This window comes from Pseudopipra pipra, chromosome 4 (genome assembly GCF_036250125.1).
Source record: "Pseudopipra pipra isolate bDixPip1 chromosome 4, bDixPip1.hap1, whole genome shotgun sequence".
Taxonomy (NCBI): Eukaryota; Metazoa; Chordata; class Aves; order Passeriformes; family Pipridae; genus Pseudopipra; species Pseudopipra pipra.
Window position 1 is genome coordinate 12,088,298 of NC_087552.1, and position 72,089 is coordinate 12,160,386.

General features: G+C 41.2%; 2 protein-coding genes and 1 long non-coding RNA gene across 4 annotated transcripts in view; 2 read left to right on the plus strand and 1 right to left on the minus strand.

Moving 5' to 3' along the window:
* Positions 1–4,635: 4,635 nt before the first annotated feature.
* On the minus strand, positions 4,636–19,141 carry ZNF330 (zinc finger protein 330). 2 transcript variants are annotated; one of them, XM_064651574.1, is made up of 10 exons: positions 19,043–19,141; positions 14,747–14,875; positions 14,454–14,473; positions 14,268–14,338; positions 12,072–12,151; positions 10,617–10,743; positions 9,781–9,885; positions 7,259–7,305; positions 6,019–6,136; positions 4,636–5,364 (listed from the first exon to the last, which is right to left on the minus strand). In XM_064651574.1, exons 2-10 carry the CDS (start codon positions 14,864–14,866, stop codon positions 5,087–5,089), a joined length of 966 nt encoding a protein of 321 aa, XP_064507644.1. In that variant the 5' UTR covers positions 14,867–14,875; positions 19,043–19,141; the 3' UTR covers positions 4,636–5,086. The 2 variants fall into 2 exon arrangements, with proteins under 2 accessions (XP_064507644.1, XP_064507643.1); XM_064651573.1 differs by lacking the exon at positions 19,043–19,141 and adding an exon at positions 18,193–18,210.
* On the plus strand, positions 19,136–27,993 carry LOC135412747 (uncharacterized). Its single transcript, XR_010429930.1, has 3 exons — positions 19,136–19,223; positions 25,883–25,996; positions 26,451–27,993. It is a non-coding gene; the product is annotated as an uncharacterized LOC135412747 (long non-coding RNA).
* An 18,366-nt stretch (positions 27,994–46,359) lies between these two features.
* RNF150 (ring finger protein 150) overlaps positions 46,360–72,089 on the plus strand; it is a 118,975-nt gene continuing 93,245 nt past the window's right edge. The window contains exon 1 of the mRNA XM_064651575.1: positions 46,360–46,976. Within this exon, the coding sequence (XP_064507645.1) occupies positions 46,511–46,976 (466 nt within the window). The 5' untranslated portion in view covers positions 46,360–46,510. The remainder of the gene's footprint in view (positions 46,977–72,089) is intronic.

Here is a 72,089-nt window from a genome sequence, read left to right on the forward strand (position 1 = left end):
ATCCTTGTCTCTGCCATCAAAGCAAGGTGCTGAATTTAAATCAGACTGGAGGCAGCCCAAGGGTTTATATGCCTGACTAGCAGGGATTCACTTTTAAAATAATCAGCCTCTTTCTCTATGCCAAAAAAAAAAACCCAGTAGGAGCAGCAACTGGCAACTATAGCAATAAAATACTTGTATTATCTGCTAAAGAAATTGTGGGTCTTTGGCATTCTAACACTCTAATAAAAAATTAAGAAAAAACTTAGTGGTTTTGTAAAGTGAAAATCTACAACAGATGTCATGTAACATCAAGATGAAGTGAAAACAGTACTTGGGCCCTGAGGCACTTGGTACTTCTCATTTCAGAAGGAAATAAAAGTGAACTTCCAATCACAGTTAAGTTTGGGGAACACTGTGGAAGAATCCCTGGCTGAAGAAGTGGGGGTTAAAAAGGATGCAGCAAACATTTTAGGATACTCACAGTGTTGGAGAATAGTAGGAGTAGAGATAGCTCCAATAGGCTTTCTCCTGCTTTGAAGTTGTTCCTCTTTCCAACAAACACTGCGCAGTACTTAAAAATGGGATGTTGTAAAATGCTGTAACCTAACAGCAAACCTGCCCTCTTATCTGTAGGGGCTTGATTTGGTGAGAGATTGAAATGCAATTTATTTTTTCCCCTTCCACAGTGAAGTACAGGCTTGTGAATCTGCTCTTTGTTTAGGAAAGGGAAGCCAGTGGCTTTTCCATGGAATATTCTCCATGTCTGTGATGATATCTTGCTGATTTTTGTCTCTCCTGCCTATGGAAGCTAAAAACTAGGCCCTGCTTCAAATTTCCAGTGTGTGGTAGCTAATTACAACACACATACTCTTAAAAATAAGAGGAATAATGATATTCCTCTTAATAAAGGAATATCATTAGTTATAAAATATGTCTAGTCTGGAGGTTCATGGGTAGGGGATGGAGAGTCCAGGGCTGTTGCCAACTGGACAACTGAGGCTGTGATTTTGTCCATTACTGTGTTTTCTATTTATGTATCTATAAAGCAGAGATGATAAAATTTGTCTATGTCCTAACTGCTTTGAGCTCTTAGCAAATATTTATGAACTAGGTGCAGGAACTCATCAGGAGATGAGTAATCAAATTTCTCCATCTTCTAGAATCTTGTCTCTTCCCACTTTACGTAGCTGTGTCTTTCAGTCTTGAGAGCACTTTCCAGTGGAACTGTTGAAATTTAGAACAAATACTTTTATGCTATGGGAGCACATTAACCTCATGTTAAACTTTGCTTCATCTTCCCCACTTCAGCTTATGCTCATGTTGTGTTCTATAACACCTCCTGACATTTAAGATGAACTGTAGATATTAAAGATTATTGCATTTTTCCCACTTGAATAAATGGGAACTTTGCCATTGGTTCCTCTGCAAATAGGATCAGGGTCTGGACAGATGCATGTAATGTCTTGTAAGACACGCTAATATCTTTCTTCCTGAACAAATAGGACTCCATGTACTTCTGAAGCTTGTCCTCCAGCTCCCTGTGACATGCCAGCAACTATTTTTTCAGCTGTCCGGCACATTATAATGAACTTCGCATTAATTTTCTGGAAACAAAATCAGCAATGTGGGATTGACCAAAAGACTCCCACTCACAGGTGCTAAATTATACCTGAGTACAAAGGAAAATGCGTTAAATCCACAGGAGAACCCAATGAATTCATAATGAGCTGGTGCTGTCACCTTAATAAACAAATGCAAGAGAAGGCCTTACAGAGGTGGCCAGAGCTCTTGTTTTTGAGGATCTACAGGCACAATAAATGTTACTGTGATTTTGATTCAAGTTCTACTTAAGTTTTGTTTAAATGGTCATCACAGAGATGGAAAAAAAAATAAAGTGTAAGACTTTATCTAGGTCTTGTTTTTCTGGAGTGCTACACGTAACTCGCAGGTGTTCCTAAATATGTTAGAACTATACTTCCTGCAGCTCAGAATTTCCTTTAATCAGGGACAAGATTTTCGAAGGAAACTTAAAATCTCAGGATTTTATTTCCCTTACTCTTGCCCCACCAGGAAGCATACTCTGCAGTATCGGAGTCTTAAAAACATGAAGTTATGCAGGGGCTTTTGTGAGCCCAGGCACCACACCCCGCACTCCAGTGACTTTCATAGAAGCTTAGCAGTCACCTGGAAGTACTTGGTGGATTGTGGCAGTGTCTGAAATAGCTTGAGATCCTGTGAACTGTAAAATGTACATCACCAGTACCATAGCATATCACCTTTGGATTTAGCAAGGGCTAAACCAGCTGCTGAATTCAGAAGAAGATGTAAGCTGAGCACTAACTTAACATTTTCAGGTGTAGAGATGGCACACTGCCCTGTCAGTGCCCTACTGACATTCCTCCAAGACACTTCAAAGCAGACCAACAGCAATAAAGAAAAATGGAGCCAACAAGACTGAGTTTGTCCCTGACCTGTTTTTCAATGAAGCCAGAATACATGTTCATTTTCTTTTCCATCCTGTTCCTGCAATTTACCTTCAGATAACCAAAATTATGCACTTTCTCTGAAAACAAGCTCTGAGGGCCTATCCCCAACAGACCACATGTGTTTAGCTATACTAAATAAGCACAGAAAGTGCATCATATCCTGCCTGTCCTGCCACAAACTGACTCTGTTCGTAGAAAACACAGGCATGTTTGTCTGTTCTAGCCTGAATCCACTGGATTACTTTAAAGCAGCTTAAACTTGCTTGTTTTGACCCCTGGAAGGCCAGGCACTGCAGGTCTAATACCCGGGCCCCATCTCCAGACAGGTTGACAGCACAGGCATTTTCACTGGTATAACCAGCAGCACAAAGAAAAAGTAAATAAATGTCCACTGAGCAGTGACCTTGCTAAATTACAGCAGGTAGCCTGAGCATCTGCTGCAGGCAGCACTTACAACGGGATCATAGGAACACACATTAGCTCTGGAGTATTGATCCTGCAAGGATCAGTGGAAGGACATTTCAATGAGAAAATGAATAATTCTTTGCTCTGATTATGATGATTAATTCTGTTATGTCAGCAGCCTTTGGCACTGCCAGTGACAGCAGATTTCATAAGGGAAAAACCTAATTGAAGAGCCAAAAACCTTAAAGAGGAATTTTGTTCATTTTAAGAAATAATATTAATAAATTACACACAAGCAGCTATAATTTTACATATATGCAGAAACACATATACTTTCCTCAGTTCTGTATAAGACTTTGTACTGATGTATAATTGTTTTGTATTTGGAACATCAGCCAGGATAAAAAACTGGCATTGTTGCTGGAATTGACCAGCCACAGATGGACTCAACTTGGAAGTCTTTGGACCATATAAAGTTGAGCAGAAATTCTCTTGCAGGTGCCAATTTCACAAATAAGTGATCAGTGTTGAACTGGCAGGCATTCTGCTTCCCTCATTTCAAATTTGGTTATGCAAAAGACTAATCAAGACATCTATCAGGTACATCATTTAAGATGGCTCTTCGCTAAGACACGAAATTGGAGGGCCCTGGAGTTCCAATCCTTGAAGGGGATTTGGCTTTCAGACAGTGCATTAACTGGTTTCCTCTCCAGTTCTGAAGGCATGCACTGACCAGTTGTGTTCCTTTCTCCCACAGACTTTTTTCCCCTCAGGTGCCATATCCAAGTTGTGCTCTTTGTCAGTTTGTTTTTGTCTTGGATGCATTCCAGCTCTTGTCTTTCATGCATTTGGTACAAGATGCATTTAGGAGGGAAATATTGATGCCAGGTTCTCCAACCCTGTTTTGTTAGGAAATGTTCATTTGGCAGTCCTAACATCACTAAAAATTATTATCAAAGGGATATGCTCTGCCAACATATGACCTTTAGCTGTTAAGAAACAGTAGAGAAAGCACCACAAAAGCAGGTAATGCAATAATCAGTTCAGCTATTTGACAGATAACAAGAAATGGCTCTCTTGCATTAAAGCATGGCATTTAGAAAGCTGGAGCAGCACTTTAGGTGGCTGCCCTGCTGTTGTGATCTGTCAGCTGTAAAACATTCCCCTAAAGAAGGAAAATAAACTCCACCACTTAGATCTGTACATTGGTAATTAACACGTTGACTTTCAAACCAGAATCACTGCAAACACTACTGCAGGTGTCACCTCCTTGCTCAGATGTGTTGATCATTTGCCTTGTACCAGCACCCTTGCACAGAATAATATTTGGACCCAGCACTTTGAACCTTGTTGTGTTTTCTCACCTTATCAATTCATATAGGGGGTTGTTTCCTATCTAATTTTACTCTGTGTGTGTTTCATATGCAAGGAAAAGAGCTGAAGACTGGGCACAGAAGAAAACAGTCTCTTTTTGATCTAATGAGAAACTGCCTTATAGATTTTTGTGGCAGAGAGGATACATGAACATTTTTATTGCCATAAAAGTTTTGATTATCTGGGGTAAACTTGTAATGGCTGCATATAGCCCCACCGATTAATATCTAACACTAAAAATGCTGAAAGGCTGATGGGCAAGTACACAGAAAAATACATTAATCTGCCATACCTACATAAACAAGGAAGTTATTTTAGTGTCAATTCACACTTTGTACACAACCTGCTTTCCAACTATTCAAGGGAGATCAATATTTATGACAGTTCATTAGAGAATGCAGTTGACTTTTATTGTGCAGACCAAAAAAACAACGCAGTCACCAACCCACCACTGCATTAATGTATGAAATCAGTTAACAAAATGATTGTAAAAAATAACTTAATCTCTGATGAGCAAATGGAAGCAAGTTCTACAGCTCTCCCACATTCCCATGTTGATACGAGAAAATGGCATTGAACCATTATACTCAGTAACTCAGGGACACAACCTTCTGCTGCTTAGGGGAATAAAAATATTCTGATTTTTTCCCCCAGTCCCAGAACCATTGGTTCATATAAAAGAAAAGTCCCCCTTGGAGTTACAGCAGAAGTCCCACACTGTTAATTCTCTAACTTTGATATGTAAGTACCTGATAGAGCTATCCTACTGGCGTGTACACAACTCAGTGAAGCATTGCTTGGCTCCTTCCAAGTGTTTTTAGCTTGCCAGCATACTAGGCTTAATCTTCTGATTCCTCATAATGTGCATACCCACTAGCATAGGTCCTTCCTAAATTCAAATTGCTGAAGACATCCGTGGCCTCAGAATCTGAATCCTTCCCTCCCTCATCATTGTCATCTTCATCATCGTCTTCTGCTTCGTATTCATCATATTCATCCTCACGGTCACCTGCGTCTCCAGTCTTGCTGGAGGAGAGGTTTTTCCAGTAGGCATCATAACCAGAAGCTCCATCTGCATCTTCTCCTCCAGTCTGTCGGCCAAACTTCAAGGAGCGGGCTGCAGGCAGAGAAAAACCATCATGTTCCCACCCCTCAACAGCAATCCCACGTTCCCTTTCTATCCCTTTTTTCACTACTTGAAGAGCGCAGGATGTTAGGCAGTCTTTTTCTAAATCCGACATTTCCAGATTCAATCCCTACTCTAACAGAATCTTTCTACTGCTGCACACGGAAGTGCAGCCAAGTCTGTACAAACAGGAACTGCCCCCCAAGTATGTCTTAGGTTTTTAGGATAATCCTTTGGCACTCTAGCCAAGAAGACCTGCGACTTGATGTGCGCTTTGCAGACACAATACATATGGTGATTTACTCAAGAGTGGTTGGGGTAGATTGTATACATATCAAAATACATTTTGAAATTCATTAATCAGCTTCTTGTACAAGAAGTAAGGATTTAAGTGGTGATTTTTTTTTTTCATTTTTTTCCACAACTAAAATCTTAAACTAAACAAAAGCTTTCACTGTATTGGAATCAATTAATGATTAAGAATGAGACTGCTCAATTCTATAATTCAGAAAGTTCTTCCCAAAACAAATGCAGCAAAGCTGTGCAAAACAATTAAAAGTAACCAGATTTTACTCAGTGTTCCTAGGCAGAAAAGTAGTCACCAATGGCACTTGTATGGCTTGTTAGCTAGAGAAGCTGGCTTACTTGACATGCTCAGATCCTTTGTCTGCTGAGTTTCGTGGCCACATTTAGGGCAAGGAGGCTCTTTTCCTTTTTCCTGCTTGAAGACCTTACTTCGCACATGGTCGTCACAAAAACAAGCCTGTGGGTTGAAGGGAGAAAAAAAAGGCTCAATGTTTTAATCATAGAAGCATATTCTTCAGCAAGAAGCAAGCAGAAAACCTGTTTTAACAGCAGCAGGGTTTTCTGGTTGGGATTAAAATGTAATGAGGTCTATCTGCAGTGGATGTGGGTCTGTGCACAGCACAACCACTCTGTGCTGAATGTAGTTCCACAGCTTCCTGGGGAAGAGGCTGCATAAAAGTGCCAAAAAACAAGCAGAGAAAGTAATGTACTCGAGGGCTGGATTGTAGTGCTGCCCACGAGGATCCTGGCAAACCTGGGTTTACACTGACAAGCCTAAATAAAACACAATGAGATATTTGCCAGAACATTAAGCAGTGGCCTAAAGGCAAGAATTAGAGACGGAAAGTTCACATGTTGAGCACCAGGGTGCAGTGAAGATACCCAGAGAAAGGAACAATTTGGAATATGCCATCGATGCCATGGGAGAGTGCAGGGAAACATATGGAGGGTAAGAAGAGTAAGAGCAGGCAATAAACCAGCATCTGGAGAAATCTGGGCAATGCTGACAATGAAGCAGGTGGAACTTTTTATACAAAATTATTTCTGAGTGTGTAAAACCATGAGCCTGATGTCAACAAGTTAGTCTGTTCACATGTAAAACTGGATTAGCTGTGGAGATTATTTCTGTTGGATCCAGGCTGCAGCAATTTCTGCTCAGATTGACCGTTAAACGTGACTGTTTAAAAAAAAAAACCAACTTTTTTAATGATTGTAGATCCACACTGTATCAAAACATATTACAAAGCTTTGGATTCTGTTCAAAGCCAAGGATTTGTTTTGTTGTTTTGGTTTTTTTTTTTTAAAGACCCAACATGGTACAGGCCCAATTTAAACTAAGAGGGCTGGACAAAGTGAAGATCACCTCAGCTGGCATAACGATGCACAACACTTGCTAGTGGTAAACAGGCAAGCACAGATAAAAGACCTTTTGCCCCCCAGAGGTCTGCCCCCTAAAATATAATACAAAAATATTACATTTTTTTAATAATGGAGGATGGAAGACATGACAAGACTTGATACCAGCCTTGAAACCAAGAAGAACGAACCTAAAATCACAGCTACCCACAACTGTCTTTACCTTACAACGCAGGCACGAATGCTGCCCAAGCCTGTTACAGGAAACACCTGTTGGAGAAAATCAATATGTCAAATTCAGTACTTGGAAACTGCAGACCTGTGATGTGTTTAAAACCTTGTAAAAGTATGTAATACCATTACTGAGGCATTTGTTTTTAATTCCCTGACATAACTACGATGGCAATGTGAATCAGCCATTTTACCATATAGTACCCTTTTACTAGATTTTTTTTTTCAACCCTAAGGCTCATGGCATTAATGTAATCTGATACCAAAAAAAAAAACCAACCTCAAGAGGGGAAAAAGTTTAATTATTTCTTGAGCTTCCAAACTTTTTAAAACAGAAGTTTCAGAAGAAATTTGGTATTAAGCGACCATCTTGCTTCTCCTTTTCTCACAACATCAAAAGAAGGAGTGCTAGTGACGTGAGAACACTTAAAGCTTGCAAACTTCCAAACCTAGAAATGTTATGTTCCATATTTTCTGTCATATCATCTGGAAATGCACTGGATTGCACACAAGTTCATATGAAAGTCTATCTGTGTTAAAGAACTGGACCTGGCACACAAGCTATAAGGAGCAGAATCAGTGCCCAAAATCTAACTTGTCTTGAGCTTCAAATTGGTTTTTTATTCCACTAGAGGGAGTACAGTAAAGGCAAACACTCAGGAATTGGCAGAAACGTGAAGCTGGGTGAATAGTTACTCCTCAAGAAGCAATAATATGTATTTTATCAGTCTCTGTGTGAGTATTTATTCCCTTTCACCTTCCTTTGCCCCTGTGACAGCGAAGTTTTTGAATAATAAATATCACGAGTTCTCCACATGAGCAGGACAGCCACGGGATTTAGAGCTCTGTCATGTGCTTAAAGATAGAAATGATAATGCATTTATATTTGTCATTTCTTGAGTATCTGCACTTTAAAAAACTTCTCTCAGATAGTGATGGGAAGTAACACTACCCTTTTCACAGCTAGAATGGATTTAGACTACAATTGCATGACCACATTTAAAGTTTCTGTATTCTGTAAAAGTACAGGTTTTATAATCTTGCTACCACACACTGATAAAAATCCTGTATCTTTTCCAAGTCAGTGCTGTGCCACAAAACATTGAACACAGTGAAAAAAACCTCAAAAAAACTTTTGCCCTATTCAGAGTGTGATCACATCTGTGAATTAAAAGCTTCCAACAATCATTGAAAAAACATTCTTGTGGAACAGTTGTTGCTGCTTCAACATTGCTATGCAGGAAGGTATTCAGGCAGAATACATCAAGGGAAGCTAAGGAAGGCTCAGAGAACAGCTGGCTGGGAACAAAAGGATGGGAGATGAAAAAGAGATAAGAGATTTCTACAGACACCAACTAGAACATTGAAATCAACAAACATTCTAAACCAGGAGAGATAAATTAGGACAAGAGATTGGTCAGTTCTAAAGAAAATAGTCTTAAGATAAAGAGCACCTTGAATTTCTACAATAATGATTGAAAAAAACTTTATAGTTAAAATACAGGCAAACAAGTTTCAGAAAGGACAAACAAATGTCTCATGAGATAAATTAAACAGTCATTCATGGTGGATAGAGAAGAAATACTTTTACAAAAATTTAGTTATTTCAAACATGCATGGTCTTGGCTTGTTGGTGTTTTATTTTGTGGGGGTTTTTTTAACTTCCCTTGAAATTTCCCTGTTTGAGCCAGAGATGAGCAGTGAGTGAGAAAAGTCAGGCATTGCCATCATGTCCTCTTATAAACACCAGTTTCAGTTTTGTCCACACAATTAATCAAAGTTCAAAAGGACATAAAGTCTTCAGCTACCTGTTCTTTACCCAGCAAGACTGGACATGTATCAACACTTGATACATTACTGATACACATGTCCACTGGTCAATGAGGAAATGAAAACTGAAATCATGCTCTGGACTATTTTTGTCACTTCTTTTTGTGTTCACCATGTCTCCCTGAATCAGAGGATGGCTCCTGACTGAGTCATGGCCTTCCTCAGGACTTCAACAGCTGCCAACTCTCCATCAACAGACAGGCCTTCCACAGCAACGTGGGAAAGTTTAGCCAGTCTAACAGAGGTGGCATTGTTTGGGGCAGCTGTTTTCCACGAGGAACAGGTATCTAGAAATACCTCATCACATGGTCAGAAGAGTGGAAGACAGCTCCTCCTGCCTGCAGAGCTTTGTGGAGTAAAAAAGCAGCATCAGCAATTCCAGCTGTTTTGCTGCAGTCCTGGCCACTGCCAACACTCCAACTTTGGAGACTGCTGGCTCCTGCAAAGGCAGCTTCCCATGGGAGGCCTGTAAGAGCCTGGCAGGAAAACAACTGCCATGTATACTCTGGCATGGAGGAAGGTCAGAGACAAAAGTTCCAGTCTGGATAACTGAATACCAAGAGCTGGCACATACGAAAAAGGCAAAAGCTGGGAAAGGTGATAACAGAGTATTCTGGAGCACAGAGGAAGCAAGTGGAGACCCTGCTTAGCTGTGGTGAAAGGGACTATGAATAACTAACTTACATTTAAACGTCTCTGCTTCCAGAACTTGGCAGCTGGCTTGATGTTCAAACTGATCATCTTCACAGAGGAAATCATGGCAAAAAGAGCAGGCAAATATTCTGCCTCCTGAAAGATTTATCAAGGCAAAATAATCAGCAATGGGCACAGGCATCAAGTTCTGCTCTGCAAACAGTTTAGGCAGTAATTCTGACGGAAGACCAGGTCTCCCTGGCCTCACTAATGCTTCAACAAAGTCCTAAATTAGGCACTGCCATCCATTTCTACACTGACAAATACCTTGTTTCCTACAATACAAGACAGCATAAATATAAAAAGAGTATTATTTCTAGTACTTTTCTTTAATTCCACTATAGCATTAAGTATTTTTCTTAAATCAGACCATATTCTCATCCAGTTTCCTTCCCTCCCACCCCCTTAGCTCTGATATAAGCTTGGAATAAACATTTTAAAGGATTCCACAAATCAAGACCAGTATGGTTTGCTAAGCAATATGGAATCCAAATATCTGTGCTAGTGCAGAAGAACAGAGTGGGAATGGCAGAAGACTCTGTTGGCAATTTGATGCAGTGCTTAATTATGCAAATAATTAGGCTGATAGAACCATTATACTTTAGATGACACAATCATCCCTGACTTGAGCACTGTATGTTCTTGAGCAGGTTGTTTAGTTTCCCCACTGCATAATGTCTGTTTTTAAAACAGGAAGAATCCTTGCTTTGAACAAACATACTTGCAAGGACTAATCAGTGAGGAATAAAAACGCTGTTAAGAATAAAGGTGTAGTATCCTAAGCAATACAATTTACATTTTCTTATTTTTACATGTGAGCAACTTACCATGGTCCCAGACACTTCTTTCACACTCAATACATTCTGCATCTGCGAGAGGGCAGATACACGCGTGCGTGCTGAGACACTTCCTCCCGTGACACACCCAAGCTTCACAGAAATCACAGATTGCACCCTGCAATTACAGAAAGATTATCACCTCTGGACTTCTGCAATACCTAGAGAGACACTCTGACTCCTCAGTCCTCAATGTGTCCTCGTATCCCTTCTCTCAGTGGGTTCATTTTGCTTGACCGGGAGAGTCAGAACCACATCTGTATTCCTATCAAGCTGCTCCTCAGTTCATCTTGTTTGTTATTCATTTCTGCAGGACTAAATATGATGCTCAATAACTTGGTTTTCTCCTTTTTCTGTCTTTTACATTTATTTTCTTAAATTGTGTGCATGAAAATTTTGTCCTCCAGTTGAAACCCGAGATCCACAAAGGATAACAGTGTTTTGGCAAAAATGGAATTTCAAAAAAGACATGAAAAATGCCAATAGTTTCTTACAGCTGAAGTCACTCATTCAAATTTTAAACCATGCTATATTAGAGCACATCCCTGCAGAGAGCAAAGATCAAATAACTCATTAGAAGTAAGTTAGACTCTTTAACTTTCATTTTGATTAAATTACAAGATCTTCACATCAGCTATCCTTAAATGCAGCATTTAAGAAGCCTCCTCAGCCCATATGTAACTAACTACCATGTGCATTACATGCACACAAAACTAAGAAAGCAATGTGAATGCAAAATAATTTTTGAGGCATTCTCTATTGCATGAGTGAATGCATGGGATGAGTTCAAGAACATCAGAATGTAAAGGCAAGCTGTGTTACTGAGAAAAGCTGACTGTCAACTGGAGGTGGAAACAGGACAGAGGTTTAGTCCACATAGTGCTTAATCTAGAGGCTGTCACATGTCAAACCTTGCTTTCCAGAATGGAGACACCAACTTGTCCTTCTTAGAACAAAAATTCAAAGGCCTGAAGCTATGATTATCTCCTTCAAGAGCCCAAATGGGGGTTTATGTTAAGTAAAATTCCTCCCTAACACTATGGAACAGGTTCCTCTCTGTGATACAGATGATCTCTGCAATACTAAGACAACAGTAACAAAAGTCTGCAGGTCTTTGCAGAATGATCCTGGATTGTAATAAAGACTGAGAATTGGATATGGGGCATGTAAGCTCCAATGCTGTTCATGCATGTGCTTAAGAGCCTTCCACCAAGACAGATCCACTAGCATCCAGGATGTGTTGGAGCTTGCAGGAGCTGAATCTAAAAATGCAAAATTTGGGTTTTCAGTATAAGGGAAAAATCAGTTTCTTATAGTAAAACAAGGGGGGAAAAAAACTTGGCACGGTACATGCTATCATTCCATAAAGCTGTTCTATTTTCTTTCAGAAAGATTTGCACAAAATAACCTCATACTGCTAAAAAGGCTTTAATTTTGTATACATACCACCATTGCTAGTCCAGTACCATACACACCAGCGTGTTTTATGACACAGTCTGAAGACTTCATCATGCATTTGGTTTTTCCTGTTTAAAATAAAAAGGCAAGCAACCATAAGAAAACTATAGAAAAAACAGTAGAATGCACGTTCATATAAGAACAGCACTTCACTAAATACCTGAGCCTAACTGTAAATCTAGGTAAAAATAATGCAAATAAAGATGTCTGAATTATTGCTGCATTCTGCAACCCACTTTCACATCTCCCTTAGGTTAAATTATTGTCTCTTTTCAGCCCAAACCTCTTGCCCCTGTACTGAGATAAAAAGGCAATGTGTTGGTTTTGCTGTATGTTTTGAGGCACTGGCAAAAATTTCAAATGTCAAAACAAACCAAAGAACAAAACTAAGGTCAAAGTCAAGTCATGATATCTTAAAAACCTGTATTTAAAACTGCTGCTGGTTCTGTCCCATCATAAAAGCACCACATGCTGTGTGCAAGGCACAAGAAAAAAAAACATGTTTAATTACTTGCAAGTACTTGGATACTTGTTTTTTTTGATCATTAGTTGTTTTGTTGGTTTTTTTCTTTTTAAAAAAACATAGACTAGTTTCTAGAAAAAATAATTCACTTTAAATACAGAGGACAGGAGAAAAAGCCACAGCCTGCACCTAAAAGTCATTCTGACACAAGCAAGCAGCAAGGGTGACAATTTTCCCCTAGTCCTTGTTTCTGACATAAATAGCTCTACCAGAAAGATCCACACTGTCTGCAGTTATACAAGCAAAAAGATCTTGTAGTCAGCTCAGGCTACTGCAGTGGAGTTTTATCACTGATTCAAGTTGTGCTGCCATGGACCCCTTTGGTGTGTCCTGTTATTGCCTGCTTAGAGAAACCAACAGCAAGGTGCTCCCTGCCCACCCACTCAAGGCCTGAAAAACCAAATTCTACTCTGAAAATATTTAAATCCCAGTATGCAGAGTTTTGTATTACACCAAAAGTCAGTTACCAAAGGGCCCTTGGAGGGTGAGGAAGTACCAGTGGTGGGCTGAGCTGGGCAATGAGTGGGGGGGCATTACTCAGTCTGGAGCACTGTAGTACAGCTACCTTGCTCCCATCCCTCAGAGACTTCTCTAAGAAAGGTGCTGTTGGTTTGTAGTGTCTGTCCCCCTTGATCAAACATGAAACAGCTCTGGTGGTCTTTGTTTGGAAAACCCTTGGACTCAATATAATTTTATGGTTGTTGATAGGAATGCTTTTCCTCTAGAAACATACTCCAGATTAAAATAAACTCAACACACAGGAGTCAACTTCAGATGTGTATCATAAGACAGAGAGCATGTTTTTAGTACTTCATTGTATGATGATAGAAGGAAGACTCATGAAGGATGACACACTGCCAGTGCACACTAACAGCCTGGCTCCCAGAAACGCTCAGAATCTGCAGGTCACAACAAAGGCACTGGAAGCTGCAGATGTCAGCAGCTCTGAGAGTCAAACAACAAAACAGCCAAATTGCTTAATGACAAACTGAAAATCTGCAAGGATGTGTTGGAACAGTGAAACAACAAAATTCACCTCAGTAAGAAATGAATATCGACATCTCCTGCAAGCAAGCAGCTGTTTGAAAACAAAGGGCATCTTAGTCTGGTTCAGAGCAGAGCTCCATCACTAGGAGTCCTTTTCTTCTAATTTCAGAGCATCAGCCCTCTAGCCCATATAAATAAAATAAGCAGTATACCACATTGCAACCCCATGCAAGATGAATAATGTACTGTTGCTTTAATTGATACTGAACTGACTAGAAATTATATAATCCCTAAAAAAGCAGTATTTATTGGTGACTTGCCAGCAGTCAGAGCATTCTTAGTTTTGCTACCATTACCAAACAATACTCCACATGGTAAGTGTAGGGAAAGTCAGTCAGATATTCTCAAACCCAAAAGGCAGTGAGACAAATTCTTCCGAAGATCAAATGCTGAAGACAAGTCCAGACTTGCAAACCTCTGGAGGTCAGAGGCACACACATCAGTGCATGACCAAACAAGGTCACTTCTCAAGGAGGGTATTCACAGCAGATTTAAAAGAACCTGCTCCACAAACCACAAAGGTACTTCTAGACAAAGGTACTCTAACAAAGGTACTGAGAGTTTAACACCACAAACAGGACTGAGGACAGTTTTCATTCATTAATTCTACTCACCACATTGTGCACAAATGGGTAATTTCTGAACAGAGTTACAGAAGTAGCAAAAAGCTCTGTTCTTCTGTCGTCTAGGCACATGGAGAAGGAACCAAAGAAAAAGAAAGCAAGCGTTAAAAAAGACCTGTGAAATGTTTGAAACCAATTAATATTAAACTACTGGTTTTAGAAGGGAAAAATTCTTACCTTTGGCACTTATCACATTCCTAAAAAGAAGAAATAAAACACTGGTAATTATTTTCGTTCTAGGTAAAATATATAAAATTTGCAGACACCCACAGGGACTCTGAATTCTTATGATTAGGAGCCAAACTTTCTATTCAATATTATACATCTAATGCAAATGTAAGCTTAAATATAAAGGAGGAACAGTAGGAAGAATGACATTCTTATGGCATTAAATACATTTATGTATTATCACCGGTTTAACACAATTTAAAATAACGTGTTTTAATATAAAATACTTTGGGTTATTTTACCATTGAAGCATTACAAGGATGTTTGGCCAAATCTATGTTGGCTCTTGAAGCCCTTATCTGCTTTTCACGTTCTCGACGGTTCTCAGCTTTCTTACGAGCACCAGTCTTCTTTTTAGGCATATTCACTATCTGTGGGGGGAAAAATAGGTATGTGATGAATGCACACAGAATTATGTATGTAAGTACATGGATACACATGACACATCCACTAAAACTGCATCTTGGAGTTCACAGGTTAACTGTGCTTCGTTCATTTCCTTTTCTGAAAGTTTCTTTTCAAAGGCAGAAGAAGGGGCCAGTCCATGAGGAAGACCCATGTGATGAACCATAAAGAATCTTGTGATCTGAAAAAGACTCTGCTGTCCTCAACTTTGTGTCGAACTATCTTTGAAGTGTTCTGTCTTGGAAAAAAAAAAGGAAACCACTATGTTTGTGGGCTTGTTTGTGATGGGCCTCTGGTTTTGGTTTGCCTTGTCTGTTTAATAAGGAAAATATTCAGCTCATTTCCTCTTTCACATCTTATTCTCAGTAACTGCTTCATTCAGTTAAAAAGCATTCTTCAGGTAAGCAAAAAGTGGTGTACTGCAAAAATGCAAATTTCACACTTCATGAAGGCTGAGAAAACAAAATGTCATTATACAGATTTAAGAGCTATGACAAATGGATGTTTGTACTGCTTATTTATCATTCTAGCACATTGGCAATAATGAAGAGATGAGCATGCATTGCTTTGAAGACACCATTGTTTTCCAAAAAGGATTTACACTAAGTTAATTCCGTTTGGTTCCATTCTAACATTCTAGGAGGGAACCAGTGCAACACAGTGGTGAGACCATCAGGCAAACAATCAGACCACTGGTCTCTTGCCATGTCCACAATGAACTGTGCAGTACTCACATATGCTTAGTTTACTTTGTGTTTATAATAAATTAGGCAAGGATTATCCTGACTCCATGAAATGGACAACTGAGAGATTCAAGGTGTGGCCTGATGTAAGAATTTCTCTCGTCAACACAGGCACTTCCTTAGGCTCCATCTTTATCATCCCCTTATTTCTGATGATGTAACTGTTCTTGGTGTCCTGTTCTAAAACAGATACAGGTTAAAAACAAAACTAAAAACAAACCAACAAGCACCACCAAGGCCCAGATTAGCACAATCTGATGGTGGAAGACGGTCAAAAGGGGCAGCAGTTTACTTAGCAAGCATGGGAATGAGAAAGCAGCTAAGGATTAGGTGATGATCTCTCCACTGACAAAAACTTGCCTGTTCTAAAAAAAATACTCTCAATTCTACGAACCAACTTCTTTGTATTGCAGCTACCGAATCACACTTCCTTGCAGACAATAGGATGGCTGGATCTTTCCAGGTGTTTAGCTCCTATTTTGGTACCTCACCAGTGCTTGTTTTGAAAATCTGGCCTCTCCAGCAAGCTGCCCCAACACATATTGCACTTGTACAACTAACCCACAGTTCTTTTAGCTACAAGTACACCTACCAGTGGTCCTTGCTCTGCCTCTGATTTCTAAATCTGCAGAAAAACACCTTCAGACAATTGGTAATTGAGACTCAAGTGTCATCTTAACATCTCAATCTCCACTTAAGGAGTTTGAAGAAAATCACTGCAGACTTGGAGCTTGGCAAAAACTGGCCCACATGATGAGACAGCTCTGCCCAGGCAACCTCTGCTGATTCCAGTAGGGTCTGTGGGTCGATATTAGGGCCACTGGCTTAAGGAAGTGAGAGGTACCTGCTCTCCTCAGCCTCATCCCTAACACCAAGCAGATATGCATGCTACCATCTGTAAGGATAGTTTCAGCCCCAAGAGGCAGCCAATTCTAGCATCTTAAACTTGGAAGAAAAATGTTCAAAAGGTCTTATAAAATAAACTGAAGAATCCTAACTTTTCTGAACACAAAAATATATTGTCCTGACCAAATACTAAAATTTGGGTTTGATAGCACACATAAATCAGTTTTCTCACCCTGCAGCATTTTGCACCGTATTTAAATTGTATTAGTGTCATATTTTGTAGTCAAAATTATATTGCTGTGCTGCCTGCTGGCAACTGTCATCATTCTAGAGCGTGACATTTCAGTCCGACATGAGGCTGCACAAGAATTTTCAGACAACTCAAATGCTGATTTAACAACAGAATCTAATGGTTAGTATTTATACCTTGACTTCTTCCCATTACCTCATAATCCAAAGCACCAAAGTGACAAACTGTTTTCATGAAAAGCACTGCCTCAGTGACTACTGAGGACACAGGTTATTAGAAACCTCCTAGGTGGCAGTTTTTAGAAAGTTGCACTAAAATAAGTAACAACAGAACTGCAACGTCAGGTCCTTTTAACAAAGCTATGGAGTCAATCCAGGCTTTCAGACACCATCCAGTAACAACAACATCCTATAGATCAATATTCTTATCACTCTTTCCCTCTGAGCTTCCACTTAAGATTTGTTTGTTGTCTTTGCCCTGAGTTCAAATTTTTTAGGAAACTTACCTTCTTTTAAATTTTGGATTAGAGCTTAATAGTGTTATGGTTCCAGAAATTATGACAGCATAAGCTTTGTTTACATGCAATTCCTTTCAAATCAGAATATCGTCTCTTTTGAAACCACTAATTAGTATTTAAATGCCTCTGCTGTATGTTCTACCTCCACTTTTGACACACCTTTGCCCAATGCTCGGGCAGCAAAGACCCGGTGGAATCTGCTGGCTTTCCCATGCTCCCCTGAAGGGTGCATGGGAGAGAAAAGTGCATCTGGAAGACCTAAACCAACAAGTTATAGGTCCACGCCTGGTTCCCTCCTCAGCCCCAGAGGGAACAGCCACACTGCCCCATGCAGTGTGGGAGCCCCTGAAATGGGAAACTTCAAATTTCACCATTTGAAGTTTCCTACTTGGGAGCAAAATGCTGGGCCAGAGCAGCAGCTGCAGCAGTGAGTGTGGCTCTCCAGCTTAAGGGCTGGTGCTGTGGCACAAGAAAGCACAGAGTTTGGATATCAGAAGTGGTGTTGGGGAATGTTTAGGTTGGGTATCAGAAAAAGGTTCTTCCCCCAGAGGATGGTTACGTGCTGTAACAGGCTCCCCAGGGAAGTGGTCACAGCTCCGATGCTGACAGAGTTCAAGAAGCATTTGGATGATACTCTCAGGGGCATGGTGTGACTCTTGGGGATGGTCCTGTGCAGGGCCAGGTATCAAAAGACTGTGTATGAGGTGAACAGCAGCTCAAAGCAAAAGCCCTAATATGTGTTACGTGAATACTGGGTCTGTAGCACTGTGTTCCATCCCGTAAATTTTCACCTACTGTTGCTCATGTGCTGCATTATATGCTGAGGTAAACACAGGCAAAGACCACAGGCAGAACTCCCACCATAGGTCCAAAGACTGACTGTGTATTTTAACTGATGGTTGTGTGTGTAAGATACATTAAAAACACCTGGTATCCAAGTTCTGCTGGAGTCATACCATGCCCTTGTGCAGGTCCCAAAGACACAGACCGACTGCACCAGCAGATTTCTGGATCTCCTATGCTGAGCAGGACATTGCCTTGTGTTGTATTATCTTGTGGTATAGGAACCACATCATGAAGAGCTGAAACAAGCAATTCACTGGTGGGGCAGGGGAGCTGGTGGGTTACCCTTGTCATCCCACAAACACCAACACCCAAAAGAGGCTTACTGTATTCCAAGCATTCTTATACTTGACCATCAAATACTTTCTACCTCACACATATTCAAAATCTGTTTTACCACTCATACAAAAATTACAGCGTTAAAAAAAAAAAATCCGCATTAGTAGTAGTTCATAAGAATTGTCCTGGCACTGTGATTTGCCATGACTTACTCCATCTTTTGGAAGCAAAGCGGCTACAAACTGCACCGTGGGACCGCAGCGCCCGGGGACTGCCGCGCTGGTCAGCGCCCAGGGCTGGGGGGGCTTCCTCAGGCACCTCTCCGGCACATTCCCCGCTCGGGAGCGGCACCTCGTCCCGCCAGGAGCCCGGCGAGCCCTGCCACGGCATCACGCTGCCAACCTGGATGGCCGCGCTCCGTGCTTCCAGGGACCTGGACACGGGGAAGCCAGGCACTGCTTCGCTCGCTAGGGCAGGGAAGCGGCGGGGGACGGGGACCCTCAGCGCCCCCAGCCCACCCCCGATCGCCCCCAGCCCTCCTTCCCACTTCCCGCTCCCCTCTCCCACCTCCCTGTCGCCGTTCCCGGCTCTCTGTCGCCGTTCCCGGCTCTCTTTCCCCGTTCCCAGCTCCCTCTTCCCCGTTCCCCGCTCCCACCTGGCTCCGGCGGCCGTGCGGAAGCCGGAAGCGCCGGCTCTCCGCGGTGCGCTGCCCGCCCGGCCCGCCCCGCCCGGCGCGAACGTTCCGGGGGCGGCCGCAGGGAGCCGGGGAGGGAAACAAGAATGCCAGCATAGGGATCCTGCCCTTTCCCGGCACGGGATCGCAGTGCGCCCGCGAGGTGGGAGCCGGGAAATGGCAGGTGTTCGCGCTGCAGGGAAAGGTGTTGCCAGAGTTTTGGAGGGAGGCATCATAAAACAGGAGTAGTTGGCACCTGCGTCTTGCGTGCTACGAAGCACTTGGTGTTATAATGAGAACTGCGCCGGCCTGCACTTTCATGTTTTTTGGTTAAAAAAGGGACACCTTCCACTAGACGAGGTTGCTCAGAGAACCATCCAGCCTGGCCTTGAACACTTCCAAGGATGGGGCACCCACAGCTCCACAGGGCAGCCTGTGCCAGGGCCTCACCACCCCCGCAATGAGAGTGTCCTCCTTGTATCTAATCTAAACCTCTCATCTTTTGCTTTAAAACCATTCCCCCCTTGTCCCATCACTATGTGCCCAAGTAAGGAGCCACTTTCCCTCTTTTTTAAGAGCCCCCTTTACGTACTGAAAGGCTGTGGTGAGATCTCTCCAGAGCCTTCTCCAGGCTGAGCAACCCAAATTTCAATAAACTCCTATATAATCTCTCTACTCACTTAAAACATGCCATTGTTTTCACTGTGGTTCAGAAATCATTGAAAAAGCTTTTACAAGCTGTTTGCATTGATGTTCCTGCTCAGTGGCTGTTCCATCCTCAAGTTTTGTTTACTTTTGTGTCAATTGCCACCACAACTTTCACTTGACGGAGACCAAATTTAGGACATAATAATTGCAACAATTAGTTGTGATTGTAATTGGCACCTGAAAAGTTGTCACTGAAATATTTAATCAGTGGCTCCGTTTTTGAAATGAAGTATTGATTAATCTTAATGGTAGGAATACAACGTGGTTTAAAAATGGAAATAATGCCCATGCTATAAAAGACCCCTGTACACAGCTCTGTCTGGCCTGAGGTTATACAAGTCACTGTCATAGATGGATATTGTCTAGAAAACCCTTTGTGAAAATCATTAGAAGGTGTATTGTTATAAATATATTCAAATGAAAATGAGTGCATAGATCACATTCCAGTGTATTTCAGTCTTTTGCTTAGGAAGGGTTTGATACATATTTCATACAAATAAGTCCTGGGGCACTGTTTTGTGTGCTTTGATCATCCATTCCCTCGGGTGGGGTGATTGTGTTGCTTCACGTTGCACTTGGTCATGCATTTCTTACTGAAAGTTGGCTACTGGTTATGGAATGTGATTTTGACTTAGTGGAAGAGGCAGATATTCACTGGCCTCTGGATCCCTTTCCCCACCCTCGACGTGGGGGAGCCCAGTTGTGGTTCCTTCTCCATCTGAAGAACCATTCCGACGTCTTGAAAGGACGGGGAAAGGGGACTCCAGCGACAGGGTTTTTCAGGCCCCGAGCCTGGAGGGGAGAGGTGCTCCCCCCTCCCCCCAGCACCCACGTGGCCCCATGGCAGGCACAGAGACAGCACACCGGGCGTGGAGAGGAGGCAAGAGAGTGTTTATTGTTGGGGATGTCACATTTATAGGGTTAGGGAGAATCACAGGTTAACCAATTAGAAGTCTCAAGGGGTTTACAGGAACACCCAATCACAGGAAAGGGTTAACAAGGACCAATGGGACACCTCAGGACACCTTTCCCAGGACATTCCTGCATGGGAGATAACAGTTGCTGTGGGGGGTGTTGGGAAGAAGAAACACGTGTTTACAAAGGGACCACAAAGAGCCATCCTAAAACATGTTCAAACAAGTTTCTCATCAGACTTAGTGCTACATCCCACCCTTTTTTATTCCTTAAAGATGAATATGTCTTTATTGATATATGGATTTTAAATTTACCCCATTCTCTTAGTGTCTGAGGGTGTCCCTATAAAACAGAATTTAAAAATGTTTTTATTGATGTATTCATAAACAAGTTTTTCACTTACACAAACTTCCAATTTACTGCTGAACCAAACAAACTACTTATTGCTGTTAATTTTAGTTTCATTAGAGTCCAAATGGTTGTTTTCTTCTGTTTCTCGGAGGCAGTCCTGGTGTCCAGAGGGGCTGCGGCGGCGGCTGCTGTCTCGGCCACATGGTGGGACGTGGGGGGTGCTGTGTGCGGCAGGAGCAGGGCGCAGGCGGGATCGACGGGATCGGCGGGGGCCACCAGCAGCGCCGGGGTCTCGGCGGGGCGGCGGTACCGCGGGTGTCCGGTCCGGTCTGTCGCGGGGCGGGGTGCGCCCCGGGCGGCTCGGCAGGTGGGAGCTGGAGCGGCGGGAGCGGGGCCGGCTGATGTAGGGGTTTTCCCGGAGTCGCGGCACGGCGGGGCCGGCCCGGGGCCGGGAGCCGCGCAGGGGGATTGCTGCGGAGCTGTTTCGAGCAGCTTTAACCCTTTTTTCGCCATGCTGGCGTGGTCTAAGTCCCTTGTTAGAAACAGGACTATCTTTCAGGTTAGCAAAAGAGTCTTATTAGATGACTTGCGGATGGAATTAGATATGTTCTTTAAGCTTTCTTTTTCTCTCTTAAAGAGGCATGCACGCTTCTTGTAGTTACAGGTTTACAGGGGGAGAGGTTTAGGGAGTATGCCGAAGTCTGCTTATAAGGGAATATGCCGGGTCTGCTCCTTACCTGAATGTCCTCAGGAAGGTTGAGGTATTCAAAACAGGCTGCTCTCTTGTGGTGATGCCGTCTGCTAATACCTTGACGCTTAGACTCCGGTCCACCGTTGAGCACGACTTCGCCCCAGTCTGTGCGTTAGGACTGCTCTAATCTTCACAGAAGAATTCAAACAATCTTGGCCTTCACCACGTGGCACCAATTACGGCGGATTGAGGGGGATTGGAGAAGACTTCGGGGCGTCGGGGAACACAGATGTCGCATCTGCGCCTTAGGAATCACCTATCTTCATAGAAGAGTTCAGTAAATTCGTTTCCTCACACGGGGCACCAGTTCTGGATCCCTTTCCCCACCCTCGACGTGGGGGAGCCCAGTTGTGGTTCCTTCTCCATCTGAAGAACCATTCCGACGTCTTGAAAGGACGGGGAAAGGGGACTCCAGCGACAGGGTTTTTCAGGCCCCGAGCCTGGAGGGGAGAGGTGCTCCCCCCTCCCCCCAGCACCCACGTGGCCCCATGGCAGGCACAGAGACAGCACACCGGGCGTGGAGAGGAGGCAAGAGAGTGTTTATTGTTGGGGATGTCACATTTATAGGGTTAGGGAGAATCACAGGTTAACCAATTAGAAGTCTCAAGGGGTTTACAGGAACACCCAATCACAGGAAAGGGTTAACAAGGACCAATGGGACACCTCAGGACACCTTTCCCAGGACATTCCTGCATGGGAGATAACAGTTGCTGTGGGGGGTGTTGGGAAGAAGAAACACGTGTTTACAAAGGGACCACAAAGAGCCATCCTAAAACATGTTCAAACAAGTTTCTCATCAGACTTAGTGCTACACTGGCCACCATCACCGTTCCAGGAAGAATCTTCTAGTTTTTGTGAGGCCTGAGTTTTATCTCCCACAACAAATTGTTTGCTTGTCACGCTTTTCCTTCAAGATGTAATCTTCACACCAGGTTACTGGGATGCCCAGAAAACAGCATTATTATTTAGAGACAAAAAAATCATGATAATCACTTAACTGAGCATTTCTTCTTCCTGAGAAAGGGTGTGGAGAAGTAATTTTTAATTATTGTCAATAGCCATGGCCACATGCTATTTACCTGACAGTCTAAGTAGGAAATATGATCTTTTGTGAGATGTCAGTGCTTTTATTCGTGTAATTCTCACTTTTCTTAATGAAGGCCATTAATCATCAATATTCTTTTATTCTGGTTGTTACCATTCTAATCTGTTTTAGGCAGCCATAAATGCAAGAACACGATGAGGATAAATGATATAGCATTAGAAAAAATACAAACAGAAAGTTTTAATCTATTTTAGAATAATTATCCTAGTCAGCTAATCTCCTTTCATGAGTGAAGGAAGCTGTTGAAGAAAGGACTCAAACAGAATCACAGAGTCACAGCATGCTCTGAGTTGGAAGGGATCCACAATACATACCGAGATGTCATGATTTTCTTCTCATTTGATTGGGCATTTTTTTCATAAAGTCATGAATGAAGAAGAAGAAGAAATCTAGAAAAACCCCAAGGAGACAGGTGGACATCAAGATTTTTATCGTAGTTTTACTTTATCCTGTGAAACTGTATCTGACTCGAATATGTTCCAGAAACCACCCTCTAGATGGCAGGAGTTTGTCACTTCACTCCTGAACAGTAAACCATCCTTTTTTCAGAACAAGTAAAGTGGCCTAGGGCTGTAATACAAGTGAATAAAAAAATAAATTAGATGGGAATAGCCAATTTAGAGCTTACAGAATTTCTATTAGCAACACTGGACTAGTCTCTGGGGAATTGTTGCAGATTTGTTGTTGCAAAGCTACATGCAGAAAATAGTGAGAAGCAGCCTCATTTTTAGAGGTGTTTTCAGTGACCTTTGTGAGAGAAGCAGTGGATGGGCAGTGAGTGTGCCTCTGAACTGTTGTCATTCCATATCACCTTACAGAGAATCAGAACTGTCATGTCTTTGCTTAATGGCCACTGTCTTGCTGGGATAACAGGACAAGACTCTGTGAGGGCCTCCCTACACTGCCTGACAAAGGTATTTGTCTAGTCAAGAGCTTTCATGACAGCACATATGTTGGAGGCTGTCTTAACCCCAAGCTGTGCTACCTGCAGAGCAAAAGCTGAGAGCACTGGCAGTGAAAGTCCCTTTTGTAAACTAAATGATGCCAGTGACAGCAGAGCTGTCTTGGCTGGTATTCGTGTACCAAAGGCATGCAGCAGCATGGAGTATTTTCCACTTGTTTCACTCTGCTACATCACCCTGCACCTCAGAAAGTTACTTTCACCTGTAAAAAGGGCTAAAGGATGCTAATAAATCAGAATCCCTCAAAAATAAATGGCTGCCCAGGGTACAGAGCAATGAAATTTTGGGCACTGCCTTTCTACCTCGCTCTCTTTCTGTTCACATTTCAAAGTCATGTGGCAAGGCAGAGCAGTAGCACTATGGACAACATACTGCTGCTAGTCAGATACATGTTTTTAAGGCAATAAATTCACATTTCAAATTGGAATAATTCAGCAAAGACAAGTTTGGGAACAGTTGCCTGAGGGAAGGTGGGATTGCTTTTTCCAGCGGCAAAGCTGAGTGGTACTCTTGCAACATGGTGTATCAGCTCACGTGGACACTGATCAGCTTCAGAGCTGCACTGCTCAGTTTTTCCTCTGCTCACCTCATAGAAATTCTTCCTGTGCTGTGAGGGCACATTTCTGGGATGGACACTTATTTATTTCTTAAGCTACTCAAGTAATAACAAAGGATTCATGCCATCTCATTTCTACTGAAAATTATTGAGATCAGAAAGGAAAATCAGGAAATTAGGTGTGTGCACAGCCTCTATCAGAATGGCAGTGTTCTGGGAGATAAGACCTTCATATGCAGTGACACTGGACTGTGCTGGATGACAATGAAATATTTTCACTGCCTTTAATTTTGATATCTCAGTCCCTTTAAAGATACAAGAAAGCATGTTAACTATCATCTTGAAATAAATACTGACCTGAGTTGTTGTCATTTACTTTTAATTGCATCAACTGCAATTTCTTTTTCTCTAAATAAAATGCTTGTTCTGATCTAATTAAGCCCCCATTACCTACCTGCCTATTACCATAATTATCTTCATTATTGCAATGTCTCCTCACAGCATTCAATATGTTTGCCTCCCTGGGGGTTGCATTGTAAAATAGGTGCAGCATATACCTTTCTAAATGACCTTTGAAGCGACATACATCAAATTTAATTTGTTTTTAAATCCTGGCCTTGCAGCAACTGACCTTAAAAGTCATGTCGATATTTGTTTGATGTAAGATAATTTTGTCTGTAGACATTGATACTCACTGATTTAACTACATAAAGAAACGGGAAACAAAGAAAATAACTTGAGGCAAAAATCTTTACTGGCATCTACTGAGTTGGCATGTTCAGATATAATATTTTAAAATAGTCCTTCTTGACTTAGATGTTGTAAAAATTATTTTTCTCTGTGTGTTTTATTTTTTCCCTGCTGTTATAACTGGTGCTTACAGTCGTTAATCTTAGAAAATTATTCCCCAAGAAATTTCTAGATGGTTATTTTGTCTGGTCAATGTTTGTGGAATGTACCAAGAGGTAAAAGAAAAAAAAAAGAGATAAAAGAAAAAGAGAGATTTTGCTGTTAAGTGATTAGAGCCTCAATTCAGGGAGCTCACTTAGTTGTCAACTTCTTTATTAAAATCTATTAATCTTTCCTGTGATATTCGAGTTGCATATTTTCACATTTCTTGCATGACTTCAACAAAAAACTGAATGGATTTTTATCATGGTAGTTTATTAGGGCTTTTTATATGCTTTTTAAGATGAAAGATACGCAGTAAAGCTAATGCTGTATGTATTTTGTAGCACATTTAATGTAGCATTGTATATTAATTATTATATACTATCTAAGATTGCTAAGGTGAGGGGATAGTGCAAGACTAATCAGTCACTCATTTTCTAAGAAAAGGGGTAAGCTATAATTATGTATGATGGAAAAAGAACTTGTTGGCTGGTGACAAGTTATTAGCATTGGGGGGTTTTCCATTATGACATTATAATGTCATAAATTACCTTGTTTCTCTTCCCTCTGACCCCCACAAAAGGTTGGCACATGGTGATAAATTTGCTGCATAGGTGACACTGGAAGGCTTTGTGTGTGAAGAAGAGGAGGGAGATGCCTGATAAATGGCAGCACCTGTGTGACAGAAATGGAAAAGGTAAAAAAAAATGAGAAAATCAAGGTCAGACGGTGGATGACTGATGACAAGAATTTCTCTCACAGTGCTGGAGGCTTGTCAGGTGGAAGTGGCGGAGAAGAATGAAAAATGTGAATGTTTTAATTGGTCATGGGATATGAGATTAATTCACCTGGGTGATCAGGAGACTGCCAAGGTGATCAGGAAACTAATAAGCCAGTCTTGTAGGAAGAGGCCAAAAGATGTGCTCTGTCTGGCAAAATGAAAGGTCAAAGTGGGATACTGGGGTTTCTATCAGAGTGCCAAATAAGAGGGGTGAGCAAAATGCCTGTTCTGTCACAAGAGCAAATGAGTATGAAACTTTACAGCCTGGGGCCACATGGTGAGAGAGAGATAACAACAGTGGGAGAGTGTCAAGGTTCAGGGAGTGTAGCTTTGTGGTATATGAAGAGAACTGACACAGTTTAATCTGCAGAAGGGAAAGCCGAAAAGATCTAATTGCTGTCTTCGAGAACCGAAATGGAATTTACAGAGAAGACAGAGCTAGGCTCTTCTCAAGGATACACAGTGAAAACATGACAGGCAACAGTCACAAGCAGCAGCAAGAGGAATTACAACTGATATACAGAAAAAAATTCTTTGCAGTGAGAGTGGTTAAGCAGTGGAAAGGCTGTGCTGGAGCCTCAAGCATTGGTGACAAGAAACTCTCTTGTAATTTAGAACAGATATTATTAAAGTAACATGATGAATTAGATAGGAAGGGATCTTTGGAGGTCACCTAGCCGAGTCTCTTGCTGAAAGTTTCCACATCAAATGAGGCTGACCAGGGCCTTGTCTAGCTGAATCCTAAATCTTGCCAAGGATGGGGATTGCACAACTGCTCTGGACAACCTTTTCCTAGGCTTAACAACTCTGCCTGCAAAGATCCTGAAGAGAAGGATCCTGCTGACTTCAAAGGCAGTTGGATTATGTCCTAGATGAGGCAGAATATTTGTTTGCCATATTTTTCTGAAATATCTGTTCTAACAAATTCAACATTTCAGCTGTTCCATGTTTTTCTATAACTTTCCACAGTTATTGAACTGCGTGACATGTTCGTCTTTGGTGTCACTTCTTACCTAGATAGCAATTTTTCTCCTTCAGTTATGGCTTTTCCTTGTTCAGTAGAATTAATTTGTAGAAATCTTATGCAAATATGAACTGAGTGGTTTTCCTGTCTGATTACAGCTCCATTTAGATGACATTAATATCAGTGGTACTGAGCACTGCCTGAATTAAATACTGAATTAATTCAGCTAATGAAAGCTGCAGGACACACTGTTTGCTTTAAGCATGCAACATGGGTGGCTTAGCTGTTGGTTCAGAGGGCTGAAAGAGAATCTTTGTATCAAGAGTTTACTTTCCTGATATTGTAAGGAGCTCTCTCTTATCATTTCTTTCACAGAACTTAACAAGCGCCCATTGTATTTCCCCTCACCGTGTTTTTGAAAAGCATTGTGGATAAAGGACAGAATTGCACCCAGTGTAGCACAGCATCATGGAGCAATTCATCACATACTGAATTTCATAGTGTAGGGGATGTAACACCTGTATTATATGTAAGATGTTTGAATGCAGGTAAACGAGTGTCAAATCATGTATTTTTTGGCACTATGAATAACGAGACTTGGAACCATTTCCAAGCATGGACATCAGTCCTCAGGATTCTGATTGATTTAGAAAACCCATTTGTTCATGTTCCACTACTGTTAGTTGATATTCTGACAATAGTTTTTATTCATTCTCATTTGTATTTTGTTAGATTTCATTTATAGTAAAAAGTTGTAGTAACGGTTCTATTGATTCTCAAATACTTGTACATTTAAACTTACTGAAATGTCACTATACATATTCATGTGCTCACCATGTTCACTAAACTCCATATTTATATTTACTGGGGAGTAATCTGTAGTCCTATTCTGAGCTAAAGCTTATCCAGGGGTGATGTATTGTGAAATACATTTCCATTTTTATAATAAGTGTTCCAAGCATGGTGCTATTAAAAAGCAGAGCAGAAGCATTTTTGGTGAAGTATAAGGGGGAATTGAAGAGTTTGCTTCAATTATTTTATTGTATTTATGTATTATGTGAAACACTGATGGAAAACTGCAGCCCTGATGTAGCTATGGTAAAACTGCAAATGAAGAAAAAGAAAAAAGCAAACAGTTTCTGAAAACAGCATCCTGGGCTGGCAGCTGGTTTCTTTGCTTCTTTTTACAAGGTTATAGTTCTTTTCGACAAGATGGAGATCTCTCTAACTCACTGTAGATGTGCAGTGTCCACACTGAGTGCATGTCTGATGGGTCATTGGAAGTATCATCAAGGTGTTTGAGGAGTTGTTTGTTTGTTCTATTATATCTCTTTTTGCTGTCCTGTCTCTGGGCAGTCTGTTGCCATCTGCAGCTAGGATGTGGCTGTGTATGTTATACAAAGTTAAATACTTGTCTACAAGGGCCTTGAGGCTATGAATTTGCGATTTGCATGATGATGAGTGAAGTTAGATAGGAATAACTTCTGGTCACAGCCTGCTCCTGTTGGTCTGACCCACTCTGAGCTTGAAGACCTTCCAGGCATCCTAGAAAAGCTAGTTGTGTAACAGATTTGGGCTGGAAGATGAATGGGATGCCCCTGGCAGCCGGAATGTTCCCAGAGCATTTTCATTTGTATCATTATCCAGCTGAAGTAAGAAGTTTACTTGCATTTGTTTTTTGCAAGTTGTTGCTTGGTGGATTTTATTTTCATAGTGATATTTTTTCCACTGGTCAGTTAGTTTTAAACCTAATTTAAAAGCTCAGGCGTTTTAAAAGAGCACACTTTTCTTCAATGTTAAACCCAGCTAAAACAGCCTAGAATGAACTGGAGCACTGGCCTAGAAAGGAAAGGCTTCACAGCCCATTACTGATCCCCTGAGCCATCTCATCTCCTTTACTGTCATGTAATGTTTGTTTAATGCAAAATTTCCATATAAAGCCAAACAAAATAAAAGCCAAAAAGCAGAACAGCAGCTCTTTGGAGTTAAGGTATTAAAATGTAAAGGTAGTGAAAACGAGATTTCCTTTCATCAGTGCATTAGCGACCTTAGGGGAACCCTCAGCAGGGAAATGCCACATGGTGAGAAAAGGCTCATCTCAGAAGAGAAGGTGGATGAGGTGTTTGGCAGCATGGGCTGGAGTCCCTGAGGAGTTTTGTTTTCAGCTTCAAGGGAGGGGAGACCCTTATGGGAGCTGGGAGGATTTCTAAAATAAGTGCTCTGGGCCAGTCTGTCACTGTTCATGTTACCAAGTATATCTGGGCAGGAGTGTGTCACTGTGTGACTTACTGAGGACTGCTGTGCATAAGGAAGCACGTCATTCCATGAGTCACTGAGGATTTCTATGCATGACTGACTGTTTCTGTGCTTGAATATGAATAAATAACATTCAGAGCCTCCAGTTATTCTAAAGAGGTTTAATCAAGGCTATCAAATAACTGGATTGTCAAAAACCATCACTTGCTGAATTTATTCATGAGGTTTCAGAGACTAAAGTAAATTCAGTATCTCAGCAGTTTATCCCAGATCTTTTAAAGTTCCCAGGAAGATCAAAGGAAGACCCCTAATTAAGATCCTTGAAAATATGGAATCCAAAAGGGATCACTTGTGTGAAAGGTGGAAGTGATGTGTTAAGAGCCCTGTGCACATACCCTCTCCTGTGGGATGCTTTCAAGCTCAACAAGTGCCTCTGCTGTCACTGTGGATCTGTCCAGTTTTGCACGGTATTGGGTGTTGAGTGCAACATTCATCTGACGGTGAGCTGGGGACTGGAGGTACTTGGCAAGGAGGATAGAATGTGTAAAACATGGGTGACAGCCTGGAAATGCTTGCTGAAGGTGCTGGAAGAAGGCAAGGGAGAGAATTTCAGAGCTCACTCGCTGAACGTATGTTAACGTGACGCGTTTTCACACAGGCCTCCTGGGTCTGGCACTCACCTGGGCTGCCCCTGCATTCCCACTGCCCCCACTGCCCCCCTGGCCTTGCCCTAACTCTGCCTTGCACTGGCACCCAGGGGACCATTTGTGTCACAGCCTCCCCCACGTGCAGGTCTGTTGTTTCATCTTAATCTCTCAGATGTCGTCACTCCCCCACCACCATGGTGTGGCACAAGTGAAGATAAAAGAGGTGAGTGGGCTGTTCTGTGGATGAACATTAAGACGTGCCAGGAATGAATACCATATGAAGAATGGAGATACCTGAAGGCTATCCACAGTTAGGAAGAAATGAATGGCTGAAACGTTTATACACTGGTCTTCAAACTTGAATTATCATGGTATTTGCAGAATTGGCAGAGCTGGTTTGCTCCTGTTGCAGGATGAGAGCCAGGAGCTTGTGCAGACTACAAGCAGCTTCCAGCCAGGCTGTCCCCACGCCAGTGGGGTGTTCTGAGGCTGCTCTGTTGCAGCCCTTCCCCATGGAGGGCTTTTCCAACAGGGAGCTGTGAAGTCACCCTCTGTACCTCACAGGTACTTCTGTGGTGTGCTTGCAGCAGGCGGAGCTCTAAGTAAATGGGCCCCTGCTACGACCTCGACAGAGCTTTTCTAAAAGGCTGGGGTTTTTCGCCATGGATGTGACAGAGCTGGTGGGTGAGTCCAAGTTTGACCCTGAGAAGGCAGTATGCAGGTTTCGAAGCAGCACTTTTTAGGAAATGGTGTAATTTTTCATTTCACAGTTGGGTAGGCACAAGCGTAAGGAGTCTCAGTGAATATCTGTGGCCTGCAGCTCTTAAAGAGCACTGGAAGGGTGTCCTGAAAGAAAGCTAAAGAAATTATACATTCTTTCCTCTGAGTAACTCAATCTGCCATTACATCAGACTTCCTTGGATTCAGCTTCAACAGTTGCTCTTCAGCCTGGTGCTGATCTCATCCAAATGTTTGGGTAGCTAGCAGATGGCATTGTTTGCATCTGAGGTGAAGCGGATGTAAAGTTTGGAGTGATTTTTTAACTGCTGGTACTTCATCCCTGCTCCGTTCCAATGCACACTGGAGGCTTACGGAGAACACAGTGTGACACAGCCATTCTAAGAGCAGAGCTGGAGTTGAGGTGCTAAAATAAAAGCAGTTATTGAAAGCTAGTCAAATTTTATCCACAGAGAGTTTGCTGCCCTATCTCTGTTGTGCAGCTGCATCTCTTGTGGAGCAGACGCAGCTCATAAATAGGGTGCGGGAATACTACAGACATCGTTGGGAAAGAAAGATGCAGAAATAAATGCAGACAAACATGAAATACAGTTATCCAGCTTGGAAATGGGTTGCTACACATTTCTTATTGCCTTTCCTTCGGGGAATTTTGCAGATACAGACCTTCCACTTTCGTCCTCTGACAGAAGATGGCACCTCCCATAGTCTAATGCACATTTGCAGCCCTCAAAAGCTTTTGTTCATTATGAACTGAAAGATAACATCCTTGCTGCCCACTGAATCACTGACAGGCAAGACCGTGAGGTTTTTCCTAGTGGAGGCTTGTTGGCAGCTGACTGATAAGTAAGACCTCTTGTCCAGTCCTGGGTAATCCCAGAGTGGCCCGACTGTGACTGGATCTTACAGGGCAGGCTGTAGAGCTGCCCTGACTGGGCAGCTGCTGGAGCTGGTGGTGCCTGTGACATGTCTGTTGGCTCACATCCTGGTTTCTGTCCTGAGCTTGTGGGAGCTTGGCTGTTCCCTTGTTTCTGGCCATGGGTCCTTGGCAAAATATCCTTTGCACCAACCCTTGGCCTAACAAGTTGCATAACCTAAGGTTGGCTCTTCAATCCCCTCTCAGCCCACATAGTTACAGGGTCCCTGGTCCCTTGTTGGTCAGACCTCTTGGTCTGAACACCTAATCCTTCTTCTGTGTTTTCGGCTCTTGCCTTTCCTGTTGCAGCTTTTCATGCCTCTCATGCTGATTTCAGAGCTGATTCCTACGAATTGGAGAAAAAGTAAAATAGCAGTTCTTGTTACACCCAGAATTCAAATTACTATATATCTCATATTAGGTTTTTTTTGCTTTGAAATAGGATACTATTTTTGTTCAACAAAAGTGAGCAAAATAAAACTGTGAAAGAGAAAGACAGAGGGAGAAGGAGGTCCCCAGAATATTCTAAGTGTTTGAGTGCTTACATAAGCTGTGTGAGAGGAAAGGGCAAGACACACAGTCCCCTGTCATCTTGAACTGGAGAATGTGAAAAGATCCCTTTTGTGGAAAAGGAAGAAAGCAGGAGACTTATTTTCCCTTTGCTTTGAAACAAGTTGGATTAAATCTTTGACACTAACAGATGGGACTTTCAACCCTTTCCTTTGCAGCTACAAGAAAGGCAATGACTTTGAGTAGGAGCTGTTTGGGCTGAAATGCTGACTTGAATCCATGAGCAGACAAATTTAGAGGAAGGAAATTCCCTTGAACAAAGATGGTATCAAGGTTTTATTTAGAATTTGTGAATAAAAAGGAGGGAAAATTGATCAATTTTTCCTCATTTCATGAAACTTGCAGGGTATGTTGAAGTTTGAACTTCCTAAAAGGGCCTGGATTCACTGCTGATTCCACAGTTGTGCTGGATTCATCTGTCTGGCTATAAAATAACTGATTTATCAGAGTAATGAAAGCTGGCATAGTTATGTAATGCTTGGGCATTACTTAACAGAATATCTGTGCAGACACATACTATTATTTAGCAGACAATGTTCATTTGATGGAAGATATGAAATTTTGCATTAAGACTAATATTTGGAATAAGAATGAAGAGAACTTTGCCTGCATAAACTATGTTGCAATTTTTATGGGAAATACAATAGAGATGTAAAACAATTTGAGTTGGGTTTTTTTTACTACAGAAAGTTGCCGTAATAAGTAAGAAAATTTTAGATGGTATACTTTTATCACTTTTCTCTTGATATAACATAAAAATTAATTTTGTCAAGTCTAGTAATCTAGTTAGAGTATTTAGAGTAGTTGAACACTGGACTGTGATTTATGCAGTGTAAAAAAATAACTTTCTACATGAGGAGAAAGTCATCTATTTGATAGAGCTACTCAGTATATTGCAGCTTTCAAGTGTAAGCCACAGTACTGTGCTTTCCTTTTGCAGTACTTGTTTGCAATTACTGAGAATATTTAACACATTTTGTCTGTACTCCAAGTTGAATTTACATCAAAGGTACTTTTATTTCCCCACCATAATTCTTTTTTCAGTTTGACTGTCTGTTTCTCCAATGTTAGTTAGCAGCAATGCTGGTAAGAAAAAGTGAGATGAGGACAGTCATGGATAAAATATGAAATAAATATTAATTGTGGGATTCTTTATCTAAAAATTAATTTAAAGTACAATGACAAATATATTCCATAGCTAGAAAATTTGCATGTTGTAATATATCCATGAAATTAATGTATTGGGTTTCTTACTTTTGCAGTATCTGTCCTGCAAGCTTTTAGTATTTCAATAAATCGTAGCTGCTTGTGAGAGTAGCTGGTCACTGGTGCTAATTGAATGCTTCTGGATTGTTAGCTTTGATCTGTGATGAGGTTTCCATGGTGATATCAGCAGATGATACTATGGCCACTACAACTATTTCTTTGTGCTGATGTGATTCTGAACTGCCCACCTCACTGAGGATGAAATCCCAGCTCTGCTGAAAATCATTGGGAGTCTGCTGTTGATTTCAGTGAATTTGATGTTGTCTCTGTCATGACTGGGTTTGGAAATGTGCTCTGAAGTCATATAGGTCCCAAGTGAAGGCAGTTTGGAGTCAGAACAATATTTCTGGTTTAAATTTTTCCCTGTGTTGCTCGAAACCAGATGGAATTTGCTGGCATTCAAACCCACTCCCAGACTGCTCATGTCTCCACATTAAATAAGTTATGTGAGCCATTTCCCTCATAACTTAAACCCTCAGTCTGGGCTTATTTGATTTCATTCCACAGAAGCCATTAGAATGGAGTGGGACAATATGGCAGAAGGGATCATAAAAGTACAGAGAAATGTTCCCCTTCAGAGAACTTGCAGTTGGATACAGATGAGCTTCTGAGAAAGCCTGGGAAAGAAGGAGGTTTAGGAGAGTTGGCAGTGATCAGCCCAAACCAGTTGCTGCCTGGCTACACTGATTTGGATATTTTGTCATTTGAATAATTGACACTGGTTTTAAGGAAGCTTTTGAAGGAAAACAAAGTGATTTGCTCTTCTGCATGAAGCAGGTGGAAGAAAGCGTGGCATGGGCACAGGGTGGCAAGGTGGGAGAGGATGCAGCAGTGGCAAACTGAGGGATTGTGATGTCCCTAAAAGGGGCAAGTTGGTAGCAATAATTGAACATGACCAGGAAGGAAGAGCTAGTGAAAGGATATAAAGGAAGGGAGGAAAAGGACCAAGATAAGATGGTGATCTTATTTTAGAAATTTTCTGTATGGTAGGATTGCAATTGCCAGGACAAGACAGAAGGAAGTTCCTGTAACTACATGAGATGGGTGAAGTTCCTGTTAAGACATGTGATGGATTCCTAGATAAGACTTTTTACATACAAGTGTGGTTAAGAAAGTCTGTAATTTTCAAGAGATTATGTGACAAGAAATAGCAAGCTTTAGAAGTAATCAAGGTAAGAGAATCTCTGAAGGTCTCCAAGTAAGAAATAGTTTTCAAACTTTTCTACCTCCTTATGCTACTGAGACAGTCTTGGGTCAGATAACAGCAGAAAAGAAGCATTTCTGTAATATTTCAACTGTTTTTTAAAGTTGAGAATGGGACAAGGGACAGGATTGGTTGTAGATGATCAAAAGACCTCTTAAGGAAGGATGTGAGCTGTGATTTTTACCATATATTAATTTGGACTGATAAGTAACTGTTTCTCCTAGAAGGAAAAATATCCTAAATAATATCCCCTTCCTTGATCCTTGTGTTAAAGTTGAAGTATGAGCATGTGGAAAGGTTCAAGAAAGAAATTTAAGGAAAGTGAAAAAAGATGTATTAAAGGTACATATTTTAAGAAATCGCTTTGAGTTTTTTGCTGAAACTTTTTTTTTTTAATGACGAAAGCAAAACAATCTCAGTTGTGTCAGTTTTATGTTTAGTTCTACAACTTCTCTAAATACTGTGTAAACCCAACCCTCTTGTGAAGACACCAGTGGTTTTCCTCCTAGACTGCAGAGAACCGGTTCTCATGGAGCAAGGATGACCTCTTGTGGTCCTCTGGTAGAGCTTCAGGTTTGGCTCATGTATAAAGGAGTTCGGATTTTTATTAAATTAGGGAGAGCCACAACATACATTAACTATTCCTATAGCAATACTTTATTTAAGTGGGGAGTACAAGCATACTCACAGAGACTGTGGTTTTTCCTCTTTGCTGGACTTTCCCTCATGTTAATGTTCTAAGCTGAAATGGATTTTTTTTTTTAATAATCTACAAAAGTGAAACAAACAAAAAAAAAGCAAATAAGATTTGTGCAATTAAATCCTTCTAGGTAAATGTTCCTATCAGTCTAAATGTGTGCAACCCAAAAGTTGTAGCACTGTGCTACTATACAGGAAAATACTACATTTTCACTGTTTACACTGACTGAAGCAGAGACTAAATATTCTGCATCAGCTGGAGAAAAATGTATTTCTAAAAATACTTTCTTATAAATAACCTAACTTACTCTCATATTGGCTATTGTTTTTAATGATACTTCATGCTGACACTGTTCTCCTAAAGTTACCATTACCTTTAATCATGCAAAAGCTTGTATTATTTAAACATACATTGTTTGTGTTTAACCATGGTCCGAAAGTTCAAAATCTTTGGACTGATCTGAAATGAAGTTCAAACCTCTGGTGGGTTTGAGGAAGGAAACTCTCTGTCTTTTCTATAGCATCAAAATCCTTGCTAGGCTTCCTTTCTGCCTCTACTAGGTAGTGCAGTATGCTCTGAAATGTGATGTGCAAGTAGCCCTCAAAGGCCGTGTACAGATCTAAGTTCTGTCATTCTCCTTGGGTAAGTGTCAAAGTTATTGTAAAATCTGTAGCTTGAAGATTGGGAATTCAATATAAAAAAAAAATCTAATCTCAATATATCAGTGAAGGAGCACATCTAAACCTCAATAGAGGGAAGAAAGGCTTGATTAGAAACAGACACTTCATTACTATGAGATGGCATTGCAACTGAGAGTATTGGAAAACTCAGATGCTGGAGTATGAGGAATTTCAGGCTGCATTTTTCTGATGGTTGATGCTAGCACAAAGCAAAGGTCTTGTGCTTCAAGATCTAAGACAGTCATCTCTGGAAGGCAGTATAGTATGAGCTGGAAGCAATGACGAGAGGACAAATCAGCCCACATCAGCTTATCATGGGTCTTTTTGTACCTTCCGTGTTTCCTTGTTTTGTCCATTAAGTGGTGATTCACACAGATTGCATGCCTGCTAAAATACATCCATTTCCAAGGTCCTATGAATAAATCACTAGGCTGACTATCAGAAAAAAATAGACTACCAGAAGAAAGCAGTTTTTTCTCTGCACAAATCATTCTGATATGCAAGAAGGCAACATAAATATTTCCTAAAGAGTGCGGAAACATTGCCACTATCAGCACACCAAGCACCTGATATGTTTATTTTCAAGCTACCCTACACGATATTATAGTGGTGTTACCTGGCCAGTTGTCCAGAACTAATCAGTGTGAAGCAGTGCCTGCACACAAGAATTGTCATGGTCTGCTCCTACCACACATCAGTGACAGCTGCTCATTGTCCCTATTCTCAGGTAACCAACAGGCATGGGACACAAATGATGGGTTTTCTTCTTTTTGTTTGGTTTCTGGTTTTCTAGGATTCTGTAGCCCTCCAGTCCTGAAAGGCAGAGAAATGCTGCACTGTAGCTACTGCTTATAAGTTCTCATCTTGATTTAAAATACTGCAAGGGAACTTTGATCAAATCTCTGGGGTAAGCACTGAAAACACCAAAGCAGCCTGAAGTTACTTATTTGAGCAGTTAGTTCCTCAGGGGGCTGACCCACAGCCACAGATTAACTCTGAGCATGTCTATCAAGTGCTTCCTTGTCCTGAGGGGTTGGCTAGTTACTGGGTACCACAGAATGTCCCAAAAGTTTTGAATGTGTTTACAGAGGAAGTGGAGCATTTTCATTTTGGTGAGCTTTCCCTTCCGCTTTAAAACAGAGAAGGAAGATATAGGTGATTCCTGCTCCAAGAGAGGCCACTCATCCAGAAGACCTTTCAGCCACATGAAAGGTACCAAAGGAATCCCTGTTCCTCAAAGGTGATGATGACAATGATAATAATAGTAATTAATATTATTAAAAACAGAACATTGGCAGGAAAACACAAGTATAGCTATCTCTGTAAAAATTGCACACACACACACACACACACGTATTTCCAATCATAGGATTTTCCACCACCCTTAGGAATGTGGAGTAATGTTTCTCAGCCACAGCCTTCCTTCCCTTCTGTGGTGCAGAGTTCCACATGGTGAGTAGAGGAGGCTGGAAGCTTCTCTTGCCTCAAGGTGGAGAGAAAGTCTCTGTCTGCTTTCTCTGACTTCTCTGGGTGTCCTAACAGACTAAAGGGGTGAGGGTTTCCTGAAAAATAATTTCAGCCTTTTTTATTTCAAAAACTTGCCTAAAGGATGATTTTCTAAAAGCTGGACTATGGAAGGCTCAATATTTGATAAATATGGTAAAATAATTTTCCTAGACCTCTCTGGGCTATTTGGAATCAAGCAGGCATTTGGGTAGGAAACTTCTTGTTAGCTTACATGTGTCAGAACAGGTAGTTGCATTCAATTACTAAACCAAGCACTCTGTTTAGAACCAAAGTGTTCAAGGTAAAGAAACCAGAGCAAGGCTAAGCTGTGCCTAGAGAAAATAACCTTATTTTTTTACTAAATGCATGTTTTACATGTACATATACATTTGCCATCTACAATACAGGCAGAGCAGCCTTGCCATCTACTTAAATATTTTGCTAGATTTTATTTATGGTTTGGATAATAGGAGCAAAGTGATTTATACTGGAAGTAACTTTTGCCTGTGTTCATGGGTAGCTTAGGAGTCAACTAATGAATTTCTACAAACTTACTTTGAAGATCAAAAAATACTTTGTAAAGTTTGAGAAGTATGGTGGAATATAAAACCCTATATACATTCTTGAAATGCTAACAAGTTGAAAATTTACCTTTTCTTTCTAACGTCTCATAAAACATGGACCTAGGAACGATATCTGATATTAAAAACCATATTAACAATTTAAATGTTAATAACATCATTAGCGTTGTAGGAAATCAGCATAGTTGATCATAATGGACTCTCTTCCAGGAATCCTAATTAGTCTTTGCTATCTGTGTCAAAAACAAACAAACCCAAACTGACTCTAGAAAAGTCTTTTCTTCTCCCAGGATGATGCTAAAATGAACAATTACATTGACTTGTATGGCAACAAAACTTTTAGTCTCTTCACAAAAAGAAGCTTTTAGACAAGATATTGACTGAGGCATATGCCAAATAAAGGTGTAATGTAATAAAGGGATCTGAGCAATTTAACTCTGTCAGATAAACAGCAGTGTTATTGCACACTGCTGCACTCAATTCTTTATTAAAAAAAAAGGCCCAGATCAGAGATTAGAACGAGAACTTGATGAGCAAACTTCCTTGAATGACTTTTTTGCTAAAAGTGTACTTATAAATCATTCATCAGTTCTTCCCCTGCATGGACCATTTCTCTGTCGCTGCAGTTGTAGTGGTAAACAGTTTATAAATGTATGAGATAAGAGGACACAATACAAAGGATAGGGCTATTATCTAAACTCTAAATGCAATGTCTGAAGTGTATGAGTGATGAGTTGAGAACATTTACTTTTGAAGACTAGCCTTACAGGAGGACAGAGATCTAAAGCACAAAGAGGATGAGAAGTAGTAATAGCTCAAAATTAATAAAACCCATCTGAGCTCTATCAATTTTTTAAGTAAAAACTTTGTGTACTTTTTCCTTTAACTCTGAGTACAAAATCTTCATAGGCTATAGTCTGAGTCACAGTCCAGGTAACTCATAGCCTTCCATTCTTTTTCTTAGGTGCCAAATGCTAAGTTGCTATTTTCCTTCCACTGCATTTAGCCCTCTTGATATACCAACAGAGGGCAGTTAGATCCCCTTGTTGGGAAGCTTTTCAATTTTCATTAATAATACTTTACTTCCTCACTCTTCTAACTGCCCCTTTCTGCATCTTCTACCAGGCAGTTCCTCCTATGCACAGCTCCAGGTGGGTTTCCTTGAGATCTTGTGTGAAAATATTTGTATTCCCCCCACTGCTGCTGATCCTGCCTGCTAATGCATTTTAAGGCCACATTTGAAGGGGGAAAGGGTGTTAATGGGATCTTTGTGACATTATCATCTTCATGAATGAGTATCCCAAACAATAAGCTTCCAGTTAAGATCAGAAGTATGTATTTTCAGTCTGTAAATTCATGAGCTGGCATTATGCATTATTGAATTTCATCACATCTCTCTCAGTTGGATCAATAAGGTTCTCCTGTGTTCCTTTCTCTCTGTTGCCAATGGCACCTTATTTTATGTCATCAATGAATTCCCCATTTTGTTTTTATGCACTATGGTCATTAATGATCGTGTTAAATATGATCAATCCCAGGAATCTCTCTTGGGAAACCTCTGTAAGTAACCTCACCCATCTGTTTTCAGGAGAACATATTACTGTCTTCTATTTGGCCAAGTGTCTGTGTTTGCTGCCTGTGTGACACTGTTTAAATCCTCTATTGAAGTTCACCAGCAAGGTGTATTAGTAGAGGAAAACACGCAATTAATTCAGGTATGTGCTTCCTGTTTCTCAAAAAAAGATCAGGAATCTCTGCATATGGCTGAATTGCCCCATATAAACATTCCCACCCTTATACTGGGAACATCTATTTTTCATTACTGCATTCAGAGGATTGCTGGTGGTTGCTCAAGGAACAAGATGCAGGATGTCCGGCGAGCAAGTAACTTTGTCTGTGTGACTACTACCTCTTCTGCAGCATATTCACTGATATGTTTCAATCAAAATAGTGTGAAGCAGGATTCTGCCACTAATTTGAAAACTGCAGTAGTTTTTAATATATGTTGTCCACAACAGACAGTGTGTTCTTCCACATTGAGACTCAATTCTGTACTTCTTTTAGGCAAAGAATGGCAACCTCTACTTCCAAGATTTATCACTGTACCACAGAAGTTATGAGCCACCTGACTAGCACTTAGCACGACTCTTTTCATTCAAGATCATATGAACATCCAGAGTAAGGCACAGATCATCTCTAATCACGCATTTCTCTGCAGCATCTGCAGCATATTCCACTCATTACACAGTCTTGGCTAATACATTTCCAATTTGTCTGGGTTTTTTTGGAAAGAATCTCTTTTATAGGTTACAGTTTGTTTTAGGTTCTTCACAGTATTTCCCCTGGAAGATGATTAAAACACTAGAGACGGACACCATCTTGAAGCTGTAATTCTTGTGTATTAAGACATTCTGGCTCAGCAGGACTGCACTTCACTCTGTGTGTGTCTCTCATCACCAGAGCAGCCAGCATAGATGCAGAAATACAGATCTGAGCATTATTCCACACTTAAGCTAAATGCTGTCTCCAGTTGGTCAGGCTGACTGTTCAAGGAAGATGCTCATCACAGTAGTTCCCTCATTTCCCCCCCATGCTGTAGATTGTGGAAGATGTTAAGCTTAATAGCTGCAGCTTAACATTAACAAAGGTTGGCCCTGGTCAACCTTTGATATTTTTGGTTACATATGCTCTGCCTTAAAAGGTGGCAAGTAGGCAAGGAGCAATAAGTAAGGTGAACACTTGTAATCGAGTTATTGGTGTCCTGCAGGAGAAACCTGGCTGGGATGGCAGGAAGAGCTGGCCTGATGCTGACAGCTTGGCTACCCTGCAGAGCTGGGGTTGGGTTTTGTCTGTTCACTTTTTCTCTGAGACATTCAAATACCTCCCTTTATTGAACAGCAAGGAAAATAACCTATTAACAGGAGAAAACTTTTGATATTTTTACATTGCAAAGGAAAAGCCAATATTTTGACTAGGGGCTGAAAAATCTTCTACATGAGATTAATGAGAAATGTGGAAAATGCAGAAAGTTTAAGGGAACTGAGTGAGCTATTACAGAGGAGAAAGAAATTGCAGAAGGATGACATGTTTCTTTCAAATGCTGTATATTTTTAGGAAGCTGTAATAGAATAAGGAATGGGCAGAAGGGTGTTCATCATCATCAATCTCCTGGGTTCTCGTACTTTACCAAAAAATTTCTAATGGAAGTAGGTACTAAACGAATATGATCAAGCATGTCAGTTTTTGCCTCTGGGACACAGGGAGCACCATCTCACTGTGAAGACTTAATATTGAGATCAAAGAAGGTAAAGCTTCTTTGAACTCTTCTCATAATTTTAAAATGGAAATATCACTTTCCCTATAAATTATATTGAACTTTTCCTATAGCTCCATGAGGAGTTTATTTTGGCTCCAACACAGGGTTTTTTTCTGGAACTTTACTCTGAAGCTTTCTTTAGAGTATCAAAGCATTACCAAGAATATTTCAGATTGACCTAAGCAAATGAAACCAGAACTGCAGTGGCAACTATAGTAGTTCAAACAATGTTACAGAAGAATGAAGCAGTATCACAATCTAAGGCACGATTCCGGAATAAAGTGACAGGTAATTTAGCTATTAGCATATGAATAGGAAGATGGATGGAGTATTAACAATGTCAGTTCGGACAAGAAAAGAGTAATGCTCCATTAACTCTCTAAATGAACAAATACAATGTGTTTTTTTAACTCAAACCACAGTTTTGGCAGCAAATGGGTGAGGGCATGGTGTTGCTTTATCCTTTGTGTGGTCTCCTAGTGTTAACATCTGTTCTTCTCCAGCTGTAAAAAAGAATAAATTTCATTGTCATGGCTGGGGAAGGCAAAAGAACTCCTCGTCCTGAGCACCTGCAGAGAGATCATATCTCCATCAACTTTCCTGCTGTCCATCAGCCTCAAGAAACCTCCAAGCTGCACTGAAGTTGACACTAACCCCAAGTCTCTCCCGGCCAGCACCTGCGAGGACCCTACCCCTATGGGGACTTGTCACACTCAGAGCAGAGGGAACTGACAAAAACCTCCTGAGAGCAGAGAGAAAGGTGGGATTTCTCACCTACCCTGTGGTGGATATTTTCCATAGGTTTGCTTTGGCTTGTGTCCAGTTCAACACAGAATCACTGACCCTTGGGAATATCTAGGTCCTATATAGAATAAGGTATCAACTTTGCATGCTCTGAATTGCTTGCTGGAGGATCTTTCCATTAGTGATAAAGGAAGCCAATGCACCTACTTTGGGCTTTTTGAATATCCTGCAATGCCATCTTCTGTATTCTTCTGTATTAAGATTCCTAATTTCCAGGTAAATCCCTTTTCATCAGAATTTAGGCAACCTCGTCTTTTAAAGCCTTACTTTTAAACCTTTTGCCATTTTACCTCTTGGACTGTCCCAAGATGCTGAGATAGAGGTCCAAAACCACCAAGGGATTCCATAAAAGAGGGGTTTGATAATCTGGCAGAGATACCTCACCTTCAACTGAAGCAATTCCTAGCCATTCCCTTTGAGATTGTCAGGAATTTTGGGTACAGCCACACAATCCAGCACAATCTAAGCATAACAAGTTACCTTTTAAACCCGAAAGAGTATAAACTAATGAACTTTACCTTTTGAAAGGGCAATCTAACACAGTATTGCAGCACGTAGTAGAGGTAGTTATACAGTGAATTTCAACATTGCTCATTATCAGCTGTTGCCTAAATCCAGCTTCTGAATTTTTATATATCAAATCCGGAGCTGGAGTTCCCCACACGCCACTTCTCTTCTACTTATTAATCCTGTTTCATATACTCAAGTTTGAATTTGATGGCCTTGTAGTTTTCTGCAAGGTATGCTTCACCTGGAATTACTGTCACTTCAGAAACACAGAAAGCAGGGAGAAGAATTTGTAATATGTTATTAAAGTAATGTGTTACACTAAAAATTCAGAGATACATCCCTCACTCCAATGCTATAGACACTTTAAAATTATTTTCAGTAGCATATAAAAGTAGAGATTGTGCTTTTCACTGTAATTCTGGCAAGGAGATTTGTGATCATGCTGGGTGAGTCCCTTGTATGCTTCTGTGGGCTTGGGTTTTTTGAAGGAGAGAACATAGGGTAGAGTAAGGTGGTGGCAAATGTCTTGCTGGCCTGAGGAGAAACTTATGTACAGCCATTTAGATGTTCATTGAAAGCATAGTTTGTTTGTGCCAGGATCAGAACAGAGCTCTGGGGGACCTCAGATATTCCTGTGAACAGAAATAAATAACATGGAAAGGGAACCTCAGATATTCTTGTGAACAGAAACAAATAACATGGGAAGAACCACCATCAACAATTGCACCACACTGGGTGATTTTAAGTCAAAGCATTTACCTAGCTAATTGTAGTTCAGCTTTCAGCAACAAAAGTGCAAAAGTATTCTGTTTGTTTCATTCAGGAATACTTTCAAGGCGAGAAGTGACCCCTGGATTATAAATTAATTGTGAAGACTTTCACATCTTGCACTTAAAGCATGCTTTTCAGTGGTGTTTGTTTGTTTAGTTTGAATATAAGAGCAGATTGTCTTTCACTTCCCAGGACAGTCACCTTTCTGAATTTTCTCCAGTGGACGAGCGCTGTTTAATCGGCTACTTTTGCTCTGAGTTGTATTGTCTAGTTTAATCTTTGATTCCTGTTATGCTTTTATCCACTAGCTTAAAGAGCCTATTAATACCTGTTGTTACATCCCTGTGATGGTACTTACACAATGTAATCATATCACCTCTCTTCTTGAGAAGCTGAATAGATTGGGCACCTGAAATCTCTCCCTGGAGAGGAATTACTTCTCATTATTTTTAGGGTTCTTTTCTTAACCTTCTCTAGCATTTCAATATCTTTTTTTTTTAAAATGTACATCCCAAAACTGGACAGCTTCCAATATTTATCTCACTGGTGTTTCATGCAGAGAGAAAATCGCTTCCCTATTCCTACTTGATACTCCTCTGAAACGTCCGAGGCTAGCTGCATCCTCATTAGGCCCCTTTTCCCTAGGAGTATAGCAAAATTCCTTCCTCCTCCGACCCCCAAACCCTTCCCTGTGTGTACTGCTCCACAGCAGCTAGCAGCTTCAGTCACCTAGAGCCGTGTTTTTGCATCAAGCTCTATTAAAGGACATTCTGTTTCAACCAAGTTCATCTTATCTGGTCCGTAATAGGTTACCCCTGTAGTGAGAATGTCATGTATCATTTTCAAAAACCTGCTACAGACATGGTTGTGTAACTTTACTAACCACACTGATAATTTCCTCACAAAAACATGAATCATGTTTGCTTGGCAGGTCACTTCCCATAAAAACAGACTTTATCCCCATATACTGGATTTTTTTCTCTCTTGTTTTTCTTGGGGTTGGTTAATGTTAGGCTAATCAGCCTGTAACAACCTGGTCACCATAATTAGTTTTCCTGGATCTTATCAGGAGACTGACCACTAAATTTTCCCAGATATTCCTATTATGCCAAGATTTCCTTGAAGCAGTGCCAGAGAGCTGGCACTCTTGCCCTTTCTTTTGGGATTCATGTGTCATTTTTCTGGGTGTGTTGGCTTTTATATGTTCTTAGGAAATGTTTCTTAATATCTCTTTTATGAGTCAATAATCTGGCAAACACATTTTTCTTTCCAAATACAATCTTGAAATATTTATTAATAATTTATACCTTTTTTAATCCTCCTCTTCTAATAATACTCCTTATGATTCTAAATGCACAAATGCTTTATTGCCCATAGCCCTGACATGGGATTGGATTTTCAAAGGGCATGGATTTTCCCCTTACAGCTTTTGCTTCCATGATGAAATCTCAACACTTTCTAATTAATGTTGATTGCCATCTACTTTTGTCTTTCAATGTTAGTTCTACATGGTAATTTTTTCTTCTCAGTTGCTGATTTTGCTTTTCCAAAAATGGGTTTTCAGGTAAAATTTTCCTCTTGCTTGATAGTAAAAATTTTGGTAAACCACCATATTTCCCTGTAAACATCTCTATTTTATTTCCCTTACTCACGTGAACATTTTTCTCCCAAATGCACATTTTTCAGCGTTGGGGAAATACCTTTTTCAAAGCAGTATGAGTGTGTGTGAAATATAGTTAAGGTCGCCTCCTGTTTGCTTGAATCAATGGCAGCTATGAACATAAACCAGAAACAGGAGAATATTGACACAAGCAAGGACTCATCTGAATGAAAGTGAATGGTATTTCTAGCAGCGGATTTTAATGACAAGGGGCCTAAAATAGGCACCACCTAATTAATCTTGTGAGATATCCTTCTGTTACTGAATACGGTGATGGAAAAGTGGAATTTTTGCCAGTCATTTGCGATAGTATAGACAGGCATAGAGTCACTTGTGTTTCGATTCTTTTGAGAGGCGTCAGGGTCGTGGCTAAAATTCTTTCGGGGTGTTTCACGCTCCAAAAATCCCCAGATCCGGGCTTTCTCCTAGCCAAAATGAAACATATTGTTTAACCATCGGTGCCCGCGGAGTTTGGGTATTTCCAGAGAGCGGCTTCGAGGCTTTGCCTTCGAGGTTCTCTGTGTTCCTGCCAGTTACACCTGAGTTTCGTAAACTCGCCTGTCAGGAAAAGAGGGCAAAACACCAAAATCCACGTTGAAGCCGGGGCTCGGAGGTGGCGCGGACCGCCCGCCCGGCGCCCGCTCCCAGGCTCCCGGCGCTCCCACGCGGCCCCCGGACCGTCCCTGCCGCCCCACTGCCGAAAGGTGGAGCCCCCGCGCCGCTCCCGCCGCCGGCGCTGCCCCCGCCCGCCCCGGGGAGCGCAGCCCCTCCGACAGACCGGGAAGAGAGCAGCCCCTTCTCCGGGCAGCCCCTCAGACAGACCGGGCAGAGAGCAGCCCCTACTCCGGGCAGCCCCTCCGAGGGACCGGGGAGGGCAGCCCTTCCGCCGGGCAGCCCCTCGGACAGACCGGGTCTCGCAGCCCCTTCTCCGGGCAGCCCCTCCGCCGCGCAGCCCCATCGGCGGGGCCGGGGCGGGCACCGCGCCGCGCTCCGTGCGTGTGGAACTCCCTCCACCCCGCCGCCGCCGCGCCGCCTCCTCCGCGCCTTCCCCCGGCCGCGCTGCCAGCAGCGGGGGAGGCAGCTGTGCGGGCAGGGCGAGGGAGGGAGGAAGGGGCAGGAGGGGAGGAGAAGGAGGGAGAGGTGGAGGGCGGGGACGGGGCCAGCCCGAGGAAATCAAACGGCCCCGACATGAATTAGGCAGCGGCCGCAGAGGGGAGGGCCCCCCTCCCCCTCCGTCGGTCCCCGCACGGCGCCCGGCGGCGGCAGCGCCGCCCCGCTCGGAGCGGCGGCTCGGGGCGCGCACGCACACACGGACCGGCGGCGGCCGGGCGGGGGGGCCGGCAGATGAAGATGGCAATGTCTGTGATACAAGCGTGCCGCAGCCTGGCGCTCTCAACATGGCTGCTGTCCTTTTGTTTCGTGCATCTGCTGTGCCTGGACTTCACCGTGGCCGAGAAGGAGGAGTGGTACACGGCCTTCGTCAACATCACCTACGCCGACCCGGCGGGCGGCGGCGCCGAGCTCCGCAGCGAGAAGAGCGAGTGCGGGCGGTACGGCGAGCAGTCGCCCAAGCAGGACGCCCGCGGGCAGGTGGCCGTCTCCGCCTCGCCCGCCGACCGCTTCGCCTGCGACCCCGGCACCCGCTTCAACGCCCCGGCGCCGGGCAAGAGCTGGGTGGCCCTGATCCCGCGGGGAAACTGCACCTACAAGGACAAGATCCGCCACGCCGCCGCCCAGAACGCCTCCGCCGTCGTCATCTACAACGTGGGCTCCAGCAACGCCAACGAGACCATCACCATGCCCCACGCAGGTGAGCCCCGCCGCCCCCAGGTCTGCGCGGAGTGGGCGGATGGACGGACGCAGTTTTCCAGCCCGCTCCGATGTCCCGCATCCTCGGAGTGGGAGCTGCTCTAGGAGAAGGTGTCCTCGCACCTCCCGACAGGGAGCAGGGTGGGCTGTGGGCCTCGCCGGGTGGTGGGTGCCCATCGTGCGGGGGGGCACGGAGCACCTCTCCATGCTGCCATGGCAAAGGATGGACGTGCTGCTAGCACATCCATAGCAATGCACGCCGGTGCTCCAGGGGTAAAAAGTTTGGAACGTGTAAAGTTTGGGTCTAGTCGGAGAAATGGTTGGGACGCTGAGCCCACTGCAGTGCACCGGTGTTTTGTTGTGTCCCGAGGGTCCTCTGGCAGGTGCTGTGTGGGATCAGGTGTGATCGAGACCTTCAGAGAGAAGCGTGGTGGTGTCGTGCAGGCTTCTCAGGAGGTGCAGTAAAGTAGGGAACACGGTGTCCACTGTCTTGGCTGTGATAGCGTAAAAGCTGTGAGATCGAGTTGGAATGTCGAGTATCTGATTTGGTGAGAACATGAGATATTTTGTCCGGGACTGGGATGGGGGAGAGTGTTTCACACTCCCAGGTGAACGATCAGATGCAGTTAGTGCTTGCACTGTCAGCACATGGGTGCTTGGCTCCCAACATGTGCTCGTCAGCTGGAACCAAGGCAAAATCCAGTCATTGGAAACAACCTAAACCTTGGCTCATGCCCACGCAAAAAACCCCGCCGATTTTGTAACAGTGTTTGATCTGAAATAACATTGTTTTAAAAACAGTTCACCAGATTTATATTTAGGGGTGGTGTTTTCTGCCAGGGGTCACTGGGCTGTTATACCAGCTGCCTATGCGTGGAGACAAAATGCCACCTATTGTGAAATCTCAGTTTGGTTTCCATCCAGTAACTAATCATGCCCAGCTGTTTCATGCCAGCAGAATCTCAGCAGAGTTAGGGGTAGATTGAAACACAGAAATGCTGCAAAACAGGATGTTATTCTAATGACTTTTTAAATTTTCACAGTAAACTAGCTAGCATGGATGTGCTGAGAAGCAATTTGTCGCCTAACTATAGTGCTATAATACTGCTGATGCAAAAGTAGTGCTTTTGGAACCTCTTGTGTGCAGCCTCTTTGGGAGATTAACAATTTATATTGGGCAAATTCATGTTTCTTTGGTAGGGTTGGTGGAAGATGGGGGGTTTTTTAGTGCTTTCCTTTGGGTTTGTGAGACAAGCAACTCATAACCTCTTGAGCTGCTTAAAACTGTGCTTTATAACCTGCACATGGTTTGCTAGCTGTTCAGATTATACTTCTTGCTACTTAAAGTATCTCAGATTATATACTAAGCAGTATAAAGTAGTAGGAGCTTGGCATACTTACGCACCCTCAAAGTAAAGCCCAGGCTGTTCTAAAATTTAAGATGCAGCATCGCTTGTTCTTCTGTAGCGGGTTTCTCTAAAACTGCCAACATGTTGGATCAGTTAATGGCTTGCCTGTTTTTGAAGTATGCACTAAGCTGTTTTCCCACACAAATGGTGTTTTATTAAGAAACAGTGGGAGTAAAAAATGTGTCTAACCTTTTAAAATGTTAGAGCTTTGGTTTGTTTTAAAGTTCTAAGATGAAGTAAGCAGGGAAACTTTCTTACTGAAAATGGCCTCAGATTTAAAAAATATGAACATTGTATCAATTATCGTGGGGGAATCTTCTTTATGTCATATGACTCTGGAGGGTTCCTTCTGAGAATCCTTTCTGAGTATTGAATTGATACCCAGCAGTGGGACTGTACAGTACCAGAGGCTGAAATGAAAGGAAACTTGGAGAAAATAATCTGAACTTGTGGAACTGAGACTGGAGGGCTTTGCTGATTGATTGGATGAGGTTGTCTTCATTTTAAGGATTTTTGTTCAGCAAAGTTGAATAATGATTACCTTAGAGAAAACCTGCCCTCTGCACACAGTCGAAACTGAGAGGAGTTTTAGAGCCTCAGTCTGCTGGAACAGGAGGAAAAACAATTATTCTTAAATATTTGGCAAACTAGCAAGGATTCAGAACTGGATTTATCTTTACTCTCCCTCTGGTACCACTGTTACGCTGGGACAGAGTGAACATACAAGCTGTGTAAAATTATGGCTGCAAGTTTCTGACTTGCAGCCTTTGACGTCTGCTTGTTCCCAGTCTAAACGATAGCACAAGATTCAAGGGAAGAATGAATCAGGTTCTTGCTTTCTGAGTTCAGCAGCATCTGCAGTGCTCTGCCCACGCCAAATCCTGGAGTGGGAAGAAGAAAATTCCATCCTGGAAAATACTTGGAGGGTGAGAGGGGAGGGTGAAATATGACCTAAAAAGCAATTTAAAAGTCAAAAGAAATATGCTGTTACTCCCTTTTTTTTTTTTTTTCCCCTCTCACAGATTTTTTTTTGAGGTTTCATAGAAGTTTAAACAAACTCTTTCTATACAGAAAAGTATATCCTGTTGCATAACTATGTGGATCCTGCCCTTACTATGCAACTGTTACTCCTAAGAGGTGTTTTATATACATTCTTCTCTTCTGTATGCTTTGTCTTCTTTGTCTTAACTGTCATTTTATCTCTTTTTGCTGCTTTTTCTGCTCCTCTCACCCTCAGCCTTGCTTCTTCATCTCTACCCCTGTGCTTCTTGCTCCTCTTGACCATGTTGTTGTGCCACTTCACAGTGCTTTGCCCTTGCCACTTTCTTCCCAAAGCTCTCTTTCTCCTGCCAAAGATATTACCTCACAGCTCTATGTTTAATTATATTTCCTGTTCTCTGCTACAGTGCATGCCGATGACCCTTAGCTCGTGTGGTGCCTCCTGATTTTAAAATCTGTAGGCAGCTGTAGCAAGACTCTGTGCTTCAAGTTGAAGGAGGTTCATAGACCTCCTTCCCACCACCCCCAAAACAAAACCAGGGTAGTGTTATATTGAAGCTTGTTATGGAAATCTTAAAATCTGGGATTTATTTATAGTGCACCAGGCAGAGCAGACAAAGTGTGCAATCTGAACCAGTTCAGTCACCGCATGGAAGGCCTTTGCTTTTGGGGAGCTTGCACTGAGGTCACTGCTTGCACATCCAGAAGGGAGAGGTGGAGTTGTGACATCTGCATTCACAAGGAATGTGGAGCCCTGGGCTTCTCCTGATAGGATGCACTCAGTTTGTACATCACCTGCTGCAGCCTTTGCAAACTGGCATCTCTATGTTTATTGGCTTGAAGTATGGCACAGGAGCTGTGAGTGTGACTGTTTGCTTTTTCAGTAAGTAGGTTTTAACTAGAGAAGGAACAAAAGCTTCTAGAATTTCTATTTCATATGCTTCGCATTTCTCCTACTTCATCTTTCCTGGTAGAAAAGTATTCTAATGATGTTCTTTTTTCTCCAGAAGAATAATCCATGATGTTGGCTAGGGTTTCTCATTGGAATTAGCTGTCATCTAGGTTTGAAAAGGCTCTAGCCATTGTGTCTAATTTAATAACTTAGTATTAATTTGAAGTAGTCTTACTACCTGTTGTAGCACATGTCCTAACATTTCATCTGAGCTCTGATTAGATACATTAGGAGAGCCTTCCAGAAGGTGATGCAAGGTGAGAACTTCATTCTTTTCAGCTCTTTTTTGAGGGAACCTGGGTTGACCACTTCTAACTTAGGTACCTGTCAGGTGCTTGGAGCTAGAGAGGAATGTTAACTGTGAGTGTACCTGATTCATATGTGGGTAAAAATCAAATCTGTAGTGTTCTCTACAGTTTGTAACATTCAGTTTGAATTCTGAGGTGCATCAGATTATCTCACAGAATGGATATGCTTGTTATGTGAAGCAAATTTCATCCTAAGTATTTTGCACCAGAAGCATGTGTGGGTCAGGCAGTTTTCCATTCTCCATATTCCACTGCTTTTCCAGTGCATGCCATCACAAATTTTAAGTCATGTGCTGCACATATGACAGCCCTTTTGCAATGAAGGGCAGATGCCTCATTTTTTGTAATTGCTTGTGCACTCTGGCAGCAACTAGCAGCTGTATCTTGGAGACATGAACCTCATCTGTGGTATAAGAGGACTCTGACTTCTTCCCTCCCTCCCTGGCCCTCAAGTGCAGTATGTGTGCACCAAATTGCATGAGGGCATGGCCATCCCACTGTAAAATCGGATGTGTCCCTCCGCACGTACTGCGAACGTGGCCAGCCTTAATCTGAGTGCATTCAGTTCAATAGCAGTTTCTTCCCTCGTACTCAGATTTTTGTTCCATGATCAATGACCAGTCTTGCCTTTTACGTAGTTTAAGATGTGTTGGTAGTAATTTTGGCTTTGGGCTTCCCTGTAGATTTCTACTGATATGCAAATTAAACTTTTGAAGTTGAAGATTTCTCTCTTTACAGACTTAATTCAGCACTGTAGCTACATTTGTTTCTTTACTAAAACAATTGTTTTCCTAAACTTTTGTTGAATTCTAATGAGGAAAATGTGCTGACAGCATTCACACTGAATTTACATATGGGTAAGTGTGAATTAATTGAGGGCTGGCGATTTCAGGCTTCTGGGGCCTGCCATAATTATATTCTATTCCAGGCACCCAAGATTAATTCCTAACAGAAACTAACTCAGTGCTGGAGGGAGATGGAGATTAGTACATCTCTGAGGTTTATCCATTGAGGCATGGCTGGCGTGTGCTGCCATCCTTAGGAGCTCCTTGATCCGTCATGGAGGCCTGGCTGTCAGCAGTTTTTTAAAATCTGGTTCTCTATGTTTATCAAAATTCAGGATTTAAAGCACTGGCTAGAGCCAGCAGTAGTGCCAGCAAGCTGTCCCACTGCATTGGCTGGTGAGCCACACTTCTGCCTCCTAGCTCTGCTGTGGTGCAGTGCTAGGCTGCTCTACTGCCCATGTGTTCAGCTGTGCCAAGTGGAGGGGGCACTTTGTGGTGTTAGGTAACACACTTAACTGAATTAAAAGGAATGAATTTGACCCACAAGGACTAGAGAAATAGTGTTAGTCTCTGATAGTACCTGGGACAGCCACTTCAGTGGTGGGGCACTGCGTTTTGTCATTAGATGAGAGGCTTTTTGCCTCATTGAGTCGTGTTATCTTTCAGCCTCACAACTGGTTCGTGTGTCTCCTTCAGAGCCCACTGCAGACAGCAGAAAGACAGTGAGTCCACTGAGCTTTGGATCAAGCTGTAAGGTACAGCTTTCCCTACAAAGTCGTGAAGTATTGATTCATTGGAGATTGCATTGATCCTCCACGCTTGCTGATTGCAAAAGCAGTTAGATTTCTGCACATCCTTTGGTTACCTGCAACGTTTGTATACAGTGATATTCATACAAGTGCTCTCTTCAGATCTCTGCAGTAGAAAGTGACACAGCAAGAAGACAATCTTCCTCAGGAACAAAGCTGTATCTGCATGGATGCTGACTGCTGCCTGTTAATCTGGAGCACCTTGTTGGTTTACAGTCTTTAGGAGAATGGCTTGCTTTTGATAAAGCAATGGTTTGTTCTAGTCCCATTGGTGTTTTGCCTTTAAAATGGTAAATGTTAGCTTGTGTTATTAGAATATTGGGGCAGTGTGTGGCTAGTGTGGTAAAAATTGTAGCTGACTAATTGATGCAGATGTATTTCTATGCTGCCCCCCTTCCTGGTACATCACAGACCCCAGGAACATTTTCAGCAAAAAGGGAGAGAAAGTTAGTTCAGCGTTGGCACTCTTTAGAGTTTCTTTTCCCAGTAAGAGAACAGGACACTTTTGACTTTTCTCATGTAAGCAAAGGCCTAAAAGAACCCATTATTTTGCCACACTTGTTTGATAGAGCTCATAATGCATTGCCATGTGAGATGACAGAGTTTCAAGTGACGTCTGCTGAGACCACAGGCCAGGCTGATGAAGAGTTAGATCTTTATGAAGGGATAGCCCAACGACTTCTCCACTTCCCAACAATTTCTGCATAGCTAACCTGCACAGAAACGGCATTCATTTCAAGACAAGCCCCACTTCTGCCCTTTCAGCTGCATTTGAGCACCAGTCACTTGATGACTCCTTTGGTACAGAAGGGGGTGAACAATACAATCATTGACTCATAGAAATCAGATATGGGAAAAATTGAGTAGTCCATGTAATCTGTCACTTTAGGAATGCAGGACTGCTTCCTACCATCCCCTACCATCACAGTGTTTTTTGCTTAGGAAGAAATTTTGGGGTGCTTAGAACCAAATGCAATCTGTATAAGGAGAATGATGCTGAGGCAACAGATTAAAATGTGGGAGGATGTTAATTAGTAATACTATATCTTGCAGTAGTATTTCATTCTCATAACTTCCACAAAGGCATAGCTGCTAAAGGTTTAAAACCCGACTGTATCCATTGTATCACACAGTTTATGGGAGTTACATGGCAATTGTAAGAAAAAGCAAGTGGCAAAATATTTTGTAACTGTTTGTGTCCAAACAGGCTTTACTGTGCTGCGTCATGATTCCACAGTGGAATGTGACCCAGGACTTCATTTGTGACCAGCTCTCTCTCCTCATTTCACTCCACAGTGTTTTGGTTTCTCTGCAAAAGAAGTCAAAAAGGTTAGGCCACCGGTCAGGTACTGCACAGTTTTACCAGGTCCTGAATGTGGATGAGCAGGGGTCAAGGACCCCTCAGCGTATCTTGCTTGTTCATGAGTTCATCATGCATTTAGATGTAGTATCTCAGAACATAATTTTATTAAGAACTAAAATTTCTCTTACACGGAGGAGAAAAGCCAAACCACTTAGGTGAAATTTCAACTTCTAAAATATACCATAATAAGTCTACCAGCTTTATATCTACTGTCTGATGCACTGGCCATGTTAGTGTAATTAGAAGTACTTCTTCAGCCAAGATAGGTTGAAAATTACTGATTTAGTTGCTTACCACCCTGCTGGAAACAATATTTTTTGGTTAAAACACATATGGATGGAAACACCTCTTCTTTCACCAGTTCTAGCAGATGGAGAAAGTTTGTGAATATTGGTTTGCTTATGAAACAACAATACTATGTAGCTGTGTTTTACAAGAGAGGCTTAACAGGGGCATTCTTTACTTTCTGGCTCCTCTTCAATAATTTGAAATAAACCATAGAAAACTGAACTGAGGAGAAATGGAGACAATGAAAAGATTAAACTGTCTTATTAGTATTCTACATTGAAATATGAAAAGCTAGCATATTTGTTTCTTTGCTACTTAAAGATATAATAGTTTTTTTTCAAATAATTGTTCATTTCTTTTTCCCTCTCAAGAATGACTTATAAATAACATTAATAAAGTGAAGTACCTGTTCATTTGCTTCTGACAGTATAGCCATAGTGATATTCAATTATACTACTACACCTAGAGGTCTGTCGAGAGTTTCAGTCTCGAATTTGATGTGTTTAACTGTGTTTATATATGTAATAGAGCCTTCTGTAAATTGGAAAGGTAGCCCATTTATTTTCAGTTTGAGACAAAATTAGAGGAAAAAAAAAATGTTTATCTTTTTAGTTCCCAAATCACAGAAACACAAATTACAGCCATGTAACTCCATAGAGTCCTGGCTCGAGTATGCCTTGTATACTCCTTAAACATAGATAGAAGCATTACATCTGCATAGGAATGTAGTTCCTCCAGGGATACACGGAGCAGGGTGGGTTGGTAAGTGATCCCTTGTGCTACACACTTAATGAAACATAGCATTTTAAAATTAATTTGTATTCCATAGTGTCTTGAGCCTTTACCATGAGAGAGGACCCCAGCAGTGGGATGTTCCATAACAAAGCAGTTCTTTTTGTATGGTTTTCTACAAAGATAGACCCCTACTACTGACATATTTTTCTATGAACCATCATCATTTGTCACTGAACATTGGCTTAATTATATAGGATTTTATTCTTCCTCATGATTTGATCCATACCCTGTGCTTCCTCCCTTTTTATATGCTCTTAGGTTTGCCTCTTACTGTTCAAGCCTCTCCTTACAAGACATTTTTTTTGCAAGTCATCGTAAAGATATCTCACCAGATAATATATGTATTTTAAAATTCCATGAAAGGAATTATACATCACATTAATCTCTGGCCTCCAGCTTCATAAATCACACACCATTAAAATGTGCTCTTCTGTTTGTTGCTTGATCTTGCAGTCCTTGTCAAAAAATCCATTTCTGTGGTGTTACATTGCGTTGAACGTGCCTGGCATTACACAGCACCATTAAGAATGAACTCAAGAGCCTAGAAGGTAGTTTCATCTTTAGTTATGGATGTCTAATCTTAAGATTGCTGTAAACTGTGTCAGCACTAGTTGAATATGTGTTGTGGGTTGCCTAGGTTCAGACCCTCTACAAGAAGCTGTAAGGTTCTGTTGTTTCGGTTAAATTGATTTGTGGAGAACTTGAGAAGCTTTTGCACCTAATTGTTACTGTCATACTAACAGAGCATTTCCAGTTCCTCAGGATCAAAGCTCTGAGTGTCTAACAAGTTTCACAATAAAAGGTTTCTTGGGTTTTCAAATTATGCAGGAGTTCTCAATCAGTATCTGATAAAGATCTTCACGGTTTTACATCCCGTGATGCTTTTCCATTTCAGTGTTTTCTGTTAAAAGACAGAAATATATTTCTGCTTTTCCTTTGTGTTAGAAAATCTTAAACCTTTGCCCATATTTCTAGGACATGTCTGTGTTTGTACTCAGAAATAAATAAATCTTTGAAACAGAACAGTCTGATGCTGCAATCACATTCATGATTGCTTCTTATAGTTACACAGAATCTGCTTTCCCGTCTTGTGCCTTTTTAAGCTTTTATTACATGCTCACTGTCTCCTAGTTTTACCTGCCAGTATCATGTTCCTTGACAGAGGCAACTTTCCCAAGGTTGTGTAATCTCTGTGCCTGGTCTCTTATTGCTCTTTATGTGTCCATGTCTTTGAAGTACCATCTGCTTGTCTATCAAATTCATACCTTTACTAAATACTCTTTCAAGACTTCTCATGCTGGAAAATGAGGACCAATATGATTAAAATACGTTATGTCTTGTTATAATGCTGCCTTTGATGTGTTTGTCTTGCCTTATTTTTCCTTCCATCCTGTATCCTCTTTATTTTCTTTTTAGTTTTTTCTCTCTCTTTTTTTTTTCTCCTTTACTATCCATGCTTCCAATAAATCTTTCCCTTGGACTTCTCACCCTTTTTTTTTTTCTTGCCATCTTCACTTCTCCCTTTATGTTCTCTGCACCTGTTTTTCGTCTCTTCCATTTTAATTTTTTTATTTTTCCTTTCTACCCACTCCTTGCCAGGCTAACAAAAGTAGGTAGAGGGTATTAACTTTGTATACAAAGTTGACTGTAAGGGGAAGCAGAGCAGGATTATTGCCTTTTGGTTGCTTTTCCTTTGCAGCTGACTCTGGGTTTAAAGACCATCTGCTGTCTGCTGCTCAGGGTGGGCTTGGTGGAGTGAGACACCAGCAGTTGGGCATAGCACATTTGCTGTGCATAGAAGGGGGTTTGTGCTGAACACTCCTAAGTCTTTTTCATGAATTCTTAAAAGACTAAATTATGATCTCCTCTGTGAGAAGGGGCAGATTCTTCTCTTGCATGCCTTTATGGAAGAAGATTAAGTTTCCCCTCAGTGGGTGCTAGAAAAACTGATGGGAAATTTTTCCAAAAGTGTTTTACTTAGGTGGTAAAATGGATTTTCAACAGAAAACTGTTTTGGAAAGCTTTTGTTCTCCAGAAGAGATGTCTTTCAAGTCTAAGTTTTAAGAAAGATTTTATTTTAGTAAATATTTAATGTCTCAGAATTTCAGGTTCAGGAACAATTTGGTTCCTCTTTCCCTTTTTTGATGACATATTACATTTTAATCAGCTTCTACCAGCCTTAGGCACTAGTTCCCCTCCAGAGCACAGACCTGACTTTTTCCCAACTCACATGTTACACTTCTCCAGGAATCCATGCATGCATTTGCTCACAGGTATTATTTAAAGAAGTTGACTTCAAGTTTGCAGTGCTGAATTTCTTTTCCCTGTCATGGTGTGACAACAGCTTTCTGTCTTCCCACAGTGCAGTCCCTAAGCTATAAGTTTTTTGGCCCTCGTTGTGTGTCTTTACAGGCAGGTTCGGATTGACTTCAGCACTGTGTCTGGAGACACATGGGAATGATATGAGATAAAAATTGCCCTCACAGACAAAGGCATAACAAGGATCAGTAGTTGTCAATGGAAGGGAGACAAATTCAGGCTTGTAGTAAGATACGATTTCCTAAATGGTTGTCCATACCTTAATGCTATTTGAATGGGATTGGACAGCTCTCTAAATGTCGAATGCTGGAAAAAATTACCCCATTCTCTGGGAAAATTATGGCAGGATGTGTACAAGGAAGGTTAGAGAAGGTGATCGTGGTAGTTCTTTATGGTTTTAGGGTACCTCTGGAACTACCACTCAGCTCTTTTCCACACCTGGAGACTCAAAACAGCTGAGGCAGAAGCTCTGCACCATGGGTGAGGGTAAACCCTGTGGCCTGAAGCATCAGCTTTTCAAGACAGGATCTCTGCAAAGACCTGAGCTGGGTAACAGTGATGATGAACCAATGTCAGCTTGATATTTCTTTGTGACAGTTGCTCATAGGAGAGGAAACTGCAAAAAAAGGCACTTGCAAGAAAAACATAGTCTGAGCCACTTCTATTTTTTGTGTCTGAAGGTGGCTAACAAATGCAGAGGGCTGCCTGGAAGCCTCCACAAAACAAGCATTTGCTGGAACATGTGTCTTGCATCATGAGAGAAGTTGAAAGCCTTTCTCTTCTGAAACTTTCATTTCAATGTTGAATGCCAGCAGAAGGGAATGCCATGATTGAATACAACCTAGTGCAACAAAGCTGTCACAGGTGAGGATGAAATAGTTCAAAAGGCAGTAGGACTATCATTCACTTCGCCAGATAAACAGCTAAAATAGCCATTAGATGAAAGTCATGTGAATGAACCTGAATCCTGGAGAGGTGAATTCATGTTGATGAAAAAATAATAGCCATCAAAGTAGCTTGTGACCCCTGTGGCATCATCAGTGGGAAGACATTCTTCCTCTCAGAGACCCTGAAACTTCTTTGAATAATCCTCATTTCAATTCTGCATTGACTCATTTCTCACTGGTACTTACTGTCATGATCGTTGACATTTTCTTGTTTGCTGCCTTACTGCTGTTTGTCCCAGTCCCTCCTTGGAGCCTTTATAGGTGGTGGGAATGTTCCCTGAGGTGATGAGGTTCTTGGTCAGCTTATGCTCCAGTTTGAGCATGAATGTTTTCTAGTTGCCTTTAGCAGTTTTGCAAGTTGGTTGCTGTTTGAGAAAGGAGCATTGTATTGCTCAGAGTGCTGCCAAACTGGATCCACAGGTGAATTAGATAGAGAAAGATACCAAACAGCTACATGTGAAAGTGTTATGTCTAAGCCAGTCAGGATACTCTAGTGCTTATTGATTCTTCAGGGAACTCCTCTGTCATCTTCACTCCCCTGACCTACTAACCCCTGCTTAAGAAACTACACAGGAAAATTTCTTTTTTCCATGTTTTGCCTTTTGGAGTTTTTTTGTGTTTGTTTTTTTTTTCCGCCCTCCATCCAGGGATATTGTGTTTTCTTTATCAAAGACCCAGACAGCCTTTTTTCCTCACTTTTTTCTTCTGTCCTGCTCTACTAACCAGAACTTATTGAGATGCAAGTTATGAGACTCCAAAGCCAATTTTAAGAGAAAATTATGACTGTATACATATTTGTTTCTGAAGTTTCAACTTCAGAACTAACAACTTCTGGTTGTTAGTTCAAGGAAATTTTTGGTCCTAGAGAATTGATATTATCTGGTTTCTAAGTACACATGGCATCACTTCTTTCCATGATAATTAAGGGCTTCATTCCTATTAACTAGTTTATGTAACCATGTTTCTACTATTACACTTATGAAAAATAACAAAGCAAGCACTGAATTTTTAGCATTGAATATCTTCTACTGAGTACCTTGTACATCTGTAGTGTGGAGTCTGTTCTTAGTTCTCAACTATTGCTATGCTGAGTCAGCACAATGATTGCTGTTGGTCTTATTGTGTCCACAGACCAGGAATATTTTTTGCCAATGCAAAGATAACTCTGCAGATTTTATCACAAAGCTGTTGTCTTTGGCTCTGACTAGAGCCACATCTGTTGTGGGTTATCCTGCAAAACAGGAGCTACTGTGTATATGTAAAACAATAGACTGCTTGGTAGTAATGGTAGCAGGGAGGCAATTCTAACTGTGTCTCACCTGGACTAATATAGAAACTCTTAAAATCTCTTACTTGCAGATGAGACCAATACTTAAAAACCACTTCTAACTTTACTGAGGCCATGATTTTGCTGCCATAAAACTCACTGTGAAGTAGGAATTTTAAAATTTAGGTTAGACGTTATTTCTAATGTCTACATTACATTAAATTAATTTGGAGAATGCCTCATGTCCCAGTTCAGGACAGTGTTTGCACAAATGGTTATAGTTAAGCTCACGATTAATTCTTGCTGAGAATGGGCCAGAAGTTGAGCTCCTTGACTAAAAGTCACTGAAAGTGGTCTTATGAGAAAATGTCATCTATGAAGGATGCAGAAGTGTCTGATGCAGCCCAGAGGCTTATTACTAAGAACGTTACTGTGGTCACCTTGGATGAATAGTCAAGGTCCTTACAATAAGGCACTTCTATTTGTAATTGTAAAGATAAGGTCCGTATACTTTGTATATTTCATAAAACAGGTACTTTATAAATACTTATTAAAAAGAGGTGCTTTAATTGTATTTCATTTTCCCACATAGCTTGGCTTTCTGGGTTATCGCGCATTGCCTGCATCACAGTAAGAAGCAAAGGTGCCTCTCTCAACTTTCAGTGAGCACTGTGCCACTTCCATCTGTGGAAGAGTTGACCACCCAAACCCTGTAAAATCCAGGTGCTGTCTGTTCTTCACTGTGTTTTATTTGATGTCTGTTACCCAGTGCATGCAGAGGAACAATAAGAGCTGTGAGAAGCGTGGATAGCTGGTTAGTTATTTGCAGGTGGCTTAGAGATATACATCAACCAGTCATTTGTACTTGCTAGGTGAGCTAGAGGAGTTCATGTAATTTAGAAGAGACACACAGCGTTTCTTGCTAATCAGGGAGTTGCCAAATTTGGAAATACATAATACATACTCTGAGGCCAATCTGATACACAGCAGCTCCAAAATTTACACCCATTCCAGTTTGGGAGCAATTATTGTAATGTTTTGCAGATTTGGTTCCAGTAGATAAAATTTTGCATCCTCCCTTGTGGCCTTATCAGTCTGTCAGCTTCATTTTGCTTTGAGAAATTCAGGAGAGCTTTCCTTGATGTCCCCAGTGGTACACAGGACATAACTTTCAGCCACAGTTGCCTGGGTTATGTTGAGAGGATGGGAAACTGTAGCCGAGGAGGAGGGAAGTGTAAAATTAACTGACATTCCTCCTTTAGACATTCCTAACAAGCTAACTGCCATATTTAGTTAAAGGGATCTGCCTGGAATTAATGCAATACTTACTTTTAATAACCTTTAAGTATGTATGGGTGCCCCATGACAACTGTTGTAACAAACAGCAGGACTTGCTAGGCAAATATTAATGCAAGTATTGATGAGTACTTGAGGTGACTCAGTAGTGTCTTGAGTGCTCTGCAAATCTTATCACCACAAGCCTCAAAGATGTTCCATAATCTCAATGTGAATGGCCTGCAGTGAGGTGGAGGTGATTAGTATCCATTTGTGAGTGCTGTGCTTTTCACAGGCCTGGGCCTTGGTTTGCCTTCTACTGTGTCTCCTTGTTTAATAAAACAGAATTGGAATCCATCCATCAGCAAATTGCTGCAGGTTTGATTAATTTGTAAATAAACCTGATATTTATGCTGTTATCCAACAGTTGTCTCCACTTGTTGGCAAGAGTTTCAGTCTTTATTAAAGTGCTCTGCATTAAGTCAACTTCAAAAAGAAAAAAAAACGAAAACAATTTCATTTTGGTTTCCATCTTTAATAATGGCAAAGTCCCTATCACTGAAATGGATAATATTGACAGCAAGTAAGCACCCCCAGGCTATAACAGTGAAGAGGTTGTACCTTTTTCTTATGAAAGGATGCTGCACTGTGCAGACTTGGTGTCATGAAAACTGAAAGAATAGATGAAGTTTTAAATAGGCAGATGAATTCTAGGTCCACTTCTCTAGCTACTTAGAAGAAGCACACAAAGGACTTGATTGGAAAAGTCACAAGAAGTTCACAGGAAAAAAAAACCCTCCAGCACCAGTAAAATGATCTCAGTAGTTATTACATGGAGTATTGGGGTTATACTAGGCTTTAAGCTGACTTTCCCAGGCCATACTTTCCTCATAGAGACTGCTTTCAGACCAGCTCAGGTCTGATTTCTGAACTTTCAAGTTAGTCACCATTTAAGAGTTTCCAAAGTTCCCATTTCATTTATTTATATTTTTTTTATGTTATGAAGAGAAAACCAGTAACTGTCCTGTAAATTCCACCTTTCCTTTAGAAAAAGCATTATAAGTGTGCTGATTGCCAGCAATGCACTTACCTATGCCATTAATTTGTAACCTCTGCTTCTGAAATCCTAACCATGCTGAAGTCAATGCCAAACCTTCCTACGGATTTCATTGCCAGGTAGTTAAACCAAGAAAATAAATACCTGAGCTCATTGTGTCTTCTGCTGCCCTCGTAGTATTTAACAAATTTTCCAGTACAGAAGAGCCCCATTCATCAAAACCCAAAAGATATAATACCAGTCTTTCACCAGCAGTCAAAGTGAAGTATTAATAGTCAGCACTCCATATGAATTGTTTACATCTATTGGATTCAAGTAACACAGCAGGCAACACCAGGGCTTCATTAAGATCATTTTGTAATTGAGTAAAATGACAGGCCAGCCTGTGAGTGCCTTGAACCTATAAGTATTAACTGACATGATTTGTCCAGTGCATTTAATAAAAGGTCCACCTGGCCTCAAGTGATTGTATAAATTATGTAGTCGTTGTTACATTTATGAAACAGATAAAAGTTAATTTTCTTACCTTTTGAAGTACTTGAGAACAGTAGGTCATGTCTTACATGTATTTCTGGGCTTCAAAACATGTTTTTTTCTGAATTCTACTGGCAGCTAAAATTTAGTTCTTCTTGCAGGGCTTTTGTTTGAAATGAAGGGAATCTGGTGATGTGGTGTTGTTTAGAGCTGTGCTGCAGGAGGAGGCTGAGAAGCTGGGTGTGCAGGATGCACATCCCTGCTAGCTAGAGCAGCAAGAGAGGTTGCTGCCTGACAAAAGTCAGAGTTGAGATAAAACCTTCTGAATCTCAAGCAGGTGATGGCTGGATGTGCTGCAAACGTACCTGTTCTAAATTTGGAGACTGAGAGCAGTATGGTTTTCACACCTTTCTTCACTAACTGCTATACTGAGAAAGAATGGCAATGATGACAGCCTTATCACGAGGGCAATGCTTCCATGCTGGTTTTTAGGAGAATGCTCAAAAATTAACATTTGCAGTCTCCAGTGAAGGAGTGGAATCTGTGTTTTATACCATCCATCTATATACTGAATAAATGTGGACAGTTGTCACAAGAAAGATCCCGAGTCTACCCACATTAAGCCTAGCAGAGGTCACTCCTAGATGGTTTCTTGTCTGACCAAGTTAAGATGGAATTTAGTGTTCAAGACAGAGGATTAGGTATTAGATTTTGAAATATGTGGTTGGTTGGTGATTTTTTTTAATTATTTTTTTTCTGGAAATACCATTCAGCTGAAGAGACCACAATGCAGGCAATACCACATGGTGATTTCAGTGCATTTGTCCTAGCTTGCATATTGTGTTTTGAGTGATACTGATCTGTTTTGAGAGCTTGTGGGGTTTTCAAAACCACTGCTATGTTAATCTCATTTAGGTTCTGTGACATGCTTCAGATCACTCTCTTTTTCAGGGTCTGGTTACAAGATATTGAATTGAGGTTTTGTTCTGCAAATGGGTTATTTTCAGTTTTCACTACACCTTCATTTTGGACATCTGTGACTATTTAACCTCTTTGTAAGTCTTGAGCATGCCTATTATGGTGAATTTCTTTGCTGATTGAGATGGTTGCTGATGAGAGAATCTCTGTCTCTCACTCAGTATAGGCACTGCTGTGTCCTTAAAGACATCTTGCCTTTTGATCTTTTCGATCCAAATTAATTGTTGGAGGCCAAATGCAGACAGAAATATCAAATGGACAGCAATGCTTAATAGAAGTGTTACAATTACATAAAATTATCAGAAATCAAAGGGGGTATCCAGGTAGGTGATTCAGCATAGAAATAACAGGGTATCTGAAGTTCATTAGTTCATTTCTATCTGCTTGTACTGAGGCACTGAGTCATCCAAGGCAGAAAAGCTAAATGAGGTGAGAGAACATAGGCTGTCATACAAAACCAAGGTAAATAGAATTACCCTCCTTTCATGTCCTCTCACGTATGGGCCGAATTCGTCCCCAGAAATATATGAGCAGCAGTAATATTACCAGGACAGAATAATTGTCAATAGTTATGACTAGTGTTCCTCCCTGGGAGCCAATATGTGTTTTGTTTGTTGTTGGGTTTTGTTGGGTTTTTTGTTTGTTTGGGTTTTTGTTTTGTTTTCATTTGTTTGGTTTTTGTTTTTTTTTTAAGGGAGGGGAAAGAGGCATGTAAAACAGCATGTAAATATCTGGAACAGCATGAAAACATCTTCTGAGTTGCATATTCAGGGAATAACTAAAAGTTACCATTAAACTGAAGGTTAGCTTAAAACAAACCTTGGTTTGGAATCAAGCATATAATTTAAGTACATCCCCTTCACATCTTCAGCTGTGTCTTGTGTCCTAAAATTTGCTAAATTTGGTGCAAGATTTCGTTTCTGAACATCTTAGATGTGGAATGTTTCATATAAAATGTTGTTTCAAGCCATTTATAGAGTTATATAATTCACATTCAAACTCTGAAATTTCTGGGCTCAGGTACATGTTCAGATAATCAAATTTCAGTAAGGAAATATGGCACTTACCTTATCTGTTTCAGATAGATCCAGTGTGGAAAACTCTTAAAGGTACTGTACTGTACTGTAAAGAGATCTGCATGGGTATGCATTTGAGCATTAGAAAGAAAGAATCTAATTAGCAATGTACTGTGATATCAGCATTATGTTAAGTGCTTTTGTTTTCATCATCCTCAAAGCATGCTTAAATCTCACAGAGAAATGATGGAAACCATATAATGAACCGTATAAAATCGGTCACAGCTGTACAAAATGTAGCGTGGGCAGAAATGTACTTTTCAGTGAAGCCTGAAAATACTGACAGGTAACTCTGACAAGTGCTTTGTTGTAGAAATATGAGCACGTGCAACACACACTGAAGAGACTGTTTCAGTAGAGTATCATGAATTTGCCTGAGAGGAATTGATTTCTAACTGAATAGTCGGAAGGAGAGTCTGTATTGCCACATTCCTGTAAAAAAAAAAAAAAAAAGAAAAAATAGAGCTTTTAAAAATTGCCAGACCGTTTTAAAGAAGCCCCATTTCTGTACCCTTTTCTGATTTAGAGGGGACTCGAGAGAGGGAGGAATAAAATTATGTCTCAGCCAACTCTAGTCCTTAACCTTTCAGGTCTTAGAATGTAGATAAAATGTGTTGTCTTGGAATGTAAATAAAATGTGTTATACAGTCAACTCATAATCTTGCAACTGGTATATGCACAGGTGTAACAGAGTGGGGACAAGAATTTGTCTGCTATTCATTAGCATTTCAGAATACTAGAAGCAAGAGATTCCATCTGGAGAAGAGTTTCTAAGCTGCTGAGTACAAAAATGAAATAAATGTTGTTCCCATATTGTTCCAAGTGCTTGATTAGAAATGAGTCAGAGAGTGGTCTCTGTTCTTCTCCATCTGGACGTGTGTACTCCATGATAAGCTCAGATATGAAATTTAAAAAATCTGTTATAAGCGTTTAGTTCCTTAGCTAAAAAGACAAGGTTCTTTGTAGGCAAACTGTAGAGATTAGTTTTACAGTTTTAGGCCCTCATGCTGAAAATACTTATGCGGGCAAGTACCATGCATTGCTTGAGCTATTTATAGCTTTACTCAGTGTATGTTTTTACCCAGATGGGGCTCCTTAAATATCACTGGGCTGTGTGTATGAGCAGCAGTTCACACTACAGTGCAGGACAAGAACCCAGGTAGCAAACAAATATATTTAATTAAGTAAGTGTTCACAATTGGTCAATACAATACTTACGACCTTTTCACTGGTGTCTCTCTGCAAGAAGGATCTGTAACTGACAGAATTTTCAAAGTAGCTTTCAATTACTGTTTTGTTATTATTTTGGCTAATTTTCTTTACAAGGGTAGATAAATAACATTCAATTTTAAACAATGGAGAAATAAGCAGAAAGGGTAGTACTCTAAATCTGGAGTAGCCAGATCTTACAGTGTGCCAGGAATGGATTCCAATCTTCCCAGGTCCTCTTTTTTTGGTTCTAATAGATCGTTTCCATCCCCACAGCACCTTGCTCCTCCAAGCTTGGTTTTTGCTAGTTTTGGTTCTGTAGGTTTACTCTTTCCATATGCTTGAACTCCCACCAAGATTGGGAGTTTGCATTTCTTTTAATATAAAACTCTGAAATCTTCTTCTGTGCTAAACTGAAATTAATTTTTATTTGCTTTTTCCATTAACTATTCTTGTAATTCCATTTAAAAATGTTATAATTTTAATACATATTCCGAAATTCTACTTTAATCTACCAATTGATAGTTTTGTAAATCTCAGAAAACGTAGCTGTGAACGTGATCCAGACAATTACATTAAACATGCTTACATTAAACTATAGTTGGACTGAATGCCTTTCCCTATGCCCCTGCCCTCCTATGGGAATAATAGATTTCATGTTAAATACAAAATTTGAATAATACACTTTTTTTGGACATCCCCAGCCACTGAATGGTGTTTCAGCTGCTGGTATCCTGATGCTTGTATGAGGTATCTGGTGTACATGAACTCACCTAGAATAGCTAATTTTAACCCTTGCAGTGACAGAGACCGTGATTGTGTGTAAGGATGCCTGCAGCTCCCTTTGGGAGGGTTACAAATGAAAGCTCACTATGAGTCCAAGCTAAAAGTATGGGGTTTTTTTGGTTTGGTTTGATTGTCCTGTGCAGCATCAGGAAGCTGGCTTCCCCTTTGCAGTTTGTTACTTTAAAAGCATTGGAAAATACTAATGTACTGATTTAAGTGGGCTTAATGATTGCAAAGTATTTTCTATGACTTTTAACAGGTTAAATTACTAGATTGGGATCACATCAAAGGAACTGTAGGATTATTAGCATTACAAATCTGCATCCTGATCAGAACTACTCATCACATTGAGTTCAAGGTGATGAGATTAATATATTCCTGTAAAATGAATGAAACCATCTCAGGTTCTAATACAGCCTCTTTTACACTACATATAACTTCCCTCTGTAAGCAGCCAGGTACCATGAGGTGCTGATTGCCAGTTTTAAGCTAATGGTAACTTACTGGTTCTGACTTAGGAGATTACAAATTACAGAGAAGCAGTGAAGATGGGATAGAGCCTCTTCAGTCATAGCACTTTACTGTAACTTGTATACATTTGACATAAACCCTTTATTTTTTAGGAAACAATTTTTGCTGCTGTTCTGAGGGGACAGAGTTAAGTGGAAAACATTCTTTGAAAATAAAAAAGTCTGCAAGATAATTTTAATGTGCTTTTAGATTTTTTTCAAGGCATTCATATATATGTATGGGTTTTAACACTATTGGAAGTTTTGTATTAGTCTACTCTTTCTTCCTTGTCCTTCTGTTAATGGCACAGTCTCTGCTTTCTTGTGTTCATGAAGACCCCAGGTAGGAAACATTCTGCAGAAAGCCTGAGAAAACAGAAAACTTAATGACCCCAGTGTATTTTCTTCAAAAATACATAGACATCTTAGCAGTCTCTCCCCATTCTTCCATGCTCCCTTCCCTCCTTGTTTCTCCAAGCTACTTGTTTCCCACTCCTATATTGCAATTTTCTTCCCTTATAGCTCTTCCAAAATGAGTTAGGCTTTAAAAAGATTTTTAAAAATTAAAAAAGAAAATAGCCTTGTTTGTTTTCTAGATCCTATCATACCTGTTTTGCCCTGCAGTCCCTTAGTTCCACGATGGCCCAGCTGAAGTCTAGGTGAGTGGCAATGCTGCAGCAGGAACAGGCAGCTGCTGGTGAGGAGGGCCAGTAAAATTTGTAAAATGACTCTGTTCCCAAAAAAAGCACAGGGTGGAACTGCATATGGATTAAGTCTTATGTTGAGCATCAAGTGCAGCTGTGTTTATTACACTGTCTGCAAAACAGAGCAAGTAGTGTGCAGGCAAAGCTCAAAAGCCCCTTAGCAGTTTCCTCATCTGAGGTCAGTTGAGAAAGGATTCCCATTCCTGGATTCAACTTTCATTACAGAGGAAAGCCCTGTACCTAAATCTGCTATGTACTCAAATGTTGTTTGAAATGGTTTGGGCTGCAGAAAACCATCTGATAGCTTTGCTTGAGGCCCAAGGGACTGGAATTAGTGTAAATAACTTCTATGTGGGTGTGGGACTGTCAGTGTAATGTATGTGTCCCAACTTTCCAGCCTCAGAGTGCTGACATAGTCCTTTCCTGCCATACATCCTTAGGCTGTTCATGTTGTTTTCTGACACTTCTATCACACCAGCTGCAGCTTCCCACTCCCCAGGTCTTGGCATGCCCTGTGGGTTGGCTGGCTTGATGATATTCTGTGTTCCAGCAGAGCCGTCTCTTCCTGTAGAACAGCTATCATATCCTTGATGACCTCCTGTCCCGTTAGCAGTTCATCCTCACTTTGTCTCTTTCCTCTCCCCTCTGACTGTGATTTCGAGTCATGTCACATGCCACACTGTTACAGGGCGTGCATTTGCTCTTTCTTAGCTGTGTGCTTGCCTGATCATGTTTAAACAGTGCTTTTCCTAAGGAGTGCACTCTAGTCTTCTTGCACAGTTTCCGGGACTGTATCTTATCGAAACAGCTGTAATATTCTGACATGTGGTGAAACTAAATGCAGAATGTCTGGTTTTCTATCCAAAATGTTTTAAGGGGCAGGGGAAGATTCTCAAAGGAAGGCAGCTGTGGTCAGGGAAGAGCAGTTACTTACGCCGGAAAATCTGTTAATGCATCTTGGGTAAATCTGTCTGTGGCTTCTTGGTGGTGGTGAGGATGTTATAATTCCCAGTAGCACGTACAACACAGTGTTCATGCTCATTCTTCACATTATAGCTGCATGGCTGTTCATCTCCTGTCCATACCTGTCAGATGTGAAGGAGCTAGAAGTAAGTGCAACTCCTCTCAAATAAGGCTAAAAGCTGCATCTTTCTCTCTATACATCTTCCTTCTGTCCTTTATGACTTCAATGAAAAATCAGGAAAAGGTTTCTTCAGCATTTCTTTTGTATACATAACAACATAACTTCCTTGTTGTAGCTTCAAGGAACCATTATGCTTTTCTGCTCTACCCTTCTGTAGTCACAAGTCTCTCAGGTCGTCAGACGCGCTTCACACCTAATAGCAGAATCTAAACATTGCAAATCACGTCAAGGTTATGAAAAGCCTAAAACTCAAAGTCCAGGCTAGTCCTGACCTGAAGTTGTTGGCTTTCTTTTCTGCATAGGCCTGAACAGGTATAGTTCAGTATTTAAAATCAAGGTAGAGCTTATTTTATGAAGGTGTATCTGATCAGTCTACTACATGAGTGCCTGACTGCACATCTCTCTAATGACAATGAATTATCTGATTAAGTTTCTATCTGTGTCACACTGTCTAGACAGTGGACAGCATCTTCTCCTTATTGTTTTTCACATCTCTGTGAGTTTTCTTGTAAGTTAACAGAACTGATATTCAGTTGTTGCAAACAAACAGAAACTATTCTCAAACCGTTATCCAACTTTGAATACGACTTACTTTGAATAAGACTCGGTGAATAAACGTATCTTTGGTTAAGATTCTGGACATTTTTAAATGCATTTTAAATTACTACAAGCCTTTAATCCTGTGCTGCCTCCCTGCATAGATGTACTATTAATTCATTACTATGATTTTTTCTGTTGTTTTGTAGCAGACTTGGCGAAGGTGAAAATTGTAGCAGTTGAAAAGGGGAGATAAAATGTGAAGGTAATGGAAAAGCATTTTCGTCAGCAAATGAAAAGGTTTTCATTCTGTTTTGCAGATGGGAGATGTAATATGCTAAAAATGGAACTGAATATGCTTCCACATCTCATTTGAATAGTAATCAAGCAAAACAGAAGATCTATACAGGATTAGAGTACTTGGTCTCAGTATTGCATAAACATGGCTTGGGGGATTTTTTGGCTGTTTTGGTCTCACACAGAGTCCAATATATACTATATATTTAAAATATGTGCTCGCATTGCATTTGAGATGGGGTCTTTTTGTATTAGAAAAATTTACCAAAAGGAATGTAATGTACAACAGGGAGTAGCAGCTACCTTCATTAAGTATTGCTTTTATTACATCAAATGTTACAGAGTGGGATCAGATTAGAAGAGGAATATTTTGCCTCTTAGTTCAGTGAAGATGGATGAGGAGTTAAAAAGCTGGTGCTGGAGTCTAGGATCAGTATAGGCTTATTGTCAGGCTCTTCACCACCAGCTAGAAAGCAGTGTTAGTAAAAAAAAATTATTAACACAAAATCTTGTTAGGAAGTGGATACTTAGGCTGCAGTTATTTTATCTTAATGTAAGAAGAATGCATTCTTTGGTTTTGTCTCTAGAAGAAAAAAATTACCATATTAAGATACAAGAGGAGAGCATAATTCAATTGCATTTTGTGATCTTATTCTGCTTCTGCTTTCAGTATTAATTTTCTAGCTGCCATATCTACCAAAGGTATCATGTACAGTGGTAGCAGCCCTGGTAGCTACTTGTCAGAGAACGGTTTATGGCTCAAGGCAGTTGTTTATTTTGTTTGTTTAAACTTAATCAGGAGTACAGTTGACTGTCCAATACACATATCTTGGCTTGGGAAGGCTCCCTCCCTGTGCACAGCATGGAAATGGTCCCGCCTGAAGTCAAAGACAACTTGTTTCTGAGGTTGAGCACAAGCCAAGTCTAGCTGGTCACTGGTCAAGTACTCTGCTGTATGAGGGCCTTTGACAGAAGCCTTCTGAAGGAGGCTAATAACAAGTTTCCAGGTTTCCTTATTGTGTAGCACATTGTCTCAGAATTACATGTGCTGTGCCATCGTTTCACACAGTTTCATTGACTCATCGGAGGCTTGTTGCCAACATTGTGCTTCATCTGTTAGTGCCAGGAGAACAATCTCGTGGAAAGGCAGGCGTGCATGTTCTGGAGCTATTCAGAGCTCCAAACAGGATGAGTGCTGAGAAAGAGGAAATAGAAATAGGAATGACAAAAAGCTACAGATGTTTGGAGAGCCAGAAGACTAATCCAGGAGCTGCCAAAGAAGGAACAGATAACAGGAAAAATAAGTGGATGAGAAATACAGGAGTGTGAGATGTGATAGAAAACCTTACGAAGGAAAAAAGTTTTAAATGTTTGTCAGGATAGGAATAATCACCAGACCATAACTGGATTATGGCATTTGCTAAGGTCTTTTCTGTTTCACAGTGGTTTGGTGATTTGATTGTATTCGATAGGGCGATTTTTATTTCTGTGTATTCTCATTTTCCCAGCCGAATGCTTGTGAGCTAGCAAAACTGTCATAGGTTTATGGCCTCTTATAGGATTATCTTGTTGTAATGTTTTCTAAGATTCAGTAGAAAAAGAAAGCTGATGGTCTAGAGTAGTTGGAATGTAATTTGCTACAAGTATTTTAAGTGGGGTTTTTATCACTATTCTAAAAAGTGGAATTAAGTTCTGCTCTCTTTGTGCAGGTGTAACACTAATATGAGCAATACACAATGACATATCAAGGCCAATCTTCGTCCCACAAGCCAGCTTAAGGAATGCTCCCCTAGAAAGCAGAAGTGTATTTATAACCCCTGAGGCCAAGCAGTGTTATCCTGGACTGGTGGCAACAGCAGTGAGTGCTCAACAGCATCAGTAGTGCCTGCATCAGCAGCAAGCCTGTGTGCTCCCGGCCTCTCCTACTCTGTTTACTAGTGTACACACTAAATCCCACTCCCTGGATCTTCAGTGTCACTGTTACTTGTGCTAGCTGGAGTAAAGCGTGACGAGTAGGCAGCGTAACATTGCTATATTCACATATTTCCAGGCAAACTTTTTGTGGCTTGCCCAGCTCTGGAAGGTGGCAAGAGGAGGCCAGTGCATCATCCACGGATTGCCAGGGAGCACAGGTAGCCATTAGCCATCCTGCTCTTTTCCTGCATGTTCACACTGCTGCTTCACGCTGTGAAAAGGTCTCTCAGGTCATGAACAAGGCAAGACACAAGTAATGCAAATATCTGCGTCGTCAATCCTGTCTATAGTGTCTTTCCTTCTGCCCTGTCAGTTCTTCCCATGCCAGGTGGAGAACCCTGTCTAGCTTACACTCAAGTCTTCACTGAGGGCTGTGGTGCAGACAGGTCCTCCAACACAGAAACCTTTGGAAGGCGTGTGTTGCCCTAAGTGAGGAAGAAAATGCTGCAAGTTGCATTTCCATAAAGCTAAAGCAGAATCCTAAAGAGCAGCCTCTTCAGGTTGTTTCCTATCTCCTCCATGCAAAATAGCAGTGTAGGCCAATCACAAACTCCTCATCTTCTGCAGTGCTTGTAAATATGACATCGAACACTTGTTGGTGAGAGGGAAATGAGATTGAGTTTCCTTGTGAAATATGGAAAGAAGGTAATCACACAATACTTCAGGGTTTGAGGGCTCTGAGATGCATTCTAACACTACAGCTGTCGGCCTCTCTGTACATGCAAATGTCATACCGTCAGAATTTAATAGGGTGAAATAGGTTTTCATTTTAGATGAACAAGAACTCCAATTATAACCTCTACAATTCCAGTTACTGTACTCTGGATGAATGTGTTTAACATCAATTCAATAC

What these genes read in the sequence shown, in the direction of transcription:
- ZNF330 (XM_064651574.1), bottom strand. Translation starts at nt 14,866, where the DNA reads ATGCCTAAAAAGAAGACTGGTGCTCGTAAGAAAGCTGAGAACCGTCGA. An exon ending in GAATGTGATAAGTGCCAAAG is followed by an intron (nt 14,339 to 14,453) that starts GTAAGAATTTTT and finishes CCATGTGCCTAG; the next exon opens with ACGACAGAAGAACAGAGCTT. An exon ending in ATTCGTGCCTGCGTTGTAAG is followed by an intron (nt 6,137 to 7,258) that starts GTAAAGACAGTT and finishes TTCAACCCACAG; the next exon opens with GCTTGTTTTTGTGACGACCA.